The sequence below is a fragment of the Marmota monax genome, unplaced genomic scaffold (genome assembly GCF_021218885.2).
Source record: "Marmota monax isolate L192 unplaced genomic scaffold, Marmota_monax_Labrador192_F-V1.1 WCK01_AAM20220418_F8-fsc00230, whole genome shotgun sequence".
NCBI classification, from domain to species: Eukaryota; Metazoa; Chordata; class Mammalia; order Rodentia; family Sciuridae; genus Marmota; species Marmota monax.
The window spans coordinates 1,836,005-1,905,311 of NW_026693365.1; the positions used below are offsets into that span (position 1 = coordinate 1,836,005).

The 69,307-nt window shown below is 57.2% G+C and overlaps 1 protein-coding gene across 5 annotated transcripts; it reads right to left on the reverse strand.

Moving 5' to 3' along the window:
- Positions 1–815: 815 nt before the first annotated feature.
- Positions 816–49,875, reverse strand: Mlph (melanophilin). 5 transcript variants are annotated; one of them, XM_046456970.2, is made up of 15 exons: positions 49,727–49,875; positions 43,156–43,289; positions 29,139–29,357; positions 28,885–28,997; positions 25,171–25,274; positions 24,420–24,539; positions 22,931–23,135; positions 20,946–21,085; positions 12,778–12,894; positions 12,304–12,441; positions 10,820–10,912; positions 9,888–9,965; positions 8,880–8,931; positions 7,145–7,245; positions 816–5,194 (listed from the first exon to the last, which is right to left on the reverse strand). In XM_046456970.2, the coding sequence occupies exons 2-15, from the start codon at positions 43,263–43,265 to the stop codon at positions 5,168–5,170; spliced, it is 1,617 nt and encodes a 538-aa protein (XP_046312926.1). In that variant the 5' UTR covers positions 43,266–43,289; positions 49,727–49,875; the 3' UTR covers positions 816–5,167. The 5 variants fall into 5 exon arrangements, with proteins under 5 accessions (XP_046312926.1, XP_046312923.1, XP_046312924.1 ...); XM_046456967.2 differs by having other exon boundaries at positions 12,709–12,894; XM_046456968.2 differs by lacking the exon at positions 49,727–49,875 and adding an exon at positions 47,122–49,704 and having other exon boundaries at positions 12,709–12,894.
- Between the last annotated feature and the right edge of the window lie 19,432 nt (positions 49,876–69,307).

A 69,307-nucleotide genomic window follows, 5' to 3' on the forward strand; every position in this document is an offset into this window, starting at 1 on the left:
CCTGAGGGCAGCTGCCACTGCCCGTCCTGCTCAGCCCCAGCCTGGCTGCCAGGAGAACCGGCCAGTCTCAGGTAAACCCGGTCTACGCCTAACAAAGGACAGATCTCACAGAGCGGCTGAGCCGCGCCAGCCTCTCCAGCACCTGATGCTACTCACCGATCGATCTCCCTCCGTGTGGCGGAGCTGCCCTGGCTGCGCAGTGAGGCCCGGTGGCAGCCTGCTCACCTTTATAATCCATGAGGGAGCAGCTGACGCCCCCAGATGCCCTCCCCAAGCTGGCGCCTTTGCCTGCCGTCCCTAAATGTGCCATCTCCCTGAAGGGCGACACCAGGAGAGGACCTCGTCTTTTTTTTTTTCTTCTTCTTTTTTTTAAAAAACTCTCATCAGGGAGGTGATTTGTTCCTTCCTGAATGATATAATTTCATTTGGGCCAAGTGGTTTTAAAGCACATTAACCTCCCTCTTCGCGCTCGCCTCTGGCCAGGCTCCAAAGTCAAGTACCACGAGACATCAGCTCCAGAGCCTCAGCCCTCACCAGGAGACACCCCCGCCCGGGGCTCCTCTGTACACCTCTCTCTGAGTCAGAATCTTGGCTGAAGGCAGGACGAAGGTTGCCATCGCCCCATGCAGCCACTCTGCATCCTGCCTGGCCTCTCAGCCCTGCTGACCAGCAGCCCTTCCTCGGCGGGTGCACTGGCTCCGAGCAGACCACTTCTGTCCAACTCCATCATGAAAAGTCCGTCTTCTAGGCTCCCACAGTCTTCACAGCTAAGGTTCAATATAAGTTGATCCTACGCTAAAGCACGCAGCTTGATCTTTATTGCAAAACTCAAGTTTATTTTATTACAAATGCAACTCATACACACTGGGAAAAATTTAGTGCACACACACACACACACACAAAAGAAAAAGCACAGACAACCTCACAGAAGCCGCCCCCTTTTGGGTCTGGTGCTCTTTCTCCAGGTGAGCCTCCCATGCACTTTCTTGTCAGTTCGACAGATGTGGGGCTCATTCTTCCCACCTCATGCTGTAACCATGGCATCCTCAGTTGTGAAAATATCTACATATTTATGTCACTTACAATAACCATAGGACATTCTGCCATTTAATGTGGGCCTTAGAACTAAATCATCGTGTTCTGAGTAATTGTAGATTACGTTAAAGGTCTTTTGAGTGCAACTGAATCCCGTCTTCTTGAGGGAGCTGAGCTGGAGGAGACGCATCAGGTTGCCCCTCTTGGGTCTGTGCGGCGGGTGATTGATGGGCCACTGTCTGGGCCTCCTTCACACTTCTAGGGACAGCTCTGGGGCAACATGGCGCCCTCTGGGAACCCGCCTTCTCCTTCTTCCAGACCTGGCTGTCTATTCCAGGTCACGGGGGTTTCTGGCTGGTGGGCTCCCTGAGAGATCCGGTAAGGACTGGGTGGGGTAAGGGACTCTGGAAGGATCAGGTGGGTCACAGTGTTCCCCTGCAGATTGGAGTCACAGGGAAGCGTTAAAAACTTTCCTAATGCCTGGGCTCCACTTCTGAGAAATTCCACCTGAATTCCTGGGTGGGAATCGTGTGGTAGAGTGTGGACCTGTCTTGAAGGTAGGTGGTCCCCATGGGTGTGTGCCAGCCTGAGGGCCACCTGGGGCAATGGAGACCGAGACTTCAGGAGCTGGAGTGAGACTCGAACATCACCCTGGGAGTGTGAGTGTGTGCAGGTGTGAGAGTGAGTGTGTGCAGGTGTGAGAGTGTATGCAGGTGTGAGAGTGTGTACAGGTGTGTGTGTGAGTGTGTGCAGGTGTGAGAGTGTGTACAGGTGTGTGTGCAGGTGTGAGAGTGTGTACAGGTGTGAGTGTGTGCAGGTGTGAGAGTGAGTGTGCAGGTGTGAGAGTGTATGTGAGTGTGTGCAGGTGTGAGAGTGTGTGTGAGTGTGTGCAGGTGTGAGTATGAATCCTCCGTTCAGCACAGCAGATTAGTTGCACTGAGTTGTGGCACCTTGCTGCTTTGGGAGGCAGCCAGTGGCACAGAACAAAGGCCAGGTGTGAGCTGTGACTGCTCTTTGTAGCTGCCCAGAGCCCCAGGGCCACAAGCCTGGCCAAGCCATCTCAGGCTGCACCCAGCTTCTTGGAGAAGTGATCCCACAAGGGCTTTGAACGCAGTCTGGAGGGGCAAGCTCTTCCCCCACCTCTGTACCTGGGCCATGGATCTGGGGCAGGGAGGGCCGAGTACTCTTGGTCAGCATGGCCTGGTCAGGATTTCATCTAGGCCTCTTGAGTTGTGCATATGAACTTGAACCTGTGCATGTGAGTTCCCTCCTGGAGGAGGTATGACCCCACCGCCCTCCCAGAGCTGTGGGCACCTGGGAACAAAACACGCTTCGTCTTAATTTGCGGTTTGTAATCGCATCTTTTCCCTATTGACTGAAGTGGACTTCGTGGTTTTCTCATTTAGTTTGTTACTACAATAATAGATTTTTTCCTGACATTAAAAACTCCTGACTCTCCTGGAATGACTACTTGTTAAGGTTTTAAATACACCATTGGGTTTCACTCACTGATATTTTATTTAGAATATGTTTGCTGCCTTTAACTTTCCTTCCTCACAATTTCTGTTTTGGGATCCAGGTTTCCCCAGCCTTACACAGGAGCAGAGCTGCCCTCTGAGGGACTCCGAGGGGAGGCAGGAAGTCCCCACAGGGAGACACACAGGCAGGGCTTGGGGCAGAAGGGAGGGGATGGGAGGGTGGTGAGGTCCTGGGTCAGGGGTTTCTGGACCCAGAGCCAGGGGGCTGAGGGAGCTTGGGGGACACGGTCATGATGCCCCAGTTGAGGTCAGGTGTTTGGGGCCTGAGGGACAGCTGTGGGCCACCCTGTGGGTCTAAAGCTCTTTACTGAGGTCTCGGCCATGGACTTGGACAGCCTGGACGCAGGTGAGGAGAGGACGGGGACAGAGGGAGAGGATCTGTGAAGGACCCAGAGGAGGAATGCGGGAGGCAAGGGAGGAGCCCTGGGGGCAGGACTGTGGGGCCAGAGGGCAAGGCGGCCTTGCAGAGGACAGACCCTCCAGAGCCCCTGCAGCGCCTTCCTTGGCTGGTTTGGGTGACTCTCCCACCACCTTTAAGGTTTCATTGCACCTCAGTTAGGGGTGGGCGAGCTTCCTGTGCAATGGACCAGGGAGACGTTGTACCAGTACTGTGGCCTCTGGTCTCAGGGGCAGTGTACAAGGGAGTGGCGTGGCAGGACTGAGAGCTGGATATGGCCCCTGGGCGCATCTCTTGCTGGCAAGTTCTTCGTAACAGGTGTGTGTACTACCTGGCAGGACCTCATGCCCCACGGAGGGCCCATACTCCTGCTTCTGAAACCCCTTTTGTGAAATGGGAGAAGAGCAGAACTAAATGTGGGGTCATCAGAACACCCAAGTAGGCCAACACAGCCTGCTGCCCCTGCTGGGCCCAGCAGAGTCCCTTCATCTGGCATCAGCCACCTCTAGGTTGGCCACACCAAGGACGAAGCTGGCCCTGTGCATTCTCTAGGGTGTCTGGAACAGGGGGCTGTGGCTGCAGGGCTGGGGCACTCGCAGAGAGCTGGGACCGAAGAGCCGGGGGCACCTGCTGCAAGTCTGAGGAGTGGCTGCCAGTCAAGAGGGAAGAGAGGCCACAGCGAGGGTGGAGGGCATGTGAGGGCATGGCCAGGCCCCTGAGCTTCCAGAGGCTGGAGGAAGCTCTGTGCCTCCACCCACTATTTCACTTGGGTTCCTTGCAATGCAAAGCCCCAGGTTGGAGGGGCTCCGGGAGGGGCCCCGGCCCCGTTCTTCAGGTTCTCCTCCCAGCGCGGTGCTCAGCCTTGAGATCTTTGAGCTTTCGCCCTCCTTGTGGTACATGTGTGGCAATAATGGTGCCCTGCAGAGGTCACCCCCTCCAGTTGGTGTTCACGTGGGACCTCAGGATATGACCTTATGTGGAAATAGGGTCTTTGCAAATGCAACTCGTTAAGGAAGGCATACTGGATTAAGGTGGGCCCTACACCCCAGGACTGGTGGCCTTATAAGAAGGGGGTGGACAGACAGATACAGGAAAAGGGGGCGTGAGGGTGGAGGTGAGGCTGAGGGCTGCGGCCCAGCTGGGACCCCCAGAAGTCGGAAGAAGCCAGAACCGATTATGCTGAGAACTTGGGGGGGGGAGCCAACCCCGCTCACACTGTGGCGGGACTTCCGGCCTCCTGACCTAGAGAACAACTGATTATACTCTGCCCAGCATGAGGTGCTCTGTCATGGTGGCCACAGCAAGTGGACGTGGGCTCCATGAGCATGTTTCTGAGTGGACCGAGCACCCTTGTTTCTGGAGGAAACCGGTGTTCATGGCTTTGGCTCATGTGTGTCCTAAACATGGGGTTCTTCTGGGCCCCTAGAAGGGTGCTGTACCACCTGATGGGGACAAAGAAACTGGGCACCTGACCCTGGCCAGCTGTAGTGGTGGAATGGCCAGGTGCAAGGGACACTGTTAGCACAGGCCATTTCTGATGTAGATGTTGCTGAAATCTGAGTTCTTGAGAAAACTGACAAGGCTCACGTTGTGAGTAGGAAGCTGGGTTTGAAGGGTGAGTTGTCTAGAAAGGGAAGTCCCCCAAAGCCCCGGGGTGATGCCTGAGGGCAGCAACTTCAGGACAGCATCCTGTGGCGAGCAGTCTAATGGCTTCTGTCTGTGGACCACAGAGAACTGCAGACGGGCCTGTGGGTGGGGGACACCGCGACATTCAGTGGGTGGCATTCGGTCCCTTATCCTGACGCCTGTTTCCAGGCACCCGTGCAGACACGTGCCCTCTGCCCTTGCTCCCATGCACTCAGGAACACACGTCTGGCCGTGGCCCTCACGGGATGGCCTGTCCCCTGCTCCGTTCATGAAAGCAGTACCATAAGCCAAGAGGGAAACGGACAGGGTTGCGTGGAAAAGGGCTTCCGGGTGTTCTTCCAGGTTGACGGCCTTGTCCTGGAGGACAGTCACATCCTCTCTGCTGTGAATCACAGGTCAGAAGCCGCCTTGACCCATGTTTCTTCTCATTTCTCTCTGCGGGTGGGACTGTGTACAGCGGGAAGCCCAGAGCCCGTGGAGGACACAGCGGCTGTGTGGAGGCCCAATGGGCTTGCCTTGCTGCTCTGTCCTGGGCCCAGGGCCCTTCCTGTCAGGGCTGGTGGGCCATCACAGGTTTCTGAAGAGCACAAACACACATGCACACGTGAGTGTGTACGCAGACTCCCAGGCACTAGTATGCACACAGCAGCACGCAGGCACACGCACAGGTAAGTGACAGGTCCTCAGGCATGTGCAGAGAAACATGAATACAGTGCACAGACTCGGACGTTCAGGGATGTGCACGGGCACATTCCTGGGCGTGCCTGCAGGTGCCCACACTGGGTATGCACACACACACTCAGGCTACACCTGAGCATGCTCACACAGTGAGGGTCATAACCGTCCTGCCTCATCAGGCTGCCCTTGGCCAGCTTGGCACGTCTCTGCTGTTTGTGGTTTCTGCCTGTGTCCCCCTTCTGCCATCACTTTGGGAAAGGGATTTGAAATATGCCCTGAAAGTTACCTCACTTGGTGGCATTTTATGCAGAAGTCTGCAGGACTCCAGCTAAAGGCCTGAGCAGAGTTCTCTGGAGGAGCAGAGAGAAGCCCGGGCTGCGGCATGCCACGCCTGAGCCCCTCGGGGACACACTGGTCAGGAATGGAGCAGGCGTAGGAGCTACAATGGTGGCATTCAGCTAAATGCCCACTGGGCAGGCTCTGAGTCCAGGCCACGTGCCAGCCTCAGGGCAGCTCTGACTGGCACACTGAGACCAGCCATGGAGCACAGCACCTGCCATGGGCCGCTGTGGGAAGGGACGGGGCTGCAGGCAGAGGACTTCTCAGGCAGGACACCTCCCCCAACAGACACGGGCAGGTTCAGCCTCATTTTCAAGAACTGCTCTGAGAATTCCCAGGCAACTTTTTGAAAGAAGAGCAACGGGGAGCTCCGTCTTCCCTGGATGGCTCCCTCCTCCTCCCCCTTCCTTCTCCCCTTCCTTCCTAGGGGGCTGGGGACCCAACCCAGGGCCGCGAGCATCACTAGGCAAGGGCCCTGCCTTTGAGCTGCTTCCCCAGTCCCCTTGGGCACTTCTGGAAAGACCGGGGTCAGGTGACCCTCTCTCAAGCCCTTGTACCTGGTGTCAAGTTGAAGTGGCTGTTGGGGGGTGAGTGGTGGCCAGCAGGCTGAGCTGGTGAGACGTGGGCGGGGAGCTGAGGGCAGCCGGGGTGCCGTGGCCTGGACCTGATGTGTCCCCAGGTTTACACACTGCAGCATGGTCCCATGGGGCAGTGGTGAGGTGGTGCACCTTTAGGAGGTGGGGCCTGGTGGGAGCTCCTTAGGTCATTAAGGGGGTTCCTGGGGCCCTGCTCAGTTCTCATGAGAGCAACTGGTTCTAAAGGCCTGAGCCTGACTCCCGAGAGTTCCTTGGTGTCACCTGGTGAGCCCTCTTCCTGACACGTGCACATCTGGGGTTCAGGAGGAGCCCAGGAAGCGAACACCCCATAATTCTGGGAATAGCCTTCGACCCCAACACCTCACACCTGATTGAGGAGACCTGTGGCACTGGGTGGGCCCAAGGGTCCCCCAGGAGGGTCCCCACCACCTCAAAGCGGGCCTTCGTGGAGCAGAGCCCGCCCCTTTCTCTCCCTCTTTCTTTCTCCCTCTCCCTCTCCCTCTCCCAGGGACACAGTGGTCACTCCGTGACACTGCCTGTTTGAGCGTTTCTTCCTCGTCAGGACACTGTATCTTTAAGAAATGTCTCCAATTTCCTTTTGCAGATTTTACCTTTTGTTCTGGTTCTCTTCTTTTAATACTGAGGATTGAACCCAGGAGTGCTCTGCCGCAGAGCTGCACCCCCAGTCCTTTTTATTTTTTGAGACAGGGTCTTGCTAAGTTGCTGAAGCTGACCTTGAACTTGTGATCCTCCTGCCTCAGCCTCCTGAGTGGCTGGGATTACAGGTGTGCACCCTGCTCTCTGTTTTGAATTTTATCAGTTCATTCCAATTTCCCTCTCTCTGAAGACTTCATACCAACGTGTAAATCTGACAAGACTTTTAAATCTCCTCAGAAAGTGAGAGAAGAACTTACCGCGAAGAGGTGGTTGGCCGTGCCTTTCCTCCCGTTGGGGTTTCTCTGTGTCAGAGAGCCGCGGTACGTGGATTTCCGATCAAAAGACTCATCGTCCTTGCCTTTGGGGAAAACAGAAAAGGGGAAGCATTTTGTGAATCACAAACCCACCCTGAACAAGGGCTCTGCCACCTGAGAAAATTTAAAAGTACCCAAAGTGGACACAGCTCCTTCTGGGAAGTTCCACAGCGTGAAATATTTTTAATGAAACGTTTTGGCAGTTGTGCAAATCAACAGTCGAGATGTTCCTTCTCTGCTCTGGAGCCAGCACTGACCCCAACCTGGCTGTGGCCCCAGGAGTGCTTGTATGGACAAAACCCAGCGCTGGGTCCTGGGTCCTCCTTTCCCTTTTTATCTGTGACATGCAGCAGGCCTGTGAGGTCCTGGGACTCTGACCTCAGGGGAGGGTCTCTGCTCAGGGCCACAGCGTAGAGCTGAGCCCTGGCCTCAATCCCAGCCAGCATTTGCTTTGTGGTGGGGGGCAGAGCCAGCCTCGTGAACTCCTGCATGTCAGGGGGGCATCTGCTGACCCGAGCAGGTGTCCACGAGGAGCAGAGCAGGCCAGGACACAGGGCTCCCTACAGCCAACTGCGGGCATCTCTTCTGCACGCCGTGTTCAGGGACATGCCCACATCAGGCCCTCTCTGTCTCCTGCCTAGAGCTGGTGTCCCAGCACGGCTGGTGCTCTGGAACCCACGAGGCCCTACGAGAGGCCTTAACAGACCACGGTTCTCCCTTCACAAAGCCAGTCACAGAGAGACTCCAGGGGAGTCCCTGTTCTCTTGCGGCAAGCATGAGCCTCCATTTGGATGTCCGTCCATGGGACAGGCTGGACACTCACCTCGAAGGTCAGCCTGCAGCACTCCAGGGGCCCCAGTGGTAGCTCCTTGGAGTCACCTCCCTGCCAAAGTCCCCCTGGCTGGTGGCCCTGAGACCGGGGGCCTCAGGCCCTCTCTGGATGAGCTAGCTGTGCTAGGAGCTCAGACAGAGGGAGCTGTGCAGAGGCCATGTGACCACGGCGTGGGTGGGATGCGGGAGATGAGCCAGTGCTGTGGGGCAGGGGCGGGGCGTGGAGGCCATGCTCTCAGGGGCCCTGTGGACTCCAGGAGCGCTGTCCCCTGTGAAGGAGAGTGTATCACGGCCCCACAGGAGGCTGGCTGGGCTCCCAAGTGTGGGCAGACCCCACAGGGCTGCCCTGGGCAGTCCTACTTTGGGCAGCAGCAGGGGAGCCAAGGGCTGTCCGGGAGCTGAGGAGGGGCATGGGGAACCCTGTGTGGGAGGAGCATGGCTGTGGCCGAGTGTGGCCTCCAACCCCTGGGGATCCGCCTGCTTCTGTGAGCTGTGGCTAGGCTTTGAGGTGAGTGGAGCACACTCCTGGCAGGCGCAGAGGACCCCCAGGCCCCACCCCATCCGTCCAGGACAAAGCTAATGTCCTTGGCTCCACGAGAGTTCAAGGAGGGCCAAATGCTGCCCGCACGGAAGCACCAGAGGCTCTGTCACCACCCACGGCACCTCCGCCAGCGCCCGGCAGTGACTCCAACCACCTGGAACACCAGGGCAGTGGGCCCGAGTGGCAGAGCAGCATCGGGCGCAAGACCGTGCCACAGGTTCCAGAGAAGCACACCCAGCCTGACTGGCCACTTCCCTCCCCTGAGCCGGTCCCAGGCCACGGTAGGCCACGGTGAGGCACTCTTACCTGGAGATCTGAGGGAATAGCCCCTCCTGGGAAGGCAGGGCGCCCCTGTCACCTGGAAGAAAGAGAGCGGCTGTGGGCGTCACCAGGTGTGATGGGCAGGGACTCTGCCAGTTTGGGATTTAATGCTCTCTGGATTGTGACTTCACCAAGTCAGCTGTCTTCTGAACTTCTGTCATATCAGAGAGCATGTCCCTGTATGTCAAGCACCGAATGCCCGACTCCAGGAGACACTCAGTTCTCAGCAGTGTGTGGAAAGAGCACAGGGTCCAGCCCCAAGGACCTGGGCTCAAATCTCAGTGTGACCTTACACCATGTGACCTGGACTCAACCTCTGTGAACCTCAGTCTCCTCCTCTGTAAAGTGGGGCCGTGGATATTTAACTGTGCCTGACACATCTCCCAGCTCCCCATGGCTGCTGGTCCCACACCCTCTCTCCCTCTTTCCAGAGGGCTGCCTCTGTTCAGTGTGCTAAGAAATTCAGTCTCCAGCCTTCCTAGGAGTGAAGAGAGAGCCCAGTGGCCTCCTTCCCCAGGGTCCAGGCCCCCACATCCCGGGGACATTTCCTGGGTGTTCAGGAAGAAGGTCATGAGGCCGCTGGAACCCTCAGTGCCTGGGCAGGGAGGGGCACGGGTGCCTGGGTGTGTGCTGCCCTGGGCACCCCTGGCTCATGGCTGGTGGGTGCGGAGGGACCAAGGCTCCTGTTATCCCACTCAGGATACCTGCAGGGGTGGCCTCTGTGTCCACGAAGCTCCTTGAAGGACTGAGCCAAAGAGTCCACATGGGGTTTGCTCGATGTCAAAGGCTGGACTCTGTCCCTTCTGTGGCCTCTTCTCCACTGCCCAACTGGGTGTCCCCAACAAATACTCCTACACAAATCCTGCCTGTGGGTGCCTGGGAGGAGCCGCCCGAGGAGCTGTTCCCGGGGTGCGTAGGAGCCCCTCACCCCACACTCTGTAGCGGTTCCTGAGCTCTTGCTCTGTCCCGCCTGGGTGGGGGTCAGAGACGCACCTTGCCCTTGTTCCCAGGGTCTGCACTCGGGTCCTTTGGACTCCTGCCAAGTTTCCCAGCAACTCGAGGAAGAAATATCTGAAGGGAAAGGAAGAAACTTCAGGCTGTTACGGCCCCGCTGAGCAGCAGGCCACGGGCAACAGTTGGGGCGGCCAGTCGGACGCAGGCTGGATGCTCTCTGTGCTTGGTCAAGAATGTTGGGAGGGCACTTCTGACCCACACATACTGCTCCATGTTTCTGGGATGAGTGCTGCTGGACTTAGTAATTAAAATCAGCACGCCCAGCTAACTCGCAATTCAAGATCTCGGTAAGAAGCGTGTCCCAAGTTGCGTGGAATATGTTTGCACTTCAACATTAACTTGCAAAGTTCCCTGGGCATCCTGCATTGACCTGGAAACCCCCTTGGGAGTTCCTTTAAAAGCATCTTTCATCCTTGTGCCAAATTTCCTTCCTAGCAGAGTTTTGTAGGAAGCCTCCTAACTGGGCTGGGAGGAGGGTGCTGGGTTCAGATCCTGATAGAGGGCACGTCCCTTCACCCTCATCTCCCCACCCATCTTAAAATGGCCATTCATCAAACCCTCCAACTCAAGGTTTTATCATCTAAGCTTCTATTTTTTTTTCAGGGGAACTGGGGATTGAAGTCAGGGGCACTCGACCACTGAGCCCTATCCCCAGCCCTATTTTGTATTTTATTTAGAGACAGGGTCTCTCTGAGTTGCTTAGCATCTTGCTTTTGCTGAGACTGGATTTGAACCTGTGATCCTCCTGCCTCAGCCTCCCAAGCTGCTGGGGTCCCTGCATAAGGGAGAACAACAGAAAATAGCAAAACAGCCTCAGCTGGAGGCCAACACAGGGCCTGGCTGTTCAGCACAGACTGGCTGAAGGAGGAGGCGGCACTGTGGCTCCCGGGAGGCCTGGACCCTCCACTCACCGGCAGGTTCGACCTCCTCCGGGGCTTTCCCGAGGGTTTCACCGTGAGCCCCGCGGCCCTCAGGGCTGCGATCCTGGCCTCGATGTCTGACACCTGGACAAGAGCAGACAGACGACTAGGCGGCCAGACAGGCACCACTGCGATGCCCCCTCCCAGAGTCACGGTCAGAGACAGCAGCTGTCCCCAGCTCATAGGTAGAACCAACCATAGTGGCCTCCCCTGGAGACTGGCGCTCAATCAAACGCACAGCCTGAGGTCCCCTCGTGGGTATGGGAGGCGTGCTCTTGTGGGGCACCCAGGCCGGTGGAGAGGCTCTGTGGATTTTCTGGGGGTGTTTCAGGAGGCCTGGCTCCCGCAGGCATGGGCACCCTCGGGTACGGGCAGCTCTGGCCTATGCAGACCTGACACTAGAACCTCCCTGCCCTCCTGGGCCTTCCCTCTGACAGACAGCAAGCTGTCACCCTGCGCCATTCAGAGCCCCCAGTGTCCCCCCCACCCAGGTTTAACTTTCTTGCCTCTTTTCCTTTTTAGGGGTGGGGTCAAACCCAGGGCCTTGTGAGAGCGACCTTGTGCTCTGGCACCGAGCTTCGCCTAGCCCCTCCCTGCAGTCTGCTCTGTGGCCTCCGGGCCTCTGCCGTCCACCTTCCTCCAGACCTGCCTCCCTGCCCCTCGTCGCTGCTGTGGTCTGGGTTTTTGGGCTGGGCCCTGGCACACGCCGTCCCCGCTGCCTGGACTCCCGCCTCCTGTGGGCGTCCCTCCCTGGCCTCCACTCAGAGCCCCGCTCCAGGCACTCTGTGGGCTCAGCCTTGCTTGATGTCCTCGTAGCTCTGTGTCCTCCCACTAAGACACGGGTTCCACGAAGGCCCGGCTGGCTGTGTCCCCGGGCCTGTCCCACACCTGCCACATTCTGGGAGGGACTTAATGAACGCACAGTCCTGACCCCACCCTGTTCCTGCCCTCTGATTGGGCTGGGGGACCTGCCTGTCTTCCTCAGGTGCTTGCTGAAGGGCCAGGGCCACAGGCTGTCCCTGAGGTCTGGGTGGAGGGCTCCGGAGGAGGGGACGGCAGTGCCCACCTGCCCAGGGCTGTCCCTGGGGGCTCTTGTGATGGCTCTGGCCTTTGGCCTGTACACCAGGTATGCCCCTCACCTCAAGCTCTGCAGCCACCGTTCAGCCCCACGTGGCCCTGGGCTGAGTCCCATCCTGCGCCCGGCTGTCTTAACTTCTCAGCTTGTGTCCAGCCCATGTATAGGAAGGGAGCTGTGGGCATCCACATGGTTCCCCGGGGCTGAAAGCCCGGCCTGCCCATCACCCAGGCCTAGGCCAGGGACAGTGGTGGGTGGGAGATCTCATTCTGCCTTCCCCAGTGGGCAGGGTCTCCGGTAGCCTCTGGGTGGACTGCCGGGGTCTCCGAGCCCACAGGTTGGCCCCAGCCCCTGGGTCCCTGTCTGTCTGGGGAGCTGCACTCCCCGCAGGTGGGACTACCTCACTCTCAGTATGCTGAACTTGGGCAGCTGTCGTGGCCACTCTGTCCTCCAGCTCCGACAGCTCCTCATCCGTCGTCCAGCTGGGCTGCACGGGGCCCCTGGGGCCCTTTTCCTGGGCATCGGTGGCTGTGCACACCTAGGAAGAGAAGGGTTGGGGCTGGCTTCCATCAGCAGGGACCACAGGACACTGTTTTCTGTGAACTCCCCGGGTGCGGTGGGTCTCCAGGTCCCCAGAATGGGTCACTCCATTCTGCTCTTATCAAGGGCCTTTGGTGACCCTCCATGATTGGCTGCCTGACCTGGGGAGAGCCCATGGCTTAGTCACACACCACTGGCCAGCAGGGACTGTCCACCATGCTCCTGCCTCTGCTGTATCCTACAGAGACTGCTGGGGAGGCCTCACCTCTGGGCCCGGCCTGGGGAGGGCCCTGCTGGGGGTGGCCACATCCAGCTGGGTCTCTTCTTCCCTGACCTGCTCCTCCTCGGACGAGGTGCCTTGGTCACTGATGTTTCTGGTCAGGTCCTCCAGCTTCCTCCTCAGAGCCTCCTCCTCTCTGTCGGCGTCAGCGCCTGCTCCGGCAGCCGGACCCTGACAGAACAGGCAAGTGGCGCTCAGCAGCCTAGGAGCTGGGCTGGCCCAACACGCCCAGGCCCCTGCTGGAGCTGAGGTCCCTTCTCTAGGGAACCTGTCCCCAGGCCTGAGGTGACACCATGACCCATGGCCATTCAAGACTTGCCATTTTCTCTTCCCTCCCTTCCCTTAAATGCATTTTTTTATTGAGTCAAAACATTTATGAAATTTACCATCTTAACCATTTTAAGTCTATGGCTCTGTGTCACCAATACCTTCCTACCACTGTGCAGCCATCTCGGTCACCTGCCCACAGGTCCCTAATCTTCCCTGAGACTGTCCCCATCAACACGAGCTCCGCAGCCCTCCCCCAGCCCCAGCAGCCACCACCCTGTGCCTGAGGACCTGGCCCCCGCCGCGCCTCCTGGAGGTCCTCATGAGCGGCTTGACCTCGGAGTCTGGCGGACCCCACTTGCACGGCGTCCTGCAGGCGCTCCCTGGTGGAGGTGTGCCAGGACTGCCTTCCTGTTTGGGGCTGACCTGCTCGGGCAAGATGAGAGCTTTCCCCTCTGCCTCCCCAAAGGGCCCAGGCCTGCCATTTCCCCCAGCCCTGGAGCTGAGCCACTAACCATCACCACAGCCCTGGGCTGTTCACACCTTGCAGCGGGGCTGAGGCTGGGGAGGGACCCAGGCCCGGGGTTCTCCCTGTCTCCAGTGTTGACTGAGACACGCAGGCCGTGAATCTCCGGGCCCTCATCCTGGGGCGCTGGGCTCTGTCCTGGACTTGCTTGCCCACAGGAACATTCAGGTCTCCCATTATGGTGAGTCTGCGAGGTCCAGGCACAGGCGGAGGCGCTGTGGCACACTCCCATGTCACCTCCCAGTAGAAAACAGGCCCAGACTCCCCAGGGGCGGCCGCGGACAGTGGGGCTGTGAGCTTCAGGAGACTGGGGGCGGGGTGTGGTTTGAGACCCGGCAGTGGGGTGTCCTTTCAGGGCAGGCCCCATCCTTCACAAGGGACCCTGCTTGAATTCAGAGGCAGGGAGGCTGGCCAGCCTAGGGAACCTGTTTCCTCAACTTAGGCGACATTTCTAGAATCCAGAATGTCTCTGAATGCTGGGTTGGTCAGTGAGAAGCTCGGAGCTAACCCAAGCACCCGTGGGCCAGTCTGAATCTAGACTTCAGTTACTTCTCTGCAGCCTGAAATGGTGTTCAACGTTGGCAATTTCAGCCTTGACTTTTATAAGTGGCATTAGGACTGTAACTGGAGTTGGCCCATAAAGAGGTTGGAAGGGAGAACTAACACTGACTGTGCTCCTGCCCAGGGCTGCCTGGAGCTCACTTGGTGGATCCGAGCTTTTTCCGTGGGTGGGAGGCAGGGGCTTGGAGTCCTGAGTATCTTTGCCCGCGGACTCTCAGAGAAGAGGTCCAGTCCAGGGCCCGCGCCCTCTCCACGCCGGCTGCGGACCCCTTCACGGCTATTTGTGGAACGTCTCCTCTGTGCCCCGTTGCTCCTGGTCACACAAAGGCAGTGCTGATGCGTGAGCGTGAAGGTGTGTGTGCTCCCCTGGTGCCTCATCTGGGGCAGTGGGGGCCTACGGCAGGTTCTGCTGCTGCTGAGTGTGAGCTTTCCAGGGAGGGGTCCGTCCATGTGTCCGTTCCAAGAAGGTATCAGAGTTATGTGATAAAGGTACAAAAATGGCAAAATTGTCTCAATGATCTTTGACAGTGAACATGACCCCACACTCGGTGAGGTGACTGGAACGTGCCTCCGTCTTCATAGAGGGCCACTGCGTCCTTTAAGGTTTGCTCAGGCGGAAGCTCCGGGAATCGCCCTGGACCCCCCTGGTTCTCATCCAACACCCATTCCTGTTGGCTCTGCCTGCCCGAGGCATCCGCTGCCCGGCACGAGGGATCCGCTGCCCTGCTGGGTTCCACTGCACCTTCTCTTGCCTGTTAATCCCAGCCTCCTACCTGGCCTGCCTGTTTCCACCTGGCACCCCAGTCTGTTCACAGACCTGGCGAGATCCCTCAGCTGGCTCTCCTGCGCCCAAACCTCCCCTCTCTCCAGAGTCACAGGCAGAGGCTGGAAGATGGCCTTGGAGTCCAAGCCGTCCTTTACCTCAGCTCTCGTGGTCTGCTCGGCGATGGCTTCCGTGTGTCCCCAAAGCTTACATCCTAGGAATTCAGTCCCAGGTGGTGTTGGAGGTGGGGCCTCTGGGAGGGAATCAGGATCAGAAGAGGTCATGGGGGCTCCCAAGGCGGCACTGGTGGCTTTGTGAGAAAGAGCCTGAGCTAGCATGTTTCTCTGCCCCGCTGTGTGAGCCACCTGCCATGATAGGAGGTGGTGAGCAGGCCGTGCCCAGGTGCCAGCGCCTTGCTCTGGGGTGCTCCAGCTCAGGACCTTGGGGAACACATCTCTTTATATCTCCAGTTTTGAGTATGCTGTGAGAGCAACAGAAAATGGACCAAGAGGCCTCTCTGCCTAGCCTCACCCCCAGTCCCCTTGCCTCGGGCTGCTCTCTGGCCAGAGCACTCTGTGCCGATGGCCGCCCAGTGGCCTCGAGCCTCCTCTGACCAGGGGCAGCCCCACCTCTTGGCGGGGTGCCTCCACACTCCACTCAGGATGGCACCCTGCTCCAGTCCCTCTGGCCTCACTCTGCTTTTTCTCTGGCCTCCTCGGCATCTGGCCCTCGGTTCCCTGTTGGGTTGCTTATCTCCTCCTCCCTGACGGGAGCCTCACTCCAGAAGGGTGCACACTGGGCAGGAGCCAGGGCCCGGCCTCCAGCAGCTCCCCAAAGTCGCGGCTCTCTCTAGGTCTCAGGTTCACACACCCCGTCAGTAGCAGGGCCGTCCGGACAGAGTGCCTTCCTCCCCTCGCTCACTCCCCACCCCACCCGCCCACCCACATTTCCACCGCTTCGCCCCCACCGCCGACTTTTGGGGACTGCCCCCAGGAGAATCTCAGCTCTTCCTCCTCGCTGCCTCCCTCCTTCAGAAGTGAGTCACTGAGCGCCCCAAGGAGGGACAGGCCTCTCCACCAGGAAGCTGTCACGGCGCCCGGGCCCCAGGCAGCATCGATCCCTCCTGGCCCACTCTCCTGGGCAGCGGAGGATGTTGCTCACGACCATTTGATTTTCTGTTTGAACGAAGCCTATGAAGATAGATGGACAAGCCTCACTGCCAGGGCCTCACAGAGACACCAGGAGGCTGATTAGACTGCACTGTGGCCGGTCTTGTCTGGGTCTCTTCCATGATTCTATGTTCTGAGGAGGCTCAGGAGCCCAGTCTCCTCAGAGAACGTGTAGGAGAGGACCTGGGTGACAGGTGGCCTGCAAGCTCTGCTGGGTCCTCTCAGAACAAGACTTTATTCAGGCTATAGGGAATGAGCAGCTTCAGGCCCATGAGCAAGGGCAGGCCGCTGGTGGGGGGGGCATCCATGGGTACCCTAGAGAGGCAGGTCTCGCCTCCACCTTGTCTCCACAGATGCAGAGGTACACATGGGCCTCCGACCTACGCACACACCCATGCGCCCAGTGCACGGCCTAACGCACCTGACAGGATATGGTCAGGGTGACCGTCACATCCTCGTCAGCTAGGGATTTCCAGGTGTGAGCACCAGAAGTCCCTTGTCCCCCTTAGGTCCCCTGCCAGCCAGGACGTCAGTCACCTGCATCCAGCACCCTCATGATGCTCGGGGGCCTGCTCCCCCACTGTCAGAAACCTCACTGGCTGTCAGGGGTCCTGGGCCCAAAGGGCCCAGCAGGGAGGTCCTGTGAGCCCTGGGGAGCAGGCCCCTCTGCAGCCCTGGGCTCATCCACGACATCAGGTCCACTTGACCCTGCCCAGGGATTTGTGTGAGGAGGAGGACAGAGTGAGGAGGCACCTACCAGAGTGGAGCAGGAGAGGCCTCCTGCAGGCCACGGGAATGGGTGGACCGAGGAACCATAGTCCTGGGTCAGCAGGAGGAGGAAGGAGTAGAGCAGGAGGAGGGCAGAGGAGGTGAGGGACAGATGGACAGTGTCCTTCCAGGAGGCAGAGCTGGAGCCTGAGGGTACCTGGGCCAGCATCCAACAGGAGCCCGTGGGCAGACTGGGGGCTGGGGTGGGCCCTGTGGCTCTGGGGGCCACGGAGCCTTCGTGGGAGCTTCCTGAGGGAGGAATAGCTCTGCCCCAACCGGTGTCGGTCCTGGGCTCCCTGCAAGTGGCGGGTGAGTCCTTCCTCAGAGCTCGGCTTGGCTCCTCCTCTCTAAGCTAGGGAGGGAAACGTCTATCCTGACGGGACGCCTCGAGAGCCCAGCCCACGACAGGTGTGCAGCTGCAAACTTGGGGTGCTGCAGGGAGGGCACCGAGGCCCTAGGCAGGCGAGTGGCTGCGGCTTGACTGAAGGGCGGCCTGAGCCCACCCGCTCTGCACCTGCGCCGCCGCCTCAGACACGGGATCCCAGGCACTCCTGCTCGCCTGCGTTAGGCCAGGCTGCGCTTGGTTACTGCTGTACGGTAGGTTGCCTAGGGGTCAAAGGTGTCCCCGAAAGCCCATGTGCACTGCAGGGTACATAGAGAGGGGCCTAAGTCAGAGGCACCTCAGAGGTGCCCCTGTCAGACTTCCCAGCCCCAGAACCGTGAGCTGACAAGTGTCTGCCCAGTTTACATCACAGTCTGCTGTATTCTGTTAGAGGGGCACAGACAGGCTGCCGCGCGCGCGCTGCGACGTGCTCCTGCTTGTGGCCTGGCCCCAGGGGCTGCGGGAACGAGTGAGTGCCAGGCAGTTCTCCCCTGGCTCTGCCTCCCAGCCGCCCTCTGAGAAGGCTGTGGGTCTTCTGAGCTCTCGCACAGCTGAGTGCAGGGCACGGGAGTGGGCCTGGACGGGGCGGGTGACCTCACACGGGGGTCTGTGCAGGGAGACACCTGCCCTTTGAGCTGCACACGTGGGTTCACGGCTATGAGTCGTAGACCTCAGGCAGAGCCAGTGTGGACAGCTCGGGCCCCTCAACCTGGGGGCTGCGGGCTGTCCTGCTGGCCCAGCCCCACACTGTGCCCTGGGCTGGGGGAGGCACAACCGTGTTCTCCAGGTGCCCAGCAGGTGCTCCACGGCCAACACTCACTCAGCTGGAGGATCGGGGCCGAGGCCAGCCCACTCCCAGCAGCAGGACCCTGTGCCCACCACCTCCGAGCCCTGAACTCCCAGGAGAGGGAGGGAACGCCAAGGCTGCCCACCCCAAGGCCTGGGAAGGTCACCAGAGACGCAGGGAAGTGACCAAGCCCGGCAAACGAGGAAGCCACACTGAGGGCTCTGACATGTCATTACTGCCCACAGCTCTCGTCACCACTGACACCGATCGGCACAGGAAGGTGTGAATCAAGCAGGACACAGTGACCAAACCAAAGCCATTAGCTAGCAAGAGCCCTGGGTCACTCGCTGGCCAGCAGTGACTCCAGGTGACATGGCAAAATGACCAAAAGCCCCACTTCCTCATCCTTGAGTCACCAGACCCTGAGTCACCCGAAGTCTATTAGCTCCCAGATGGAGAAGGAAAATCAATATTCTTTGGCTGCCGCAGGCAGAGGCGCCGCCCCTGCATGCATTATCTCCCTCACAGCCCCGCAGCCCCGGCTTTCAAAGGGAAGTGGCACAGGACACGCGCATTGCCGGGAGGTGATTAGTCTCATCTCCACGGCACCGAGGGCTTTGAGTGGGAGAGGCGCAGACGCTGGAAACGTCCAGGCCGGGGTGTGCGCTGGCCGTGGCCCTCGCCTGCCTGAGTGCCGCTGCACGCAGAGACCAGCGCGGCCGCTGTCAGCGTCTGCAGGGCGGCGATCAATACCCGCAGGAGCGGCTGGGCAGATGGCCTTGTCTCCACACACGTGGCACACGTGGGACTCGAGAGGAAGCAGCCCCACCCAGAGCACGCCTGCTGAGCACCCCTGGAGGAGGCCGGTGGCTGGACTGGGGAGGTGACCAGCTGGGGAGGCCAGGGCTGGAAGGTCAGCGGGGTGAGGGGCTTGGTGCTGCCTTCCGACAGGACCCTGGCTGCGGCCAGACTCTCCCAGCTGGGAGGGGGCTTCCCTCTGGTATCCAAAGCCTCTGGCTGCCTTCTAGATAATCCCAGGGCACGGTGGCTTCTTGGGCTCTCACAAGGAACTTCAACACATCTCCTTTTGCCTTTTGCCAAAATGGCAGAAGGAAGAATAAGCAGCTTAATCCTCCATGTTGATAATAAGGGAAGAGCTGGGGGTGGTGGGCACACTCGTAATCCTAGGGACTTAGGAGGCTGAGGCAGGAGGATCTCAAGTTGGAGGCTAGCCTCGGCAACTTAGTGAGGCCCTGTCTCAAAATAAAATAAAATGGACTGCGGGTGTAGAGCGCCCTGTGGTAAGGGAAATCTGCCCCCTTCCTTCCTCTGCATTTTCTTTCAGGATTTCTTTCTCTTTCCTTTTCAAGTGTTTGTAAGTCTTCATCAAGGGCTAAAAGCTCAGGACCCAGGAGCCGCCTTTTTGAAATGCAAACAACAGGACAGTCTCCTGGTTCCTTTGTGTGGCAGAGGGGAGGGGGCCCTGTGTCAGTTTGCAGAACTACCTCCTGCCTAAAGACAGAATTGGGTTTCTTTTCCAGGTAAACCAGCACAGGTGGTCTTCTCCTTCAGTCTATGACAAAGTCAGGGCAGCCTGTGTGACAAGAGGCTCTGTCAGGTCCTGTCCCTGAGGACTGCTTACTGCTTATCCTGAGGGCATGGAGGACAGGGGAAGTTGGGTTGGGTCCGGGCGGGACCCCTCCCAGCCTCCTTCCCAGCCTCCCTCCCATTGCCTGGGTGTGCATTGGATTCTGGTTTTATATTTATTCAATAAAAAACCTTTTCTTTTTCTTGTGGAGAGGTATTCTGGGAAAATATTTTTGGGTTTTAAAAAATTGTGTGGTGACAGCATTGCATGGGGTGGGGCTCCAGGCCCTGCCTGGGCTCCAGGTGTGGGTCTGCCTGGTGCCTAGATGTGTATGCACGGGAGTCCTGGCAGGAACCCCTGGGGCTTCAACTTGCATGCGACAAAACCAACAGATGCAGTTTAGACATGCACCACAGACAGACCTGGGGTTAAGGGGAGCCCTGTTGGCCCCGCTGATGCTTTCGTGGAGAAACTGAGTCAGTGTCTGCAACAGGGCCGCCAGGGCATGGATGGTGCTCCATGTCCTCTCCCCTCCCCATGCAGCCCTCTGGGGGCTCCTCCACGGGGCCTCTTGTGCTCTCCTGATTGTGTCCCCCAGAAAGTGGCAACCATGAATGCAGAAGCACAGGCGGCCGCGGCCAAGTGGACCACTTAAACACCCTTGGTGGCTCTGGGCCCGTGCGTGTCTGAGTCCTGGTTCAGGAACCCTGGTCTGAGGGTGGGTGGGCTCAGAGGGCTTTCTCTGGGGTCCTGCAGAGACCTCCCCAAGACAGGCTGGGGCTCCTCACTGAGGGGCACGCTGCTGGCCAGCAGGGGTTTAGGCCAACTCCCTTCATGTGCAGACTGAGGGACATCAGGGAGGGCAAGTGCTGTAGCAACAGTAAGTAGGAGGAATAGATACCGAGAAGGGGTTCCAGAGATACCGCCGCAAACAAGGAGCAGCGGAGCACTGCCCAGGAGGGACCCTTCGACCGCAGACCTGCCAGACCCCCTTCCTCACAGGCTGAATGGCATGCCACCCTGTGGACCCGCTTGTGGTCCAGCTGAGGGTGGGCACGTGGGCTGCTCCCCAGTTCAGCCACGCATCACGGTCCACGCTCGGGGGCACAAATGCCTCTGAGTCCCTGTTTTCCATTCTTTTGGGGGCAAACCCAGAACTGGAGTGCTGGACCTCAGGACAGCTATCTTTTTATTTTACTTTACTGATTTATTTTAGGAACTGCCATAATAACACGGTTAGCTTTATCTTATGTGAATTCACTTCAATAAAAAAGGCATTTGATGCTGTCTCTGCACGAAACAGGTGATTTCACTTTGCAAGTAAGTACTGAAGGGTTAGTTCCTCTAAAATGGCGCGTGTGAAGTACACGCCTCTACACTCGAAAGCCTGGATTCTGTCAAGCCCCGGTACCTGGCTCTGGGCTGCCGTCTGCCCTCTCCATCTGCTGCGCTGGGCGGCCGCCGCGGTGGCCCAGATGCTGTTTTCGTCAGAACTGTCCACGCTGGGCAGGTACAGCGAGGGCAGCTGCTTGTTCCGACTGGGCTTCATCCCTTGGAGAGAGAGAGGGTTTGGATTACTTGGAGGGAAAGCTCAGAGTCGACACACGTGCTCTGTCCAGATGAAGAAGAACCAGAGACCAAAGTGAAGCCATGGCTAGGTTCCTCTGCTGCTCTGGGTGGGGACTCTGAAGTCACAGGGAGAAGGGGCGAATCCGTAGCCCCCCCCCGCCCCAGGTCATCAGGGAACAGAGCTTGGGGGCAGAGCTTTCGTGTTTGAAAGCAAATTTAACATGATCCCCAATTCTAAACCACACCCAATCCCACATGTGTGGAGGGCAGCGGGCTGGGAGGTGTCCACAGTGGGGGTGACTTTAGGACATCTGCCCAGCAACATGGCCTCTGTGGCTGTTTTCTGTCAGACCCAGGATTCACAGGCCTTCCTGGTCCTGCCCCACAGTGTGGCTGGAGATGCTTATTTCTGGGCTCCAGGGGGAGGTAACGTTGCTATCACCACGTCCTGACCAGAATGTGCCCTCCACGCCCCCAGCTGGCACCACACACAGCAACACGGGCAAGTCACACGGAGAGTACTGTGCACCAGCTCACTCCCCAGAGCCCAGGACACCTGCCCGGCTCTGCCCCTGACGCGCAGGGACCATGCTGCACTGTGGGTTCTGCCCACCCCCGAGCAGGCATGGAGACCCTGTGCAGAGGCACACAGCTAACCCGGCCTGCCCGCCTGGCCCTGGTGTTGAGATCACCGAGTGTTGTTCAAGCTGCTACATTTGTGGCAACCTGTTATGCAGCAGGGGTCGACAGAGACGGCCATCTCATTCGCTCTGTGGGGCTAGACTCAACCAGTGTCTTTTCTCTAACGAGGACGCCGAGGCCGGAGGGTGGACGTTCATGGCAGAGCACACCAGGCCCATCTCTCCGCAGCCCTCCAGCCCGCGCCGCTCCATTAAGAGACAGCAGGCCGAGCTCTGGGGCGCCCCCTCTGCCAGCTCCCTGGAAGACACCCCTCCTCATCTGAGAGACGCTGGAAAGCACAAAGCATGGGCGCCTGGTGAAGGGCTGGGGGGGGGGGGCTCCACGCCCAGAGGGCCCCCTGCAGGGCGCCTTCTTCCGTGTCCCACCTCAGCCCCTCGCCTGCCTGCCTCCTCCATGTGCCAGGTGACCTGAGGTCACAGGAGGGAATGAAAAGCCACCAGGGCTTGATCCCTGGGCTGCCTGTGGGGTTCATTCGTTCATTGTTTGGGGACAGGGAGTGCAGTCCCACCTTCCAAAGCCCCCAGTGCTGTGGTCTCAGAACAATGGAACGGGACAGGCTTCCCACTCCCAGCTGCTCGCAGTCTGCGGTGCTGCCTCTGATCTCATTTGCTCTGACTCACGGGGTGTCTGAACTCCTGAACCCGCATGCTCCCTGGGGCCCAGGAAGGCAGAGATTTCATTTAGAAGCAACACTGTCTTGACAAAATTAAATGGAACAAATTCAGGTTGTCTTATTCCAGGGTCCCTGATTGTAACCAGGGGCACCCAGACAGGACCCACTCCATCCATAGCCAAGTGCAGCCTCAGGCCTGGTGGAGCTGGCCTGGCAACCGGGTGACCGTGGCCACTCTGTGAAACCTGCATGTCCCTACCCCAGCCAGCAGCGTGAGTCGGGCATGGTCAGCCCCTCTGCCGGTGTTTTAGGTGCCACAGGGAAGCACCCAGCCCAGGGAGAGCCGGGGTCCTCGGTGCTTGCCAGGCAGCACACGCGGGTCAATCGCGTGGGAGAAGGGGCTCTTCTGAATCACCCAGTGTGTGTGCACTAATCCAGTGGACAGGGGAGGTGCTCAGCCACCCCTGGCCCACCCAGAGCCCATCTGGAAGACCCTGGACAACAGCACCCACCGGGCACAGTAGCAGGCCCCAGGGCCATCTTGCAGGAGTCCCCAGGCAGGCACGGTTCAGCAAGGGCATCCTGTCCAGTAGGTGGGGGGCTGTCTGGATGCTCCTCTGGATGGGGATGGCACCTGGAGGTCCTAGCATGAGCCTCTTCCAGGATGGCATCCTCCTGGGAAGTGGCACCCTCGGAGCAGGGCTCTCCTGAGAGGAACTGAGGACAGGGGCCGTCAGCCTCCCCAGTCCTAGGAACTGGGTCCTTCCAGCCCAAGTCCTGAGGGGCCCAGGCCTCACGTGATTGACGGACCCTAGACACCCACCTGCTCTGCTGACTGTCAAGGACCATGCCCATTTGCTGCCTGTTCTGTGTGCCTGCAGAGCTGGGGTTCCCAGTGATACCCGGGAAGCCCATGGGTCTGGTGCTGCCCAGGGGTCGGGCTCATCCCGAGGCCACCATGCGGGAATTTCGGCTTACTTTGGGGGTGTGTGTTGCTACTGCCTCTACTTTGATAACCCTTCAAGGGTCATCCTTGGATGGGGACAGAACTTCCTGAGCTTTCCAACAGAGGAGTCTCTGTACTGTGCCACTGTCCCCAGGGAGACAAGGTGTCGAGGGCCTCTGGAAGCGACATACCACAGCTCCTTTGCGGCCTGAGTGTTGGTGGGTGGGTAGGAAGGAAGCAGTGGCCTAGGCCCTGGAGGCCCCTGGAAGTACCGACACCAGGCCCAACCTGCAGCAGGAGCAGGACCCTGGGCCCAAAGTCCAAATGGGCGCTCGTATCTGGAGCCCTACCCTGGTGTCCCCTCCTCCCAACAGTGGGCAGATGGTCCTGCCCAGCCCTGGCTGGCACTGCTGAGTCTGGAGGACACTGGCAGCTGGAGTTTGGGCCTCTGGGAAGCTGGACTCGTCTCTGGGCCTGGGCCTGGCTCTTGTGCCCACAGATACCCTCACTGCTAATGGGGCATCTCACGAGTGCCATCCACAGTCTCCAGCCCTGGAAATGCCCTGTAAGGCAGAAATGGTCACCCCTCTTCCAGAGGAGGGGACAAGGCCTCAGAGTGGTGCCCAGGGTCAAGGCCTCACAGCTGATGAGCAGAGTGACCCCAAATCCTGGTTCACCTGGTGGCCCCTGTGTGCACCCTTTTCATTCCCAAGATTGGCCCTCCTTGGGCAATGAAGTATATGGTCCCCTACTGTGAGATGGAGACTCCGGCACAATGTCAGGCCCTGTCTGGCTCCAGGCAGATGCCACTTTGTCCTGCCCTCCTGAGATCCTGGGCACTGACCCCCATGACCTGACCCCCTGCCTGGCCCACCTCTCCAGGCTCTCCAGGAAGCCCAGTCCTAGGAGGGCCTGAAGTATCTTTATTTCCTGTCCCAACTGTTCCCTGGAGAACCTGGTATGACACATGGCTATTCAACACTTCCCAGAGCACCCCTCCACCTGGAGCCCAAGCAAATGCTGCCCCAGTTCCCGGGAGGGGCAGAGCCTGCTACCTGCAGAGTTGCTGTGGCCACAGGGACCGAGGGCGGGCTCGGGGGCTGACAGCAGGCCTGGGAGGCAGGGTCCAAGTCTTCCTCAAAGTCCGCATCACGGAAGGAGAGGAGGCGCTTTTTCTTTGCAGGTGTGAAATGAGCAAGACTCAACTGCGGTCAGCCTGACAGACAGGACCAGACCCAGCCCTCTCTGCCTTAGGGCAGTGGAGCTCCTCAGTGGGCACATCTATCTCTGTGCTACAGAGCCCCATGTGGCTGGGGGCCCATACTGAGCCCCACAGCACCACCCTTAGACCCCTTGGGCTGTAAGTCCAAACCCCAGCCTGCCTGCCCAGCCCCCACCTCCAACCCGAGCCCAGGGCCTAATCGCTGTGTCTACCACCAAAAATAAGTTAAGAAGTAGGTAAAACCAGAAGCAAACACCAACAAAGACAAGGCTCAGGTTGGTGATAAAAGCCAAAATGTCCCGGAGGAGAACCTGCCCGGTCTTCTCTGAGACAGGAAGGCCGCCTGCTCACAACCCCACTGTGCCCACCACTGCCCCTCTGGCCCCACTCTGCGCCTGCCATCAGGCTCTGCCCAGCCCACAGCTATCTGGGGTCCTGGATGCCCTTGGCAGGGATGGGATTCTTCGTGCTCAGCTGTAGGAGCTGGGGAACCAGAGGGTACCACGACTTTCAGGAATCGCAGCCTGGGGTCAGGGAGGCGGGAGGCAGGGTGCCTGGGGAGGGTGGGTGCTGGGAGGACTCACTCTGTGGCCAAGGGGCTGCGCCTGGGCCTCAGGGCCGGGTTCTCCATCCTCATCTGTCTGCTCGCTGTCTCCACTCCTCTCTCCCACGCCGGGCTCAGGTCCACCTGCAACAGAGCCCTGCGTGACTCCACTGGAGGGGCCAGCTAGAGGGGCACACATGGTCCAGCCACCAGCCACCTACCACCCCATCCCCTCCCCTCCCTCCCTCCTCTCCCTCCTCTTTTCCTCCCTCCTTCCCTCCCCCTCCCCTTCTCCTCCCCCACCGATCCATTCACTCACTGGGAAATGCCCAGGCAGGGCCTTCTGCTTGCCTTCCCAGACCCATTCAGACCTCAGCTAGGAGCTGGCCTGCCTCACAGCAGACGACCCCCACTCTGCATCCGCTTCACCTGTGGCTTCTGGCCACATCTTCAGGCGTTCACCCTTCACTACTGACCCCTTCTTTGGGGTTGTGATGGGTGAACAAGGCTGATGACACCTCTCCATCTAGTCTCATCACTTGCATATCAGCGCAGCTGGGAGAGGTAAGGCTCCGCCTCAGCATGCCCCTCTTCACCCTGAGCACCCAGGCCTGGCCTCCCCGGCTCAGCCTCCCCGGCTCAGCCTCCGTCTTCTCCTGTTTCCAGTTCACACCAGCCTGGTCGGTGCTCCATTGCCTTAGACCATGGCAGAGAGCTATGCAGTGAGTGAATCCCAGAGCACTGGAGCTGGAAAGCCTGGTGGGTCACCACCTTCCAGTTTCTGGGGCCACAGAGGGCACAGCTGGCCTCATGTAGCTTGTGGCCTCTGGGCCCCAGCCAGGTCTTGCTGTCCCTGGACACCCTACCTGATTACCCTCCCCTTGGTCTCTGTGTCTGAGGGGTCTCAGGTGTGAGAAAGCAGGGGTCTCAGGTTTGTGTAAGGAGGAAATTTTGGTGCACTGGAGGGTCCCTGTCAGCTGAAAAGGGGAGGAACCCCTCCGTTCTGCTCTGCGACGCAGGACTGGCACCCGCAAACCTCAGTGGTCTCTGCGGCAGATGAAGAGGGAGCAGGCACGTGCCGCTTCCTGTGGCTTCCCACCCCAGGGCCCTTCACCCTGACGGCGGGTCCAGCTTCATGGCCCCTGAGACAGGAGCACTAGCCTGCAGTGTCCCCTCCTCAGGGGACTGGCTGCCACCTCTGTGGCCTCCTCTGAGCTCTTGTTTCTATTAATCAGGGTCTGCCCTTTGCTCCCCAGCCTAGGGAGGGCTGATGGTGTTCCCCATGGGCGCCTCATCGTGCATCCACCTGTCCACCCAGCTACGAGTGCTGCTCATGCTCCTTGATAAGGGACACAGCAGTTGAAAGCTCTGACCTGAGCCTTGGCCTGCTCTGGCTTCTCAGCTGTGTCCCGACCCAACAGTGACCCTGTCTATGGGTGTGTGAAGTCGGTCCAGGTGCCTGGTCCTGTCGAGGCCAGTAGTGCCCTGCTGCCTATGGAGGGACATCAGGGAAGACACTAGCAGGGGACAGGGAACCCCCCCGGACCTGTCCGCCTCAGTGGACTGTGAGACACAGGCCTAGTGGGAGGAGGGGTGGGGCGGCAGCCTGGCTCACTCTTTGCTGAAATCTTTTAATCTACAGACTAAAACTGCCGGGTTTCAAAGGGGCCTGCTGCCCGTGCCTGGGCTCTGACAGCCTGCGCTCACGAATGCAGCAGAGGCCCCGAGAGCAAAGGCAGAAGGCAGGCCTGGTCATTGTTTCTGTTCTAGGTCAGTGACTTGACGGAGACTCACCTAAACCTGCAGCAGCAGACACAGAGGCAGGGGGTCCCACAGTGGGGGCGTGGGCAAGGCCCACACGGGCTTGGAGGGGGAGCCGGCTGCTGCCCACCTCGAGTGACGCACCGGGCCTTCAGGACCTGTTTAGTTATGGCTCCGATGTCTCCGCGCTAGGGGTGAGGGTTTGAGCCGCGTTAACCATCTGAGCAACCCGAGTGTTTCCCCGTTCCTGACAGAGCAGGCAGCCGAGGTCCTTTTCATTCCCACATTCAGACTTTTCCCACGCAGACAGAGCCCACCGCTCCCGTGTGGAAGACCAGGAAACAGGCCTTACCCTGAAGGTGGACAAGACACCACAGCCCACCCACCTGCTGGACAAGGTCTGAGCCATGCTCTGCTGGGTCAGACTCCAAAATTCTAACTTTTTTTTTTAAGTTGAATACTTTTTTTTTTTTAAAGGCACAACTCCTCCAGCCACCCCTCTTCCTTGTGTGGTCTTAATGTGATGCATTTACAGGGGCCCAGCAGGTAAACGCAGCCCAGGCGGGCACCACTCTGGGAGGAGGGCTGAGGGCATCTGCAGGGCGGAGGGCAACCCCGGGAATCCCGCTGCAGGGGCCAGCTGTTTCTTGCTGCCCCACAGCGCCACCTCCTGGCCCCCAGAAATCAGCATTCCAGGTCTCCAGGGGTTCTCTGGTGGCTGTGGGCCCTTTGGCACAGAGACTCCCGGGGGCTTTGTAGCAAGGCTTCTCTGCTGCTAGGTGCGTCATCTTTGTCCTCGAGCCTGTGCAGGGGCTGCCCTGCTGGAGAGGACACCTCACTGGGCACAGGATGTGGGATTTGCTGGGCGCTAGCCGGAGACTGAGGTGGCAGCAGCCACCAAGGACAGGTGACAGCCTCTCCCGGTGGCATGGGAGCTGTCCTGGCCCCAACTGTTGTTTCAGCATGGTTATCCACAGGGCTGGGTGACTCACCACACCCCTGTGTCCCCACCATCACCCCGCCTGCACTCTAGGGCTGACCACTCCCGGGGTGGCCTCTCTGTCCCAGATGAAGGACAGGCTGAGATGCCTCAGAGATACTCGTGCCAGGCCCAGCCTGAGCTCAGATCCTCTGAGGGCTGGATGTCTGGCTTCTGTTTCTCCCTGTCAACGGGGGCTTTAGGGGACAGGCGCAGACAAGGCACCTCTACAGAGGGAGGCCTACAGGAGATGCCTGGGCGGGGGCCAAGTAAGGACACCCCAACCGAGAAGCCCAGCATCTACTCTCGATGTGCAGAGCTGCTGGAACCCTCACCTGCCGCATGTCCCAGGGGTCTCCCCTTGGTCCTGCAGGGTGCTGAGAGCCCACACCAGGCTTAATGATATACCTAGGACTCAGGTGACAGGGACAAAGCAAGATCCTCCCTCAAACCCTGCTCAATTTCCGCCTTCAGTTCAAGCTTGGGCATCCTTCCCTCCCGCCCCTGTTCTGTTCTCTCTTTCCAATCGCCTCGTGGGGCATGACGGGGCCATCGCGTTCTTAGCTCAAGTTCATCATGGAATAATCACTTGTATTCAAAACACTAAAATAAATGATGAATTACAATAAATTTCTCTGTCTTGGTTTGCATCAGAAGCCTTGGGATGCCCGGGTCTCCAAGACCAGATGTCCAGGGTGGCCAGGCCTGGCAGAGGTGTCACACTGACACATGCCTAGACCAGGACAGAGACCTGGCCGTGTGTTCTCAGTGTGGTGTGAAGCTCTGGAAAGAAACACCATTTCAAATGGTGGGGCTGTCAACAGCATGTGGGCTTCCCGTGACCAGGGAGGCAGAGGGCTGCAGCTCCGGCTGAAAGCAGCCAGGGTCACCAGGACGCCAGAGGCAGGGGTCAACGGAAAGGTCAGTGCACACACACTCTCTCTCCCTCTCTCCGTCTAAAGGCCCTAAAACATGAAATCACTCCTGGCGATGGAGAGAGCGCCCTCTCCTTACCTCCTCCCTGCAGCCGCCCGTAGAGGGACCGGATCACTTTGGCACTCCCGAACCGCTTGAAGCGGGCTCTCACGTGTGCGTGGTACCACTCCAGTGAGCCCATCTTCAGGACTCTGCAGGGAGAGGGGCACAGGCCTGTGTTATACAGGCACATGCAAATGCCACTCGCCAGTGGGGCCACCCCCTTCAGCCCACCCAGGGAAAACCCCGGCCCAGAAACCATCAGGGCCGCTTGGACGGAGGCCCCAGCTCACCTGGCCAGGTGGCAAGGGTCGCAGAGCCAGCCCTGCTCCTCCGGGTGGCTGTGGCTGCAGCTTTTGCAGGTGAAAAGGCCACAGTCCAGGCACTGCCTTCTGCTGGCCAGGAGCCGGTAGGGCTGCAGGCAGCGGGCGCAGTGGGTGTCCTTCAGATGGGCCGTGTCCGCCAGCAGCTCCCTCTTGGAGCTTTCCTTCTTGATCCTGCCCTTCAACTCCCTCGAGAAAAGACGGAGACAAAAAACACATCAGGTGTCTTCTTTTTACAATAGGTTTAAACGCGTGCGCAGCTGTGTGCGCACACAAACTATCCCATGTGCAGGAGAAGGAGACCCAAAGTCAGGCAACAGTGGCCTCGGGTATCCTTAGCCACCACAGTGCCAGCCCTGCCCTTACCCCGTCCCTGGGGAGAAGACATATGATCTTCAGAGAAATGACACTGCATTTAAGCATTTCTGTGGCTTTTACAATTGTACCAGTGCTCGGATGGCAGGGCCACAGAGTCCTGAGGGCAAAGCTAGGTGACATTATCTCAGTGAGAAGTTTTGGGGCTCCTGCGGCAGGGGAGCAGGAATTGAGCCGAGGCCACAGGCATGTTCCTGTGAGCAAAGCTGAAATGGCTTGGCTTGGCGGGTTTCCAGGTGGGACCATCCAGCACCTGGAAGTCCCAGGAAAACTGCGTCTTCTAGCCCACCTTCTTGGCTGACTTAGTTTAGATGATCTAGCTTCCTGGTGAACCTGCCAGATTGCACTCGCTGGAAAACACACTCCCCGTCATAATGAATGCATTCTCTTTGTTCTGGGTTTCAGAGAGTGTCTGCCAAACATAATATTTTTAGTTTTAGATGAGGTAAAATGAATCCGTTCTGAGTGGCAATAATTAGTGAGAGACTGGGTGCCATTGTCCCCTGAGGACTCTGAAGTTCTCAGAATTTTGATGGGGACAGCCCAGCATGTGGCAAAGGTGAAGAGGTGTTCAGAGGCTACTTCTGGTTTGAAGTGGCTTTGGCTGAGGTTTGCAGTAGTCCCCCTCATCCCCAGCTTCAGCTACCCATGGTCCACGAAAAAGAGGGGTAAGTATGGTGTCATAAGAGAGCGGTGAGCACACGTTCCCATGACTTTGATTCCAGTGGGTTGTTATACTCATTCCATTTTATTCTAGTTATTACTGTTGATCTCTTACTGTGCTGGCCTGTAGATCAAGTTTCCCCAAAGGCAATGTATGCACACAAGTAAACAGAGTGTGTGCAGGCTCAGTAGTACCCGTGGTTTCAGGTATGCATGGTGTGACCTGGAAATGGTCCTTTGAGAGTAAGAAGGGACACTGTGCTGCTCATGGGGATGGAAATGAGACTCTTCTTCTGGGTTTGTGAACCAAGGGGAAAATGCACCAGAAGTTGCAAGACTCTGGGGGGATACGGTCACCTACTGACTGCAGTGCAGATGGAGTGGGGTCGACAGCACAGTCTTCACCTCAGATAGAGGTTCGCGAGGCGTCAGGAGCCAGTGGGAAGGCCCAGTCTCCTGTGATTCCACTCCTGCCAAATCCCCACGAAGCCCCCCCCGCCGCCCCTTCCCCAGGCAGGGCTTGCCCGGCTCCCTCTTAGGGAGTGCTCCCTGCTCCCCATCCCAGCAGAACCAGACCCAGGCTCCGCACAGCAGGGACAAGGACAAGGATCTGCAGGAGGTGAAGTCCTTTTAAATATCAGCCCAGGCTCCTGGGGGTGTAGCTGGGAACTGGTGTAGTTCAGGTGCTGGGTTTGGGGAAGGCATAACTCTACTCTGCTTCGGGTTCTTTAAAACATAACTTCCTTCACAGCAGAGCAGAAAGGGAGGGTGGAGGGGGTCCCATGTGGGGACACCAGGAGACAGCTGTCAACCGTGGGGCACGACTCCCAAGCTGGAGCTTCAGGTGGGGACAGGCTTGTGGGGCCAGAGCGACCTACAGCTGTGCTCACTGCAGTCACCAGCAGGGACACCAGCAGGCAGAAGCCCAGCGCGCAGCCACAAGTTCAGGTCACCTTTGGGGGTAAAGGACTCCACAGCATGTGACTTACATCAGAATCAGGAGAAGACCTGAAGCCCTTCTGCTTGCTGAGCTAAAGAGGGTGACAGAGGGCAGAGCAGGGAGGGCGGGAGTTGCAGGGGGAAGCCAGGCTGGGAAGGGGGCCACCGGCCGTGCAGGCGACGAGGGCGGGGAGCCGGCCATAATAGACAGCAAGGGGTCCCGGGACTCTCTCCTGCAGAAAATGAAATCCAGAGATTCAGAGGAGTGGTCCTCAAAGTGTGGCCCAGGGACCCCGGGGGGTCCGAAGGTCCTGCAGGAGAGTTCACGCGGTCAGAGCAGTTTTCATAACAGCACCAGGACGCATTTGCTCTTCTCCCCTCGGTTGCCAGGCGGGACCAGGTGCCGAAGCAGCGGGGACAGAACCGCCAGGGCTTCAGCCCTGAGAGAGGCTGGGCGCCCAGGTGGCCGAGCAGAGGCTAACGCACAGCAAGGAGAAACGAGGTTTCCCGTAAGCACCATCTCGGCGAGGCAGTGAGTTAGGAATCCCTCTGAACGCTGACCCCGGCACCCCGTTTTGGTTCTGTGGGACAGCGGGCGGCACACTTCCTGACATGGATGCTCGCACAGTGGTGTTCAGAGGTGAGAACAGGGTGACACCTGAAAACTCTCGCCACAGAACACCGTTTTCACCCGACTGAACCACTGAGTGAGCTGCTCTGAAGAGGGTGTCTGACAGGTACCTCCTCCCAAGGGACACAGTGAGCCTGCCTCTTCAAGGAGGAGGTCCGCAGCATTGGCTGCAGGGACAGAACTGAAAGTGTCAAATGACAAAGCAGGATTTGGGGAAATTCCATCATGAACTTGACAGCCTCCAACACCCAGAGGTTTCTGACGAGATCAGTGGCCACGTAACACACGTGGTCTCCTTTGGGCAGCAGGAAGGGCATCTGCAAGACACCGGGAGTGGCATTTTCTGATGACAGGTCACAACATACGGGTGGAAGACTCTTGTGCAGACCCACGGGTTAATGTAACAGGAAAGGAAAGGGCTGCAGGTCTGTTTCAGAGTCCACATGGAAGCCAAACTATGAATCTACTAAGCCCCAGCCTCTCAGTAGGTAACGCAACCCACAGTGGCAACCCTGTGATGAGGCCCGTGAATTTCTCTTTCCAGCCCCGGATGTGTGAGGCTAGACTCCAAGGCTGCTGCTCAGAGGACACGTCACAGCACACTGAACCCGAGGCCACAGGAGAGCTGAGCTGTCTTCCACCAGGACAGGCTTTGAAGGGATTTTGGAAAACAGATCAATGCTGCTCTTCTTACTCATCATGCTTTTGCTTTGGAAAAAGAGTTATTTTTCATAGAAATGCTATTTGCGTTAGCATGTAAGTGCTGCTATTTTTAAATGAATGGATGCCTTTAAAGTGCCCAGCTTTAGGTTCTAATATGGTCAGTACTGGTAAGGCGTGACCTATGGATAGTGACTGTGAAGGGATCCTGAAGTCAAAAAGTTTGGGACCCACTGATTTTGCAGTCAAGTTAGCTCTGGCCATAGAAAATGATGGGGTCAGGAGCAGGAGAGGGGAGGAGGGTGGGACAGGGGAGAGCGACGCCCCGGGGCCACAGAGCCTGGGCAGCAGGGCCCAGGGAGCAGGAGGGAAGCACGTTGAGAGCTGTGGGTGAAGTCCAGGGAGATCTCTGCTCTGGGGGACGCGTGGAGTCCCTAGGAAATTCAGACAGAAATGATGGGAGGAGACTTTCTAAGACAGGCCAGAGCCTTCAGCCAGGAGGGGAGGAGGGAAGGAGGGCCAGACCTCAGGAGGACTGCAGCAATCAGACCTGTGTGTCCTGCTCTGCGGCTCTTGGGATGCAGTCCAGGTGACAGCCAGGTGGCAATGTGCAAGAGTAAGGGGGAGAGGAGCGGGGGGTGGGGATCCCCCTCCAGGCACAGCCTGGGATGTGCCCTGCTGTGACCACAGCTACCAGGGCCCTGCAGTGGAGGTGAGGGAGGAAGTGGGGTATTGGGTTAGGGTCTCTCGGTCCTTAGATGGAGCTAGCAGGATGGGAGAGGTGCTCAGCAGCCAGGGGACTGGCAGAGGTGTTGGGTTGGTCTGAAGAGGCCACAGCATGTGGGTGCCTGGCTGGAGTCAGGGTCTCAGTGGTGGGTGTCATCTACTGAGACCCCATGCCCATCCAGGACCATCAGCACAAGAGCTAGCAGACAGCACGTGGTGTTAGGACCCCATCAACCATGTCGTTTTGAGGGCCACAAGACCCTCCCCTGAGGCTAACAGGTGGTCTAGCTAAGCCAAAGGAGGGGGACTGGGTGCAGACAGAAGCAGAGGCCAGGTAAGTGCTGGAGTCTGGTGATCAGAAGCCATGAGTTTCTGCCTCCTTCCCCAAGGGGGAGACTCACCACGAGTAAGTAAGGAAATAGAACTGCGTCTCCTCTGCACTCTGTGGAGCGTGGGCGAGTTCTCGGCCAAGCTGCAGCAGCAGCGACCACCCGAAGGACACATGAACATGCTCCTGACCAGAAAAGGAGCAGGGTGCTCACACAGGAGGACAGCTAGATGGGCCTGGACCGACACTCACACAGGAGGACAGCTGGATGGGCCTGGACCGACACTCACACAGGAGGACAGCTGGATGGGCCTGGACCGACACTCACACAGGAGGACAGCTGGATGGGCCTGGACCGACACTCACACAGGAGGACAGCTGGATGGGCCTGGACCGACACTCACACAGGAGGACAGCTAGATGCGCCTGGACCGACACTCACACAGGAGGACAGCTAGATGCACCTGGACCGACACAGCCCCTCTGTGCGAGGGCAGAGACCTCCTGCTGGCAGGAGCAGGCAGAGCAGCCCACCTCCCAGGGCAAAGGGCAGGAGGTGGCTGCTTCTCTGCAGGCTGGGAGGCAGCAGCCTTGGTGGGGGCTTCATTTCCCGCTGCTGTTGCATAAAATTTATACAAATGTCCTGTCTTGAAACAACACACATTTATTCTTGTAGTTCTGGAGGGCCTAAGCCCCACACGGAGACTTCTCTGAGCTGAAAGGAAGGTATCATGGGGACCCTAGGTGACAATCAGACCCTGGCCTGCCAGCTTCCACAGGGCACTCCCTGGCTCACAGCCCTTCCTCTATCCCCAAAGCCAGAGGTGGGCTGAGTCTTCACACAGCAAATCTTACTGATCCTCCTCTCCTCTCTCTTTCACTTTGATGACACTGGGCCCACCCAGGAAATCCAGGACAGTCTCCACGTCCCGCTCAGCTGATCAGCGCCCTTAACTGCACCTGTGAGCTCCGCTCCCTCTGCAGAGAGCCCGACACCTCCCAGATTCCAGGCATTCGGACATGGGCATCTTCTGGAGGTGGTGTTGCCAGCCCCGGGAGCACCCCAGAGCCCTGGGAGGACTGTGGAGCTGAGGTCTCCCCCCTAGGTGAGCAGAGCAGAGTCTCACACAAATGCACACTCCATGCCACTCCTGAGGAAATGACTGGAGAGTGAGTCCCGGGGAGGCCCTTTGTTGCTGACCGCAGCACCACGGAGGAGGGCTGACCAGGCCAGAGGGAGCACCCACGGAAGAGCGAGCACGTGGACAAGCGTCAGAGCTGACATGAGCCAGCCCTGGAGGCCCTGCAGAGGGGAGGTCAAGATGGCAATAAGGACATACAAAGGAAGTCGCGGTGGCCTGTGAGTGCTGGGCTGCAGAGCCCCTCCCAGTTCTTGTCCATCCCCGCCCGTGCTGGCAGCTGATTTCCTGTCTGGCCCTGTGCTTTGCAGCCCTGGGAGTGGCTTGTCTGCGGTGACAAGTGGCCCAGCTAAGGGCGACTTCAAATTTCTTCTCCTTCTTCTTCTTTTTAAATGAGCCACAGTGTGCCCCATGTCTCACACTGAGAGGGCTTTCACAGATTATCTTCAGAATTTCCATCTGTTTGTGGAGACTGAAAATCCACGTCGCCACCTGTTTGTCTTTCTGGGATGGTGAGCAGGCCTGATGTTTGATTTGTGGGCTGTGCCCTTTCAAACAGGGTGTTCCGTTTAGGTACAGTCCTACCCCAGGGCATGAGTCACTTTGTCACTCTGCCTGGTTTTAGGAACATCCAGTAATTTCTACCAAAACTACAGCTGGGTGGCTACCCCAACAACGAGGAGGCAGCAGGAGAGGGGACTTTAAATTGGCACCACATGGGCAGGCCTGACCCGGTGTGCGACTCTCCAGCAGTGTCCAGGCTGGGCTTCCTTGCCTTCTGCCCAGTGCCGGCTCCTTCGGGTCCAGGACAGGGGATCGAGGCATCCTGGGCACTTCCCCAGAGCCATGGATCAGCAAGCTGGGTGCTCCCTCCCAGAGTTTACTCTGGCGTACTTTGTGACAATACTCCAAAGTCATAACACATGATGATGACCTCTGGTGCACTGAAAACCTCTGCAACACCCAAGCCACAGGAACCGACGCAGCCCGCCAGGAAGATGGGAGGTTCCCAAAGCCATCCTGTGCAACTCCCTCTGAACCCAGAGGGAGAGGGGGACGGAGGAACCTCAATACCACACCACGGACAGCCAGCAAGCTCCAGACTGCAGAGTTCAACAGCCACTTCCTCCACAGCGGGAAGATTTATAGACGGAAAGAGGCTTGAAAGATTCTGCGGTGGACAGGAGAGGAGTTCTGAGGTGGACAGGGGAGGAGTTCCAAGGCAGAGTGGGCATTCTGCACAGAGGAGCCACGAGTTTAGGTGTAATAAAAATTTTTGTAGGAAAAAAAGATGAGAATAAGAATACGAAACAGCACACAGCCAGACGTGCCCGCCCCGAGGTCCCCATCCCTGGGTATCTTCACAGCCGGGAGCCAGCCTCCTCTGCTCCCTCGTCTGTCGCTGGGGATGATGGCAGTAGCCATGTTAGGGGCCATTGGGGAATTAAATGAGATAGCACAGATGAAGCCCAAAGTGGTCATTGTTGTGTGGATTCAAAGGCAGCCACTGAGCCTGTCTGTGGCCAGGAACTGTGGCAGGTGCAGGTGACAAAGCAGCAAGCGAGAGAAACCCCGGGTGCAGACACCTGTGGGAGACACGCAAAGTGAGCAGCTCCCCTGGTGCCAGGTGAGTGCTGAGGGGGGTCAGTGGGACAGGCGGTCTCAGGCGGCAGGGCGAGGTCTCGGGAGCCGCAGTGAGGAGGCCAGCTCCATCATCAACTCGGGACCCTCTCCAGGGATATGAGCTGGGAGCAAGGACAAGAGGGCAGTGAGGGGGAAGAGGGACGAGTGGACGGGCTCCTTTGGTGTCCACGAGGGACAGGGTGTGACAGGACCGGGGCTGGCCGAATGCTGAGCAGCGGGTGGGGTGGGGACAGTTTGCTGGGCCTGCTGACCTGTGGAGCGTGGAGCAGGAGAAGAGGGGGAGAGCTGCGCTCCTGGGAGCTTGACCACAGCCCCAGGCAGAGCTGGAGAAGGAGGGCCTTGGTGGAGAAGGGGGAGCCCGAGACGCGGCTCAGATGCACTGGCCCAGGGCTGAGCAGGCATCTGTCTGCTGAGTCTGTTCAGAGGCGAGGTCTCAGCTGGTGGGATTAGGGGGGGCCATTGGCCATATCTGCACAGTCTGGCCACCATGGTAGGCAATGGCTACTTAAGTTTAAATTAAAAGAAAATTAAAAGTTTGCTCCGTTGCCTTAGCCACACTTAAGGTGCTCTGTCACCCTGGGTGTTGCCCGGCTGTCTCACCAGGAAGGGCGGACACAGCTTCCCATCTGCAGGTCTGGGCCATCTAGACCCGAGGCTGAAGCTGGGGGAGCACTTCCTGAGCACGGCAGCACGCCCGAGGCCCTGGGCGCCATCCCAGCACTGCTAACGACAGCAAAAACAGAAACCGAAAACCGACCCAGGGCTGGATGAGGTGACTGGGCGGGGGCACCCAGAGCAGAGAAGGGGGTGAGGCCAGGGCCTGGACCCTTGGAGAGAGAATATCTAAGGAGCTGAGGTCCCACAAGGGAGACACTGGGGGGCTGGAATCCAACACGCAGCTGTGGAGACTCGCCGCAGAGAGGGCTCGGGAGGCTGAGCCTGATATCTCAAGATTTAAAAATGTGGCTTTTAAAAATACAATGAGAGGTAGCCCCATTGTCATAACCCCCTTCCTCCTCACACGCCTGGGAACTGTCCGTGCCACTGTCTTCTACAACGCCAGCATTTCCACGGCTGCCCCGAGATCCACTCTTGCTCCCCCACCATGTTGAGCTTGGTACTCATCGGGGCTGCAGGTCTCCCTCCACCTGCCTGAGTCTCTCCTGGCGGACTCTCTGCGGAGGACTTGCGGCACACTTTTAGGAGCTGAATTCTTACTTTACTTTCAATTAGTTCAAATAGTCACACGGGGCTTGTCACGGAAGGTGTGGCCTTCAGGATATTAATATGATGGCTTAACTGGGCTGTTTCTGTTTGTATCTTTACCAAGAGGAGGTGTCAGGGCAAGGCTAGGGGACACTCTGGGAGGAGACTGAAGAGGAGGAAGAGCCACTGTGGTGAGCAGGAGTGGGGCTGGCCAGGGCACGGATCAGGAGGCAGTGCAGCACGGGGGCAGGTGAGACCGGAGACCTGCAGGCTGCAAGGCTGGGAGGCGCCCCTCCAACTGAGGGCCTTGTGCAGGGCAGTGCTCAGTCAGAGAAGTCCTGGCTGGAAGGGCGGCTGCCTGAGCAACAGCCAGAGTATCTGGAGTGGCCATGAGCCCAGGGAGAGAGCCTCAAGGACCAGGGGCCATGGGAAGGCTGCCAATGGACGGGGACACAGTGCAGCCACGGGGTCTGCAAGTCCTGGTGAGGACAGAGTTGACTAAGCAGGTGTGGGGGCGGAGGAGGACAGTCAGAGACACCCTGGGATGCGGTGGGACGATATGAATCAGCAGAGGGGCAGATCTGAGGAGCCTGGGAATGGGTGGCCTCAATGAGCAGGGTCAGGATGGAGGTCTCAGAGAGTGCATGCATGTGCTCTCCCAGGGTACCCTGGGGTGGGCTGGCCCTTGACCCACCGCTCTCTGCACTGGTCCCAGGGTGGGCTGGGCTGCTAGGAGGCAATGTGGGAAGAGACCAGGGTCTCTTCCCACATTGAAGCTTTTGGGGAGGGACTGGGATGGTGGGGACAAAGGGTGTGGGTGCATTCTCCCTTCTCAGTGGAGCCCTGCGTCTTGGGGAATCTGTGATGAGTCTGATGACACTAGGATATAAGTACCTGTGTGGTTCAGCACGGTCCCTGTGGAGGGTCCCTTCATCCTGAAAGAGGACCTGTTACACCAAAGCTCTGCCCAGAGGCAAGGGCCGCGTGGCACTGTGGCAACCAGTGTGGGCAGGAATGGGGCCTTTCCTGACTCCACAGGAAGTCTCTGACAACACTGTTATAACAAAGTGTCCCCTCTGCAGAGCTGGCTGGACTCTTAGGGGACACAGTCCTGCAGAGGGCAGGCCCCGTCCTTGGCCCTGTGCTCTGTTCCTCCATGGGGAGGCTGCGCCTAAAACCCTCTCACCTTCATGCTGTCCCCAGGGGATGCCTGTGACATGAGACCTGAACTAAATGCAAAAAAGGAAAGACTAAAGAGTCGTTTTCCAACAGCGCAGAGTCCCCTTTCCAAGGAGCGTTTCTGGCGCCTGCTCCAGAAGTGGGTGTGGCCTGCTCCAGAGGTGGGTGTGGCCTACCACCAGCCTTCCTGGTGTCCTCCCTGCCATCGTCATCACCATGGTCAAGCCCGCTCCCCAGGGCTGGGTCTTTGGATCCAGCTGGTCCCTCCTCTGGGTGAACCGGGGACATTTCCTGGTTTGCAGGAGAGCACAGGCTGAGACTGTCAGAGAGAGGAGCTGCCCCTTTGAACTCGGTCTCTTCCCCCCACCCCACTGGAGACTTCTCCCCACCCCGAGCCACAGGTGCCAGTCAGCACATTCGGCAGGGAGGCCCTTGCATGTCTCCTCAAAGTTCCCCCAAGGAAGACACATGTTTTCATCACGGCGCCTGCCCGGGACTGGAGGGCCAGGAGAGGGGACAAAGTTGATTCTGCCCTAAATCATTCTCCTGATGCCAGTGGCCTTAACATCCCAGCTTTGTACCTCTGAGATCATTCTGAGTCTTTGGCCCACAGTCCCGTGTGCTGTTGGGGAGCAGGAATACTGGGGCACCCAGTGCAGCAAGCAGGGCTCCCTGGTCCCCAGTCACTTAGGACGGCGCCTGCCTGGGTCTGCTCTGAAGCAAGACGGCCGCCCTGCCGGCTGCAAGCAGAGCTCTTCCCAGGGCTCAGCCGGCAGCACCCACCACCCAGGAGCTGCAGCCCAGAGAATCCCTGCCCGTCCTTCAGAAGAAGGCTGCCCAGGTTGCCTGTGTAGCCGCAAGACTGGCTGTGCATGGGTTGCCAGGAGAGCACTGCTAGACTGGCCTTCCACTACTGGACGTGACCTCAGGTGGCCACAGGTCCTCCCTGAGGGCTTTACTGGGGAATGGGTCAGAACAGTCTGGAGAGAGCACAGGCCTCACCAAGGGGATAGGATGCTGGGTGCCAGGTCTCACAGCCACAAGGCCTTTGCTCCTCTGGCACATTAGGGATCTGGACCAGCTCATTTGTCACTGGCTTTGACAGAGGAGACCATCAAAGGTGCGCTGCCCTGACACCACGGGGACAGGTGTGGGTATCACTGCCAGAGTCCACCAGACACCCATCCCTACAGCTGGACACTCACATGAGGGGAGGGAGGGACACTGAGCAGTCACCTAACTCATCTCTGCTAATTTTGTAAATATGAAAATTAACATTTTTTTTCTGGTTGATTGCTTTTGAATTGGTCTATCTGGCAAAGGGACTTCTTGGCACACTGACTCCCTGGCAGACTGTCCCTGGGCCCTCACAGTGAGTCCCTATGCATGTCACAGCCCTTAGGCTCTTTCCCAGAGGCAGATGGTTTGTTGTGCGACCAAATCGACGTCACAACTTTCCCACCATCTTTGTTCTGCCAACAGCCATGGCAGGTTCTTTGGGCAGGTCCAGGAGTTCATTGTCCCTTCTAGAGAACGTCAAATACATCAAAAGCTCAGCTGGACATTTCCTGAATCGCTAAGTTTCTTCCTACTCCGGGTCCTCTGAGGACCGGGGTCCTCACTCAGTCCACTGTGATTCAGAGATTAAAGAATCAGGAACCCGGGAGCACGGCAGAGGCCCCAGGGGAACCCAGGGAAGAGCCACAGAGCATGGGGCACCTGGCAGCGAGACATGATGACAGTGTTGACCCCGGTGAGGTGGCAGGTTAACACTGGTGACAGATTGCGGGGGGTGGGGGGCTTGTTATTTTAAAATGATCTTCAGGGCTGAGGATGTGGCTCAAGCGGTAGTGCGCTCGCCTGGCATGCGTGCAGCCCGGGTTCGATCCTCAGCACCACATACAAAAAAAACCCAAAGATGTTGTGTCCGCCGAAAACTAAAAAATAAATATTAAAAATTCTCTCTCTCTTCAATAAAATAAAATAAAATAAAATGATCTTCAGTGTCATTAGAGACTTGTGCAGCTCTAGCCAGCTGGGTCTGCAGACCCAGTTTGGGTGGTGAGAAGCCAGTCTTGCTCCTGCCTGTTTCAAGGGTGCCCTGTCCAAGTGTCAGCATGACCCAGACTGTGCAGAACTGAAGCCACATGGTCTGAATCGGTGGTGCCCATCTGCCCGCCTCGTGAACATGGTTCCGGGCCTGCCACTCCTGGGGTCAGCTGGAAAGTGTAAGGGGGCTTCTCAGGGGCAGAGGCTGCTCTACTTTTGTGGCATATTTAAGACAAAACCAAGAGGAAGAAACGCGGGTGGTCCGGCACCACACCCTCCACTGCTGGTGTGATTCTCACCCACCAAGGGTATCACCCGCTGGGTCTGGATCTGAATGGTAAGGGCCACGGGGGCTTCAGTGTTCTTGACCGATGTTCTGTGGTGTGATAGCATTTGGGGTGGCTGACAAGCCCATTCCCTAATCACATGGCTCCAGAAGACAGCAGAGTCAGCCAACTAACTGCACTGCCCTGACCTGCTCATTCTGAGCCAATGGCAAAGAGACCCGTCTGCGGCTGGCTCAGCAGGAGACGGGTCCTCAGGCTCCTTCCCTAGGAGCACCGACAGGTTACCTGGGTGTCTCTTCTTTGCAGTGTGAAATGACCAATGGAGCATGGAATCAGGAAAGACTGATGTCAGACAGAGTGGCCTGCATGCGAGAGTGTGGGATTTCTGCAAAACCACTTTGCATAACCCACCACTGAAGGAGAGGAGGGCCTCACCAGAGTCCCTGGGGACACAGTGCCTGCCTGGGACTCCTCTGGTTCCCTCCTGCTGCTCCCTGGAGAGCAAGGATCCCCTTCTCCTGCATTCTGCCCAGACAGGGGATGCGCTGGTAAAAGCTGCCACTTAAAATAAAGGCCAACAAGAGCCAGGCCTGCTCTCAGATGGGGTAAGAGCCATCCTCTGGGAAGGCGGCTCTTCCCGTGAGGAAAGGCCAGGGTGTCCGTGGGCGGAGATGACATTCAGTCCTCCCTTTGGCACAGCCTGGAGACCGAGGCAGAGAGCCAGTGCTACGGTTAAAAAATCCAGAGGACATTTGAGCTTTCTATAGACCAAATAGAAAAGACAGGAAGGGCTTCAGACTGTGGACAGTGGGCCAGCAGAGGCTGGAGGGAGGAGGCAAAAGGGCAGGCCCCCAAGACCCAGTTCTGCCCTTGGAGAGAGGGCAGGGCCTGCAGCTCTGGGTCTCTTGGCTGCTGGAGAAGTGGGGTCAGGCCTGCAGCGCACCAGGCTTGGGCTGGCCCGTGGCTGCACAGCAGGATGGGCCCTCCCCAGAGGCCAGCCCTGGGAGCTGGACAACTATGCAAACCCAGAGAGGACAAGCAGCCCAGGGCGGAAGGGGAGCAGGATCGCTCTGAGGGGCGGCACTGACCAGGTCCCTTCCCCATGAAGGCCTGCGTGGGTGGGGCTAAGCTCTGATGTCTTCCTTTGGTGATTTGGGACCAGATTCCCCTCCTGGCAGCTCCTTCCCAGTCTGTCTGTTAGCTGTGTGCTCAAGTCAAGTGCCCTGGCCTCACTCCCTCTGAATCCCTCCTGGTGGCTTCCTGCAGCACTCCTCCCCCACCCCAGCTTTCAGTACTGAAGTAGGTTGAGCAGTGGCCCCCACCAAAGCATCCACATCTGAGTCCCCAGAAGCTGCAGGTGCCATTCTGCAAGGTGACAGGGACTCTGCAGGTGTGATTAAATTAAGGATCTTGAGATATGAAGATTTTCTTGGATATCTGCATGGGAATCCCTAAGTGGGAATCACATATGTCCTTAGAGGAAAGAGGGAGGAGAGAGGGAGGGCAGGTGGGGAGGGAGAGAGAGAGAGAAAGGAAAGAAAGAGGGGGGGAGAGAACAGTGGAGGTGGGCGAGGGCATGCCATGCTGGAGGACTTGGAGAGGAGGAAGGGCAGTCAGTCAAGGAATCCAGGCCCTTCCGGACCCTGGAACAGGCCGGGAAGTGGCTTTTCAGACAGAACCACTTCTGTGGACATCCTGCTTTTAGGCTTCTGACCTCCAGAAAATACTGAGTCCTTCTCTGGCAGCCCCAGGGAGCGATGGCGCCATCTGCATGGTAGAGCTCTCCAGCTCCCCAGGGTGTGCGCCCAGTCGCCCGCCCACTCCTCCACTTGGTACCCGGTAGGCACCTGACTCCAGCTCCCCGAAAGCACTTCCTGGTTTTCCAGAACCTGCTTCATCCGAGCCCTCCCAGCTGAGTCGGCCTCAGCTCTGTGCCCTCAGGGAAGCCCGCACCACCTGGGAGCTGCCCTTGACTCCTCCCTGAGGAGACCGAAAAGCCAGATGCCTGAGGCCCCAAAGTAAAGCCATTTCCCACATCACAGCTTCCTGTGCAATGCACCTCACCCTGCACCTCTGCCTTGCACCCACCCAGGAGTGGCCAAGTGACAGCACTCAGGGACGACAGAGGACCAGGGCTCGTGGCCCAGACACCGACACTCACTCTAGTCTCTCGTCTTCTCTCCTCCGGAGGTCGAAGTCCCGCTGCACCACCTCCCAGATGTGCTCCGCCTCTTCATCCGTGAGCTTGGAAAGGTCCAGCTTTCTCCCCATCTCTGCCTCTTGTCTGAGTCACACCTGGAATGTCACAGGGTCACAACTGGTCAGCCCCAGGAAGCCTACAGATACCAACCGAGTCCTAGAGTAAGAGGAGGGACAGCAATGATTCCTCTGAGTGTCTCGCAGTTTCCTGCCTGGAAATCGGTGTCATCTAATAAATCCTGCACAGTTTACCAAATCTAAAGGAGCCCCTGTTTACAGTTTCCACACGGGACACATGCAGAGCCACTGATATTCTCTTCCCACAGGGAGACAAACATCATGCTTCTCCATCCTGGGGCGCGGCTCCCTTGCTGGGTGAGGGCTTTGCCATGCCGCCCCCAGGCTTCCCAGGGAGAGAGTCCCTTCTCCACATCCTCCCGGGCTCTGGGGGTGGGGGCTGATGGCCAGGCAGGAAGCATAAGGAGATACACATCATCTGTGAGGGTCGCTGTCCTCTGACGTGGGGGGTTCTATGGCTGGATTAGAGGTTGCTTAGACTGTGAGCCCTGGACCCCATCAGTCCATCCTAGTCTGAATGGACTGACTGGGTGGTTAGCTGTGGGTGTGGCTGGAGGAGGTGGGTCTGTGGGGGCTGCCCTGCAAGTGGGCACCTTCCCTGCAGCCCGTCCCCTCTCCGTTTCCTGTCTGAGCTGAGCAGCTTCCCCCCAGGGGGCCCTTCTGCCAGGACCTGCTGCCCCGCCTCAGGCCCAGAGCAGTGGGGTGGCTGTCTGTGGTCCCAACTGTCCCAATGCACTCTCCCTCCTCTAAGCTATTCTAGTCAGTGTTTGGATCCCAGTGACAGAGCTGAGGAAAGCTTGTTCCCCAAGGTTTGTCACGTGGTAGGGAGGTTCCTGGGGTCACACAGCATGATGCCCGCATGAGTGCATTGTGCTGGAGTTGGGGACATTCGACAGGCACTCCGTGGTGAGGCAGAAGTGACTCCGGTAAGGGAGAGGCAGACACCTGGGCAGGTGGCCAGGGCAGCCAGCGTTGCCTGCTGACAGAGGTCAGCTGAGGGAGGCTGGCCCACAGGAACTCTGGGCCCTGGTGTTCGTGAGGATTACCTACACGTACCCATGGCCAGCTGCTGCCCTCAGGGGCCTGATAACCCAGTCCCCCTCACTGTGCTGGGGCTCTGTGTCTAGATGACCCACAAACTGGAAAGTCAAACTTGAGACTTTGAAATTTGCCACACCTGATCCCCATCAATGTCAAAAAGACACAGAAAAGAAAATACAAATGTCAGAAACCAAGATAAGCAGAACATTAGAGACTCGTTTGCAATTCAAAGTGTGGTCAGCAGCCTGCAGCATCCCCTGGGAGCGTGTTAGGAATGCAGGTTTCGGGGCCCACCCAGCCAGACTGGCTCAGATTCTGTATTTTGACAAGGTCCCTGGGCAGTTTGCACAATAGAGCTGGCCAGTGCTGCTGGTTCTCAGGCCCCTCCGGGTGGCAAAGCTCCAGGGGAGACCCATGCACTCAAGCCACAGAGGACCTTGGTCTGTGGACTAAGGGGTGGGCCATGGGCACGGGGCAGGCCAGGGGTGGCAGTAGTGGTGGCTGAGCAGAGGACAGTGCTCTGCTGGCTTTTCAGACAACACTGCTACTGGGTATAACACTGGAGGCGTCACTGTGGAGGGAGGAGGGAGGACCCTCCTGGGGACACTGCAAAGCTCCTCCTACTCCCCTTCAGAGGCTTCCCAGCCATCTCCACTCCTTCACTGTCCCCTGCCCCATGCACCCTGTCTCTCCTAACAGTGGTGCCAGACAAGTTACTGTTAAGCTCGGTGGGGACAGTGTCTGTCTGTGCTGGGCACTCAGTGGGTGCTTTCCATGCCCCCAGCACAGAACTCCGCTGCAGACTTGCAGGGGAGCCCTGCGACCTGAGGTTCTGCTGTGACCATCAGACCAACTGGGCTCCAGGCTTTGGGAGTCCCAGGGAAGGTCACGTTAGGATGACCCCAAAGGCCTGTTGTGGATGACCAGAGGCCAGAAACCCAGCATGTGACTCAGCAAGCCTTTCTTGAGGACTTAAACCCATTTCCTTGGGACATCTGAGAAGGCGCATAGTCAGTGCCCTTCCAGCGGGAGCTGGGGACCCACAGAGACCAGCTCTTGCTTTGAATCTCGCCCAGCATCCGGCTCCAGCGCCACCGCGCGTGCCAAAAGTTCTGAGAAAACCTTAAAAGCATTTGCCTCGCGCCAGAAATGTACTTGGATTTGGTCACACAAGAGGTCAATCATGAAAAGCGACATTGTCTAGCATATATTATTTAAAATGAAAATTTTCAGAGGTCCATGGCTGCCAACCAAAATATTTTAGAAAAAAATGTGTCTTAAAACTGGTGGAAAATAATTTCTTAAAATTGTTGCCACCACACCACAAGGTTTCTAAGCTCCATGCCGACTGTGAGAAACTCACCGTGGGCGGGGGCAAACTTCACATTGCCAGTTGAACTCAGATTCTAGACAGAAAAGTGCACAGTGGAAAGCCAGCATTCCTGATGCTCCCAGAACACATGGTGTCTGGCTTCTAGAAGTGAACAAATAGTTCTTATCTGATGCATGACTGGGGCTTATTCATTTTTGGGAAAAAAAAAAGTATCATAAGGAGAGCATTCATTGAAATTCTATTTTCAGAACGGATGAGCAGCGTGACCCTCAGATGAGGAGTCCTTATTCTCTCTCCTCCTAAAGCAGAAGTCAAAATTCCAGGCCTTGATATAAGAAGCTTATGTCCTTAGGTGTGAGGAAGGAAAGAAAAGAAAAAACAGAAAGTGCATGTTTCTTGTCCTGCAAACTTGCCTTTTTCAGAGGGAGGCCAAGGTCACAGCTCCTCAGAACTGACCCCCAGGGCTGCCCACTGCACACTGAGGAGGTCCGTCCTCTCTGTCCCCGTGGAGCCTGTTTCTTTTCATCTGATGCCTGTTCCTCATAGGATGACCCCAAAGGCCTGTTGTGGATGACCAGAGGCCAGAAACCCAGCGTACGACCTCAGCAAGTCTTTCTTGAGGACTTAAACCCATTTCTCAGCCAAATAACAAAGACCAATGAAGTCGAAGTCAGGAACTGCGTAAGAGGGCTCAGGGAGCCTTCGGGCTAGGGAGGGACTGGACACCTGTGTTGAGTGGTCCCTGCCAGAATGGGGCAGGGGAAGGGTCCAGGCTGGTGCTAGGACATCAGAATTGGCCTAGAGCAAGGCTGGGGGCAGCAGCATGTTGGAACGTGGGTGTGAACCAGCGTGGGGGGGGGGGCAACAGCCTCTATGACTGGAGGCTCCAGCAGTGGCCCTGAGTTCAAGGACACATACACACTGTGCTGTTTATATCACACCTGTGCGATTTCCATTCAGAATTTGAAAAGTACACACCCCACATAGCTAAGCCAAGAGCAGTGTGTTGGCGCCTCTCAGGCAGGGAGTCCCCTGGAAAGTTTTGCTCTAGTGCTAATTCTTAGCTCCGGCCTTGTGCCCTCGTGAGGGGGGGGGGTGCAGGCCGGGAGGCCAGGGAGCCTCTGCAAGCTTCTCTGATGGCTGTGCCTGCTACAGGGGCCCTGCTTGTTCAAGCACAGTTCCTGGACAGAGAGTGGTTGAGAGCCAGTGTTCCCAGCAGGGTGGAACTTTATCCACCAAGTCCTCCCCTTGATGAACTGGGGCCATGCAGCAGCTGGACACTTTAAAAAGTCAATCTCTGGAGAGCAATCTAAAATCAGATGGACAATAGGTTCGACCGTAGCATTTAAAATGCACAACCAAGTCGGTGGCATTTGGGGGACATATTGCAAGCCCCCTCTGCCTGTCCCAGGCCAGCTCAGGTTGAGGTCACTTGAGTGTGGTAGGGGCATCCCCCACCCCCACAGTCAGACTTACCCACAGCCTTCAGCAGGTTGTGCTCCCCTGTGGCCCCCAAGGCCTGGGTCTGTATCCACCACCCGATCACCCACAACTGTCAAGGGGCACGGGCGGCCGGGGAGGTGCTAGGCCTGTGTGGTGCAGAGCTGCTCTGAGCTGCCCTGCAGGGAGGGCTGATGGGCGTGTGCTGGCGCAGCGGGGACGCCGCCGGGCTGTTTCGTTCTGCTTCTGTGCAGATAACCCCTAGTCACGAGGTTCCTGAACCAAGACACTTTTAATGTGTTTGTGCTGCACTGCTCAGAGTTAATCCTATTTCAAATCTTGGAGACGTCCGTCTTCTCCAATGGTTTAGTGGTCAGAGTGCAGAAGAGGGAGGTGACCTGGAGACAGACCAGCAGGAAGGAGAGAGCGGAGCTGGAACGCACAGCCTGGACTCAGATCACTGAATGTCAAGGGCTTGTCATGTCCATCCACTAAAGGCTTCAATTCATATTTTGGTCGAATCGAAGGGAAATCTCTAATGGTGTTTCTCCTAGCAAAGACCTGGCTTAGTCAACTCTGGGGCTTGTCGCCTCCAGGAACTGGAGGACACTGACTTTGAGTGGGCACCCACCCAAGCAAACAGAAACTGGAAAGTCAAAGTCCCTCATTAAATGCCGGGCTAACAATAGCAGGGCACTTGACAGCCAGTGGCAAGGTGTGTTGTGTGGCTGTGTTCCTGCTGACATGGGTGTGGGCAGAGGTGCCATCTGTGGTGCCCTCTGCCTTCAGCCTTTGTAGCTCTCCCAAATTATGTCCTCACAGCTGGCCTCTGGGGTCACTTCTGTGGGCAGGGCCTGATGCCCACTGCTAGAATGGAAGCCCAGCCTTCCTCAGCAGCAAAACGAGCACGTTTCCACCCAGAGGGCTGCTCCCTGCCCTGCAGGGCACCAGGCACCAACACAAGGCTCTGGAATGGCTCATGCAGGTGGCTGTCCTGCAGCTCAGCTGCCCACCCACCCTGTCCATTCTCTCTGTTCCCCAGCTCTCTGAGAGTTTCTCACTTGTCCACAGACACAGGTTCTGCACCTCTAAAGCCTTCGCTCCCATCTCTGCAGCGAGTCCAGACCCAGGAACAGCCGCAGAGGGCTGGCAGCTGGGCTCTGGTCCCGCTCAGGCACAGCCTTCCCTGCCACTGGGGACAGATTCCTTCTCCTTCCAGGGTTTCAGTTTTCTCAACTGTTCTGTGGACAATGGTCAGGCTCCATGACCTCTCTGGCCCTCTAGCCCAGTGTGCTGCTAGGATGTCAAAATTAAGAGAAACCATGATGGGGTGGGGGCAGTGGGAGGGTAGGTGGGCTCTTCTTCAGAAGTCAGCCATCCCTGAAGGCTCCCCAGGGCACATCTGGGCCACCCCTGCGTCATCCTTGAAGGGCACCAAGGTCACTTTCCCATTAGCCTACAGCTCCTGGACCTCTTCACCACCCCCATCCCACTAGGCACACACTTGGCTGCTTTTAAGTTTTCAGTCACTAATGCCTTAATACAGCCATGGACTCCCTGTGGGTGTGCCTGGCACTGGCCCCAGGTCCTGAGGGGCACCTGCCATTGTCTCATTGTTTGGATGGACACCGAGGCTGGGCAAGGTTGGCCACATATGCCTCCTGGATAGGTCCCGAGGAGCCTGGAGACATGGCCAGGGTCAGGGCTCTTGTCCAGGAAAGGCTTGGCTTTGCTGAGGTCCCATGACCCCATGGAGGGATGGGCACCCCGGCAGTGATGGGCCCTCAGAACTGAGAGGCCAGCATGACTGCCCAGCTGCCTGTGGTCCGCAGCTCTGGGCGGTGCCAGCCTCTGCACCTACTGTGCCAGTGGGGGTCTTGACCCCCATTACCATTCCCACCCCTCCAAAGGAAATCTGTGAGAGATAACAATCACTTCCCAAGAAAAGCAGCATGGGCAAAGGCGCCCAGGTGTCAGGAGAAAGAGAAGGGGGTTCAGTTCTCACTTAAGGTCTGCAGAAATGGTGCCAGTGAAATCTCTGGGGTTTGCAAGTGACATTCTGATCCCGAGGGTCTTGGGGCCAGTGGGGATAATGCCCGCAGTGCTCACTGCCCACAGATCCTCTTCATCTCTCCACAACGAGGGGTAAGAGAGGCCAGGGAGCCTGTCAGCCGGCAAAAGATGATTCCGTAATCCTGCGGCTCTCAGAGTCCAGAAGAGGGCCAGAAGGCCTCCTCCCATGCCAGGGTCCTTGGCCTTCCTTCCCCAAACTGAGCTGGGCAGCCCAAAAGGAAGTCTGTCCCCAGGTGGCCCTGGACCTTGGGTGATCAGCTTGAGTCTCTTGGGGGACAGCAGCCTTAGCCAGCCTGCACTGCACTGCAAGGGTTAAAACCAACTGTTTTTTCTCCCCAAAATGGGCTTCCCCAGAGGTTCAGGTCAGTCTGATCAAGGAATCCCGGAGAAGCCTGGGGTCTGGGTTCGCTGGCTGGGCTGGCGCTCTTCAGGGGTTTGGGCCAGGGCCTGGAGGGAAGCGGTGGGGTGTATTCACGCTGTGGTGCCGCAGGCTCCTGACTCTCCCTAAGCCTGGGCTCCCTGTCCTGGAGCCCACCAGGTCCAACTTTCCCTCTCTCGGTGCACTCACCAGCCTCTTTCCCCGGGACGCTCGGCCAGGTCCTTGGAGCTGCTCCTCCGAATCCTGAGAGTGAGGATGAGGATCCCTCAGCCAGGATGTCGGCCAGGCGCACCCAGCAGGGTGCAGGGGGCCAGGCTGCCGCTGCGCTCCTGACCTGCCCCGGTGCCGCCCGCCTAGGTCACGTGCTGCGCGCCCCGCCCCGCCCCGCCCCGCTCCCGGATCTCTGGGCACCTGGGGCGCCGGCTAAGACCCAGCGGAGCTCCTGACAAGCTAGTTTTGGGGGGAAAAACGATGACAGGGAGACGAAGAGGTAGCCACACCTGCGAGTGGCGCACAATTGTGACAACATTGCCTGGGTGCTGGCACCAGCTTGCTGAGTACCCGGGGAGTGCGTGGTACCTCCTTGAATTAACTCCCTTTCTAACGCTGCAGGGAGAAAGGCTCAGAAAAGCGCCTTACCCAGACCCACCAATTAGTAAGTGGCATCTTGCACTTGAAGGTTTCCTGCCACAGACCCGGCCCCAACTGCGGGGGCCAGTAGGCCTGTCCCAGCCCAGTCAAGATCCGGAGAGGACTGAGGGAGTCGGGATGTCCTGGAGCTGGCCCCGAAAACACTGCTCTGGACTCTAGGGTCAGCGATTGGATGCTCAGGGGCACTTCAAACCCAGTCGGTCCCTAGCCAAATTGGCATCTCCAGCCCAGTTGGCCAGCTTATCCTCCTGAACTGCCGTGGACTTTAGGGGAGTTTCACCCTCTTCCTCCAGGTCTGGGCGTCAGAGAATCCTAACCTCCCTCCCTCACTTGTCCTTTAAAAATGATCTTTCCCTAGGAACTGCTTTGGCAACTCAGTTTCCACATCTGCAAAATAGGATGGAATATAAATAAATGGACAGGTTCTGGGTGAGGGAATTACTGTCTCCACTTAGCAGAGCGGGAACCAGCCTCAGGGAGCCTCTGATAGCACTGGACAAACCCAAAGCTTTCAGAAGCCACCAAGCCCTTCCAGTTAGAGCATCAGTTGCCTGCTGAGCCCGCCACCCTGGAGGTGAACTGGTCACTTCAGGCCCTGGGAGGTGAGGACAGGACACTCCCTGCCACCACCCACCCAGCTGTGTGAACCCGTAAACAGGTGGAACATGCTTAAATCGCCATGCCACAGCCCAAGGGGATCCGGTTTTCACTTCCTTACCCTATACTACTATTGGTTGTAAAATTAACCCTTAAAAGTTGGTATTGAAAATGTAAGTTTCTTAAGGGCAATTTTTTTTTAATACTGTAGTGCCCATTCATTTGAACTATTTACACCTATCTCGATCTAGATCCAATTCACCTTTCTAACAATTGCAGAGAAGCCATTGCATGGGTTGCCATGATTACTTACCAGTCTTCTATTGGTTTTCATTTTTTTTGTTCTTTTAAAATAATTCTGCCACAAATATCACTACAGGCAATTCTGAGTATCATGAACACATAGATATTGATGGTGTAGACATAGTGTACAGATACAGACGTCATTGTTCATGCACGCATCTATCATTATAAAATCCTAAAATTGGAATTGCTGAGTTGAAGGTCGTATGTGATTTTTAAGGGCAATTCTAAAATTGAATTGTTGAAGCAATATCCCTGCTGTCGGACCACCTGTTTGTCTCGGTCTTGCAGAGCCTCGCCCTCAGTTCCATGTCTGTGTGGTTCTCTGGTTAACACCTGCAGTTCTCTGCTCTGGGGTCAGGGTGGCAGGGGCTGTGATATTGTCCTGGCTGTCCCTCTGCGCAGTGCTTGAGGCATAGTGCAAGTACCAGTAAATATTTGCTTAAAACACGTTGTTCGGTAATCGTGATCACATGGTAGTGTATTTTGATATTGCTGCTCATTCTGACTTTGCCTGATGGTCATTTTCCAAACAGAACTCTGCCCTTCCCCACCCAGGTGGACTGAGCTCACAGCACTTTCCTGGTTCCGTGGGGAAGGGACTGGGGGGGAAGGTGGGACTCAGGGAGGAAGGGCTGAGACCTGAGCCGTCTGCACAGCCATCATTTTTTCTTTGCTCTTATGGTTTGTTGGCACTGTGTTTTAAGACAGCGACCCCAACTCAGCTCAGCCTCTTGCTCTTCCTTGGGTTGATCCAAGACCATCTCTCTCGCCGTCCAGGAGGGGTGTGCTGGCGCCAGGACACTCCCCCTTCTGCTTGAAGCTTTGCTGAATTTTATTTCAAATGTCTGTGCCCTGATGTTCCCGTGGCAGAACACCTACTTGTCTCTTTGGTTGAATACACAGGGAGATGCCTTCTACAATGGGTTGGGAGGACCCCCGGTCACCCAGGGTCACCAGAGAAGGTGAAGCCCTTCTGAAACCATCAGGACACGCAGGCTTGTGGCCTGTGTGAGACATGGCCAGTGAGCAGGGCGCCCTCTGAAATGGTTTAATTAACTTAATTAGAAATCAAGGGCTCAGGAATGGGGCGGACATTACAGATTCGTGCTGCGGTCCAGGAGGCCTGCCTCCAGAAATCTCAGTTGCGTGTCCATACAGGAGAAGAGCAGGGGATGGGTCCTCAGGGAAGACCTACTGTGTGCTGAGCAAGTGCTGTGTGAGTGTGAGGGCCTGATTTCATGGTATCAGCAGGCTGGGGGCCCGAGCTACACGGTCACAATCAGCTGGTGCTTACCCTCTGTGGATGGGCTGGGTTGGGGCTTTCAGGAAGCTGAAGCGCACAGCTGAGCTCCAACTCACACGCAGGGCTGAGCCTCTGGGCCTGGACCTCCACTATGCCCCAGGCCTCGCACTGGTGACCAGCTCTGGGTGCCAGGTCAGTCAGGGGCACAGAAGCTGTTGCAGGCAGACCTGGAAACACACAGGCAGAGCCCGCCAGTGGTTCTCTGCCAGTCAGCCTCAGTGTGTGCTGCCCTGTGGCAAGTGGCCGGCAGCTTCCTACCCCAAGTCCCAATGGATAGTGTAGGCATTACGGGAACAATTCTTTCCACCCCTCCACTTCCATAATTCACAGAAATGACCTAATTTCAATTTCAACGGTGTAAATTGCACTTCATATTTCACATTAATGTCTTGTTTGAACTTTCCAGAATGTTTGCAGTTTGATAATGACTCTCCCCACAGTGAAATATGTCACAAGACTCTCTCAGCTCAGTCTGATGCCAGCACAGGGCGTGGTGGTCAGCATCAACTGGAGCCCAACCCAGAAGCAGGAGCGAGATTCCAGCAGCACCTCACCCTGCCCACCCCTCACCAGGGCCAGATCCCAAGGCACCTTACCAACCCAGAGACACAGCTGTGGCCCCCTGCCCGGACCCCGACCCCTCGCTCAAGCTGGCCCTTCAGGGTCAGTTCCCTCCCCGTCACCACCACTGAAGCCCAAACCCAATCAACTTCCTGGGCCACCATCTGCAGTTGCCTGACCCCACAAACCCAATCCAGTCTGATTGCTTCCTGGAACACAGTATGTGCCTCCATACTGAGTGGAAAGTTACTTTTCTCCTCCAGCCTTCCAAAGTTAACCTTTAAAATTGGCTAAAACCCTATCTGCAATTCATTATCAAACTGCAAATTGTATTTCAGGGCTTTGGAAACACTTGATTACAATTTTAAAAATTTAAAATCACTCACTCACATAACAAGAACTTCACACAGGCGTGGGAAGAGGGATGAGGGGCTCAGGCAGGTCTATCTCCTCAGTGTGGGCCACAAGCCAGGAGGCCTCCAGAATAGTGATTAAGACATCCTCATCTCTTGCCAGGAGTGGCGGCATACGCCTGTAATCCTGTGGCTCAGGAGGCTGAGGCAGGAGGATTGTAAGTTAAAAGTCAGCCTCAGCAACTTAGTAGGGCCCTGTCTCAAAATAAAATATAAGAAGGTCTGAGAATGTGGTGTGGTGGGCAAGTACCCCTGGGTTCAATCCCCAGTACGGGGGAAAAAGAAATCCTCATCTCCTGACCCCTGGGGAACAGACTGTGTGGAGCACCAGACCCCAAATATCACTCCAAAAAGTGGCATCTCCAGATGACACACAGCCTACCCAGTCAAATTTGAATTTCAGATAAATAATGAACATCACAATAAATATTGCATGGGCATACTTGTGCTAAAATATTATTTGTCTGTCTGAAATTCAAGTTTAACTGTTCCACTGTTACAAGGGACACCCTGAGCAGGGTTCTCTGCTAAACTCGGCCTCCACAGGGGGTATGTCTTCTGACCTGGGTTGGGGATATTTGGGCAGATGGTTTAAGCCTGAATGTCTCCGGCCTCTGGGGCGTGGAGAAGCAGCCCTTCCCTTTGTCAGAGATGCTCCGGTGGATTCTTACCGCACGTTGCCTGCTTTACTTAAGGTCCACCCCATCTCCTCTCCTTTCTGTGAGGCCGATTTCTAGGGCCAGGTCCCAGCCTAGACCAAGAGGGAAAATAAAGTTCCTGCTCTGGAAATACATGGCCTCTCATGGACCTACCCTTAGTTGGAGCTCACATTTGTCACCAAGCATCAGGGGGAAATGTGGGGGACGGGGCTTGAACTAACTGAACTGAATTTGCGGATCTGGGACAATGCTCTCACCTCTCAGGATCTGACTTCCTGACAAGGACACTGGGGAGCCACGTGCACTGTGGAGACGGCTCTGCACAGCCGGTGGGGTGAGCCAGGGGGAGATGCTGCCCCTGCCTCTGCAGAGGATCATGAGAGCCAGGAAGACCCCGTGAGGCGGAGTGTGAGAGGCGGTTGTACGTGGGATGGGAGCCTCTACCACTTGACTGTGCTGCCGGCCAGGCCCAGAGGATGCTCTTCACCAAGGCAACAAGGGACGCGCCAACAGGGGGTGTGGGGTGCTGGCTGTCCTCTGTAGTGACGTTGAGGTAGGAGACTGTGCCATGGTCCTGCACTCCCCAGGGCCCGAGGAGATGTCAGGACTCCGACCAGCAGAGCTCAGGTAGTGACGCTTGGCTGTCAGGGGCAGGATGCACAAAACCTTCATACTGGACAATACCCAGAAAGGCAACCAGGATCCCTTTGCCACCGTGTCTGTGGAGATGGCTAATAGAACCTGGGCTTCCTCGGGACTCAGAAGATCAGCAGTGAACTAGGGGACTTCGTAATGGGTGTGTGCAAATAATTGAAGACTCTGACCTCAGATGCCACAATGGAAACTCACAAGGCCTCACCCAGTTTTCAGGCCCACCGGAACCCACCTCCCTCTGAGGAAGGACCCTGTCATCTCCCACAATTTACACTATAAATACTCTACATTCCTTTCCCCAAAGGTACCTATGACCACTGCTATGGTTGGACGTGAGGTGACCCCCAGAATCTCACATGCGAGAGAGTGCAAGAAGGCTGGGAGGAGAAACGATTGGGTCACAGCCTTCACCCAATCAGCGACTTACTCCCTGATGGGATTAACTGAGTGGTAGCTGGAGTCCGTGGGGCGGCTGGAGGAGGTGGGCATTGGGGGTGTGGCTATGGGTATATATTTTGTATCTGGAGAGTGGAGTCTCTCTGCTCTCTGATCACCGTGTGAGAGGCTTCCCTCCACCACACTCTTCCACACCACCTGAGCCCCCAGGGTGGAGCCAACATTCTATGGACTAAGACCTCTGAAACCAGGTGCCCTAAATAGTCCTTCAGTCCTCTACGGTTGTTCTGGTTGGATCTTTTCGTCACAGCATCAGAAAAGCCAACCAAAACAGCTACTTATTATCCTTGGGGGAAAGGGAATGAACTTTGGAGAGTTCCTGGGTGGAGATTCTGGGCTGACACCCACCCGGGGAGGCACCACACCGTCACCAGGAGAGAGGGTCTGAAAAGGGTTTTCCACGGAAGGGACAGTGGTACATCTTCTCCCTGTGATCCCGGTGGTGCCCTCTCTGACGCTCACCAGATTCCTCGGACACTCTGAGCATACTGGTCCAAAGTCGCGACGATATTTTCCCATTTGGACCCTGTGGACGGGAAATTTGAAAGCATGCTGGATGCCTGGTAAGACACATTTGCATCAGAATTTGTGTGGCAAATCCTACAGAGATTCAAAGGGATGGACTTTGGTGATGTTTTCAGAGAACTAAAGCCGTAGGCATGCTGGGAAATGTCCCTGAAAGTGAAGGACAGGTCACACTCTGCCTTCTCTGCCACGAGGCCAGAGCCACCGCACTGCTGAGACTCTCTGGACTTTGGAGGCAGCATATGCCTCACTTGGGAATGTTGTGCCAATTTATTTGGCAGGTGACGTGGAAGGCTGACAGGTTGGAGTGGAACTTGGAGCATGAGACGATTCTCCAGCAGGCCCAGGCATTCATGTCAAGTGCTCTGGCCCCGCAGGATGAGGGAAGATTAAGAGAGGAAGATTGGGGAAGATGGGCATGCGTATGGGTCACAGGACTAGGTGCCAGGTGTGAACCTTGGATGATGTCATTGCTCAACAGAGGCCATCCGCTACAAGAGGACACTGAATGAATAGCGATGCTGGGGGAGTCCCACTGTGGAGGTCAGCTTCTGTCTTTGGTCACCATGGTGTTGCACCTGGTGTCCAGAGGGAGGCCCCGTGAGCCCCGAGGCAGAGGCTCCACCTCACCAAGGCGAGCGTCTGACTGGCGCTGAGCCCTTGTGCAGGATCCTCCCGTGTGTGGACCAGCCGGCCCTTGGCCCTGGTGCAGAATTTTGGCATTTGGTGGGTGCTGGTGGGAGACGGGTTGGGAGGTGCCATCAGGAAGGACTTTGGGTTTCCGAGCTGGAACAGCAGGCACAGACTCACTGCCTGCCCCTCCCTTCAAACCAACTACGTATTCAACAGGCAACGATCAAAGGAGCCTGGGTAGATGAGGTTGGACCGGAGAGACCCCAGCATGACGGCCTGGTCACTCGGCGAGGTTCCTGCTTTCTCTTCATCAAAAGCCCTGCACTGGATGCTGAGAGACCTGCAGCTAGAACCTCCAACAGGCCCTGGTCAAAACGAATCCACGACAAGCCTCTCTCTCCGGCCCAGGGCTGGGAAAGGGGACCCGGCAGAGACCCAGAAGAGGCTCAGCCCCACCCCACAACCCCGTGGGCCTCAGAGGGCAGCGCGTCCTGCCGACAGCAGGGTCCACAGTAAGTGCCTGGGCCATCCCAGCCCTGCTCCGTGATGGGACACCAGGGGGCAGTTGAGCCTGCTCACAGCGGCAGCAGGGAAGCTGGGGGTCCCCTGCCCTCTGCCTGGTGACACAGGGACAGCCAGGCCTAGTGCTTCGGACCCCACCCCAAGTTACCTAATGTTTTTGTGGCCCAGTGAGGCACCTGGTGCCCCTACAGACAGCGAGGCAGAATGGAGCTGGGGGCGATGGAGCCGACCCTAATAACACGGCGAGGTACAGAAAAGGAGCTGTCCCCGGAAGGGAAGCCCACAGAAGCCCGTCGGAACCTTAGACTCCAACCCCAACTTTAACCCCAAAGGGTGACGGTCTGCTAAAATACAAGACTTAGCTAGGATAGCCCAAATGACCAGGACACAGTGCTAAGTCACTGGTCACGTCCAGACTGGAAAAACCACACGGAAGACAACCCGTGGGGACACCCCTTAGGTGGATCAATGCAGGGACTGTCTGTGAGGATCCTGAAACAGTTATCATACACATGCCTCAAGTCAAGGTCATAAAGCACATCACTGATCAACCTCAAGTTATTGATTAATGCAACATTAAGACTTAGGAGACCAGAATGCCACCCACTAGCTGTGCCATCTTCAGAAGAATTTCGACCTTATGGTGCCTCGATGTCTCTGTCTACAAGGTGGAAATCATGTGTTCGGCCGCAAGGTCAGGCGGGGCACACGCAGGTGCTTGTCCACCAACAACTGTGTCCCTTCTGAGGGAAAGAGTCTTGGAGCGTGCAGGTGTCCCGGCTCCCTTGTAGGGAGGGTGTACACTTCTGCACAATGGCGGTGACGGGAGAGGTTTCTGGGGAGCGGGTCCCTTCCAGAACAAACAGAAAATACTCACTAGAAGAAAGCCCTTTGCCACCCATGCTTTCCCCTTCTTCCTGCCCAGAACTCAGATGTAAGGTGTAGAGCTGCAGCAACTATTTGGTAACCAAGAGGAGACGAGACAGAGGTTTGGCGTACTTGTTCCCAGAGGAGAGAGTGCCCAGGTGGAAGTCAACACGGAAAGGACCCTGAGGTGCACAGACGAGCCTGATGCTCCGACAGCACCACTAGGCTGTGTTCCCAGACTGACAGTGACCCTCTGAACCGCTTGTTATGGCAGTTCATCTCTGGTGTGTTCTCAAGTGGTTTTCTGAGCTTTAGCTAAATGCAAATGGTTTAGTGAAGAAGATGCTGGGTGGGGGTGGGGCGGGAGGGGCTAGCTACAGGGTGTTTGATGCCAGGTTCTGTTCTGAGGGATTCACACCTCCCACCTCATTTAATCTTCACAACTACCAAAGGAGATGGGCACCAGGACTGTCCCCATTTCAGAGGCCCACAGGGAGCACCGGCTTAAGGTGCACATAAATGGTGGCATAGGGTGGTAGGCACCCCTCCCTAGTGCCTGGCTTAGCCAACGTTATCAATATTTTCTGTTGCTATGGTTACATTAGAGCATTTGTGTGTATTTATGTGCAAACCTCTAAGACAGCTCTTATCACATTGAAACTCCTCCCTCTCTTACCCTCTTCCTGCCCTTTCTGCACCCTTCCCAAGAGTCTCCCTTTGCCAGGTGCTAGGGAGGCAGGAAGGGAAGCAGGTCAGGGGCATCTCCAGCCAGCACAGCTGCAGGTCCTGCAGACCTGTGCCGGTCTCTCCAACACCTTCCCTGCTAAGGTGCTCCTGGGAATGGGGGGAGTGCGCAAGGCCTCAGGGGCAGTTTCCTTCAGTGAGTCCTGCGGAAGGAGGGGGCCTCTGGGCACGTGACAAGCTGTCACCTGTGGCAGTTAGGGGGCTCGATGAGGATTCCTGCCCTGGTTTCCAGGTGTCTGGCCCTGGACCCCCTCTCCCAGGCCTGGGCCCTGCCGTACCCTCTGAGCTCAGCTAGGAGCGCCTGGCAGCAGGACCCCTGCTATGGACCCACAAGCCACCATCTGCTGGGGGAGGGTGTGTAGCCTCGGGTCCTTTGCCAGGATACATTCTTTTGGAAACACTGCAGGTCCCCACTCTGGGGTGCCCTGTCCCTTCCTTCCTTCCCTGTGACTTAATCAGACCATACTACAGCAGCCACAAGGGAGAAGTCCTGGGATCCAGCACTGGACCCCTCCTGACCATTTTTTCCACACTAGTCATTGTTGGGTAGCAGCTGGTAATGGGCAGTGACATGTGGCCCAGTACCACGGCAGGTCATGGGCTTCTCTGGATTCCTTTGATGAACAATCCAGTACCTGGAACACGGCAGCAGGTGGGCCAGCCCCGGGGTGAACAGGCGGGAGCAAGGGAGCCAACTAGGAAACCCACCAAGAGGATCGGCCAAGGCAGCTGGCTCCTGGCGGGGTCTGCCGAGAGCACCCTGAGGTCAGGACCTAGGCCACAGGTTTCTGTGGGAACTTCAGAAGGGACAGTTCGCCCCCACAGGAGCACTAAGTTAATCTCCCCGTCGTTGATGGCAGCACCGTCATTAACCTGGGACTGGCTTGTGGAAGCAGCCCCCTGAGCAGGATGTCCCTGAGCAGGACGTCCTTGTGACAGTGAGGAGAGGACCTGCGAGGCTCAAGACCTCCCGGGGGCCTGGGGAGGAGAGAGCCGTGACTCGGGAGCCTGGACGGTGGGGCCAGTTCTCCCGGCAGACGCCAAACAGCGACAGGCTTGGCCGCAGCAGCGCTGCCCCCTGTGGCCTCCGCAGGAGAAGGGCCTGCCCCGGGCGCTCTGTGCCCGGGCCTCACTTCACCCCCACTGTGGCAAAGCTCTGCTGCCTGGCTTTGGGGTCCGACGGGGATTTTCTGTGGACATTTGGGGCTTTAGTTCCCGCTCTCCCATAACAGTTATTTGAGTGCTTTTACAGAATTGTTTTTAGTATTAAATTAAAAAAATAGGTTAATTAACTCTCCCCTGGTGCTGGTGCCTGATTTGTGGGTGGCCCGAGCTGTGGTATGGCCACCCATGAAACCCTTCTGGCAGCCATCACCACTCGGCTCTACGCGTCCTGCTTAGGCAGCCCCTGGGTGGGGTGCCTTCCCACCACCCCCAAATACAGGGTCAAGACCCATGGCCCACCCAGGCCCCAGGGCCTCTAGGCCTGCAGAGGCCTCCAGGGACCTACCCACAGTCCCCCAGGGCTCTCCCCTTACCCCAACCTCAACTAGCAGCTGGGACCCCAGTGCCTCCTTTTCTGGACCTGGGGGCCCAGCCCCGCCCCCACCCCACCAGTCAAGGGGCATCACTCTGCACAGCTGTGGGAGCTGGGGCAGCGACCTGGAGGGCTGGTCACCTGGGAAGGGGCCAGGCACAGTTTCTAGCTTGGAGGAGGGGCAGAGGGGTGGGGCCTGCACTTCCTGGGAAACAATGTTACACTGTGGGTGTCTGTCATGAGTTGTGTGGTTTCTGGAGTTGCCTGGGAGCCTGACCAACTCAGCCACCAGCTCTGGGGACTTGCCAGGAGAGCCTCCTAGAGACGGGGAGGTGCTCCCCTCCCCTCCAGCCACACCCAACACTCCACCTGGGCCTGTGGGTGCCAGGCCTGAGGACTAGGAAATTCAACCTGATGCCCTAGATTTGCCCCTTTCCTGGTGCCAGCCCCCACTCAAAGGGACAGGGCTATCTCCTTGAGGAGGTAACTCTCGTCCTGGCCCCGGGGGGCTCTGGGCCAGGGTCTGGATGGGAGACAGAGAGCAGTGTTGCTGCCCAGGGATCCCTGATGAGGTGGGCAGAGCTAAGCCAGCAAGGGGTGAGACGTCACCTCCCTGCCCGGCTGGTCACAGCAGAAGCCACCTTAGACTGGTAAAGCAAACGAGGGTGTGGCCTCCAGAACTGGAGAGTCAGCAGCTCCTCCCACAGCCCTCACAGAGGCGTGACCTGCAGTAGGCACCACGTCCCCAACCTTCCTGAGTAAGGGAGGCGGGGTTTCATGGAGTGGTTCTACAAAAGTCACTAGGCAGTGCTGGTGGAGCTGGGTCCTGCACAGGCCTGTCTGAGAGCAAGGGTGACTTCTGTGCTTCCCTGCTGCCCGGCTTCTAGGTCACCAGGCCACTGGGGTCCCTGCAGTAGCCCTGGGGATGACATGGTGAGGGCCAACTCTGGTGGCCCCTGACCTGGTGACGGCTGAGCGGGGCCTACTGGCGGAGTGCCCTGGGCCCCCTCAGTCACCACCACGACCTGTCTTTGAAAGGACCTCTACATTACCCTGCCCTTCAAGTCACCTTCACAGAGCTCGGGCTCCAGTACCACTGTCTGGGCTGTGCCCCTACCTGTCCCTTTGCTGCTCTCCCTGCAGCCAAATGCCCACCTCACTCTCCAGACGCTGCTCAGCCCCCTCTGCCACGCTGAGCCCAGTGCCAGGTTCTTTGCTGTAACCCCCAGGGCCTGCCTGTGTGGCCCTGGAGTGTGATCCACCAAGCTCCGAGCGTGCCTCAGGGCAGCGGCCACAGCTGGAGGAGCAAGCCTGCCTTGTGTGTCCATAGCAGGAGGAGAAAGGCCAGTGCTGCAAGAGCTGGCGACCTGCTGGTCCCTGCCTGTCTCCTGGGAGCAGTGGAGCCTGGGTGCAGCCTAGGTGACAGGCCACTCCAAGCCAGCTGGAGTGGGGACTTGGCGTGCTTGCCTGGCCCCTTGGCCCTCTGCTGCCCTCTACTGGCCAATATGGGTTACTGGGTGGGGACCCGGGATCACATACACTTGGGAAGAGCAGTCAGACTCACCAGCTGCCCACAGCTGACCTCCATCTGCTAACTGCACCCATCTGCCCAGCTCTGATCTGGAGCCCTGCCCATCCTCACTGTGGGGCGCTCAAGTGGACACCAGGCTGTCTTGCCTGACGTCCATCAGTGTCTGAGGTCACTTTTCACAGAGTTCTTGCAGACAGACCCCTGTCTTGGGTGCTTTAATGTTCATAATCTTTTCTTAAATGGCTTGCCACCTCTTTGGGTATCTGGTTTCAGGTTGACAGTTGTTGGAAGCTGTGACATCTCTGCTTGATTCTCGGGCAGTGATTTCAGACGTCTGCATGGAGTCAGCCATGGTCCTGCCAGGACCTCCCTGGTGCAACGCAGGGGACGTTGCTGGCCTGGGAAGCCTCCCCTTCAGGCCTCCCTAGTCAGGTAGCAGTGGCCTTTAGGGACACCCTACCCAGTGCAGAGCCCCATCCTGCCCCTTGGCCAGCCTGGTGGGCAGCCCTGAGGGCCAGCTCTGCCTCCAGAGCAGCTTGACCGGGGCACCTGCCTCCCCTCTGCCACCCCCCTGGAGTGAAGATGAAGGTGAGTGTGTAAAACCCAGGGGTGGCTTTCCTGCCTCAGAGACTCACCCTAGAAGACCCATGGAAGGTGACAGAGCCCACAGCACCATTCATACGGGACAGCCTTCAGGGAGCCTGTCTAGTATGCTGAGCGCATCTTTAATTTGATTCTTTCCCCTTGCTCTCTGGGTATCGATCAGAGCTGGAGATTCCCTCCTCTTGCCTTCCCAGGGACTCCACCACTGTCTGGGTTTAAGGAGACTCGTCACTACTGAGGCCTTTCTTCCTCCTCCTTCCCACTCCTCATTTTTATGACAGGAATAAACGGCACCTGACCGTCGCTCCCCTCCCATCCGTTCAGACAGTGAAGTGCCAAAGCTTCAGCGGCTCTCTGCAGAGCACGATCCTCTACCTTCTGGATCGTCAGGGAGCAGCAGGTGCCCGGGCCCAGACTCGTGCAGCCAGGGCAACGTGGGTGCCCACGCCCAGTGCAGGAAAGGCCGAGCGGGAAGGGCCTCGGGCTCCCTGTGCCTCCAGATCGCTGGCCCAGTTTCTGTCTACCTCGCCAAGGTTTCCTTGGCACCATCAAGCCAGTTCCCACCATGGGCTGTGGAGCTCTGCCTGCTGTGGGTCAGGATGTGCTTCAGAGCTATCCAGCTGTGGGCTGAGGATGCTGGGACTTTTATCCCCCAGCTCCCTGCCTGTCATCCATTGTGGCTGAGGGAGCTCCTCCATCAGGAGAGATCCCCGAGGCCGCGGTCTGGGCATCACTACTAGGTAGCCCTGGGCAACAGATCATCAGCCGAAGCTCTGTTCAGATTGTCAGGTAGCTCATGCATCCTATGGCCCCAGAGCCTGTCCAGCTGGCCAGGGCCTCTGATGAAACTTCCAGTCGGGTGTGTCAGATGTCCAGCCACCTGTGACGAGAGCCCTCTCTGGGCCTCACTCACCTGTGGGAGGTGGGAACCCTGTGGGCCTTTCCATTCCCCTCCCCTGCCCAAGACTGTGCCCCCACTTCCTCTCCTCGGCATGCCTGGGTCTAGCACCGTCTGCGGCAGTGTTAACTGGTGTCACAGTTCTCACAGCATCTTCAAAGGTCGTGAGAGAAGCCAAGTAGGAATTATTTTGTTTTTTGAGTTACACATGAGTTACAATGTCAGGTGTTATGACAGAGGTACGGCAGTCAGCTGTGGTGCTGCTGGAGGGACAGGCCCGGAGGCCACTTAACACAGCAGGACCGAGAGACAGACGCACAGGAGCACGCCCCAGCAGCCTGACAGGTGCAAGGGCGAGTTGAGGGAAGAACCGTCTTTCCACAAATAGCCGTGCGGCAGTTAGATGTTCACGGGCAAAAGGAATGTGAACCTTATCTAGACCTCAGGCTTACACAGAAATCGACTCCAAATGGATCACAGGCCCAAATTGAAAACACGAAACCACTAAACTTCTAGGAAAAAGCAAAGAAGGGAGGTTCTGTTTTGGACCGATATTCAACGAAGAGCTATGGCTTGATTTGCTGTGATAGGGCTGTGACCCTGACAAAGGCACACTCCGAAAATGGATGCATCACACCACAGCAAAACTGGACTCGCACATGAGAAATACCGTTAAGAGGAAGGGAGAAAAGCTACATCCCAGGGAACGCATCCAAGAAGGGATCAGTATCTAGAACATGAAGAGACCCAACACTCATCACTAAAAGGAACTCAAACAATCCAAGGAGAAATGGGCTAAGGACACGAGCAGATGCCGCACCAAAGAAGTCAATTAAACTCCTAAAGGAGATGCTCAGCACCACGGGGCAAAGGAGACTCACCACGACACCATCACCACGCTCCTCTGAAGACGGTAAAATGAAAAAATAACAGTGTCAATACCAAATGCTGCAGCGGGTGCAGAGAACCTGGATAGCTTACCTCTTGCTGATGGAAATGGAAATGACATGGCTCCTCTGGACAAGAATACGGCAGTTTCTTGCAGAACCTACCAACGCCCTTACCTCATGACCCAGGGATTGCACCGTGGGGCATTTCTTTCAGAAATTAAAAAACCCATGTTCACATGAAAACCTGCTCATCCGAGCTTTACTCTCGATAGCAACAACCTGCATATGACTCATGTCCTGCAGTGGGTGAACAGTGGAGCAAACTGTTCACCCATGGCTTGAAATACTGCTCAGCAGTACAAAGGAACCAGCTATAGGCACCTGAGACTTTGATGAATTCCAAGGGAGTTGTGCCAAATTAAAAATGTCGATCTTGAAAGCTCATGCCCTGCATGGTTTCATCCTCAAAGAGAAAAACACAGTGGTGGAGAACACAGCAGTGGTGGCTATGGGCTGACGGGAAGGAGGGAGGGAGGGGCTGCAGCTCAGTGATGTTTGTGATTGTTTGTTCCAGATGTCAACTGTGGCGGGGGGCACTCCAGACTAGGTAAACCAACTGTGGTGTGCTCATGCCATGGAATGCTCTCTGCAACCAAGCAGAGCTGACTGGTGACCCACAAGCGGCTGGAGTGGACTCAGATGTTCCCCACATGAAGAAAGCCAGACACTGGCTGGTGCGTAGGGTGTGAGGGAACCCAAGTCTATTGTACAGAATGGAGATGGGGCTGTCTGTGATGGGAGTGGACAGCCAGCTGGGGCAGGGTGCCAGGGTCTTCATCTGTATCCTCCAGGAGGTGGTGGCCTCATGTTTGTGTGCATTTGTTGAAACTCTTCAAAGTGTGTACTTACTGTATCTAGGTGTGCATATTTGTCAAATTCACATTTAAGATGAGTGCATTTTTTTTTTGTATATAATTGTGTCCTATCAACAAGAACAGGTTATCCAAATTCCACGCGGGAGGCTTTGGCCCTCTGGAGTCGGTGGCTCAGTTTTAGAGCATATTCCATGGAAACTGCGTGGGAGTTATCTTTGCACTTGGTAGGTATTTTAACTCACCCCAGCTGGGCCCTGGTGAGCGGGTCCACTGTGACTCATGTGCTTCATCCACTACTTGAAGTATTGGGGGAAGGGAGATGGGATTATATACATCAGCTCCTGTGGTCACTTCTAACTCACACGGAGTTCCTCCAGGATGAAATCAAGATGTAGCTTAGACATTTTTTCCGAAGATTAGCTAGCTGTGGCAGATATGGTGTGACCACAGACTTCCCTTCCAGAAAGAACATGCTGGAGAGCTGGAGGAGCAAGTCAGCTAGCAGCTGTCCACTCCGTCCGTCAGCATGGCCCCAGCGTGCAAGCCGAGGCCCTCTCTGTGGGTAGCTGCAGTTTAGTGCTGGCCGCTCTCCCTCAGGGCTGCCCTACCTGCCCCCGGAGCATGGTCCCCGGAGCCTCTGAGTCCCCCTGAGCCTCTGAGTCCCTGGACGGCCCTCCCCTCCCTGCCCTCTGCAGTGGCGTCAGACTCCAACACAGTCTGAAGCTTCCCGCTCCATCCTGGCTCCCTCTCCTCCTTTCAGAGGCACGAGATGCACAGGAGTGTTTCCGCGGGTCGTGGAAAGAGGTAGGAAGCTAAAAGCAAAGTGGAGAGGCCTTGCAGACAAACGGGAGAGCCAGCAGCCACTCTCCTCTGAGGCCCAGGGTGACAAAGGGAGAAGGAGCTTCCGGGTCCCAGGATGTGTGCCCTGGTGGGAGCCGGGCATGGGGAAGACAGTGGGGCCTCAGATGCGACCTAAAGTGGCAGAGGGGCTTCTCTCCCACCTCTCTGCTCCCGCCTTCAGCCCTCCCCCAGGGCCTGTTCTTGTCAGCCCATCCAGGGAAGGGCCCGGGAAGTGTCCCTCAGAGCAGAGCAGAGCAGAGGAAAGAACGTGCAGAATGTGCATCTGAAGGCACTCAGGCCGGTGACCAGGACACCTTCCAAAGCCACATCCCTGCTCATTTCCTAAACCTCCTTAGGATCCAACACCGGTGGCTGGAGAGCAGGCTGCAGGGGCAGACGCTGTGACCAGCAGGAACGCGCAGGGCAAGGGCTGACCCTGGGGGGGGGAGCTGCAGCTGCTCCCCCAAGACCCTGGTGACCTGGCTGTGCAGGGTTTGGACATTTTCATAATAAAATATTGTTTAAAAACCCTCTGCAGTGGAACACTGGCCTTCCGGTGGGGAGAGGCTGACAGGTTTCCTGCAAGTCCATGTCTCACTGCAGTGTGGTTTGGTTTCCTCTTTCTCCTTGCTGAAAGATAGTGCAGGGTGGCGGGACCCCAGGGGGAAGCGTTCCCAGTTCTGACTGCCCTCTGGTGGTCTGTAGGCGCATGCCTGCAGCAGGCTGCTGTCCGAGTCATGCTCTGCGTAGCTCGTCCATCCATTTGCAAATTCTGAGTTAGCTACTCACATTTTAAAATCCAAAGCTGGGCCTCATGGCTCATGCCTGTATTCCCAGAAGGACTGACTGAGATTGATTGAGCCCAGGAGTTTGGGGCCAGCCTGGGCAACATAGCCAGACCTGCCTCAGAAGAAAAAAAAGTCCGAAAAATTCTCAAAAGTATAGAAGGATCTGTCAGTCCTGGGTCTATGTGGCTTCGTAGCAGCTGTTGGCCTGCTGCGGCCTCTGCGGCCTCCTGCTGTATCACACCTGTCAATCTACTCCTTTAGCGTTCCTCTCTGGACCTCAGGGCCCTGGATTCACCAGAACTTCTCCCTTTAAACCAATACAACAACTTTAAGGCCATGCTCCTTAAATTGCATTAATCTATGACCCATCTTCTGTGACTGGCCTTAGCCATGTGTCAAACCTATTTGCTTAAAACTTTAAGAGGGATTCTTTTGAAGGTCTATTTGGAATGTGTCCTAAATAGTAGTGCCTGTAAAGTCAAGAGTGTTGTGCTCAGCAGGTCATTGTGTGGTACCAAACAGCAACGCTGTGGCTGAAGCCTCCAGGTCATCTCCTACACCCTAATAACAGGTGCATCTCCTCGCAGGCAATACAACTGCATCAGGCTCAGGTGCGTTGCCTGAAACACCAATCCTGCCTCTACCTTGGTCCCCTCCCCACGGTGCCCGTGGGAGTCACACCAACAATGATCCCGGGCATTCATTCTCTGCGGAGCCAGACTGTCTTCCATCTGAGTCGCAAGGCCCAGAGCACACGCCTCCAAGTGCCCGTCTCTCCAAGAGCCGCTGGCTCTGGCCCTTCTTGAGTCCTGGTCTTCTGTGTTCCTTGGATTCAGCACATCCCCAGCTGCTGGGGTTTGCCCATGTTCACCGCTGTTGCTTGCACTCCCAAGGCTCGGACCGGGCCAAACCAAAGGCGTGCATCTCGGAGAGAGGTATGCAATGTCAGGTAGGAATGCAGCTGGGGAGAGGGAAGTTGGCTGAGGCTCAAAGGGCCTGTGGTGGCACACCGGGGTTTGACTGTCAGTGTGGCTGGCTGTCGATTTCTCCTCTCAGTTGACCTAATAACTTGTACGAACCGTGTTCTTCCAACACAGATGGGACAGGAGTAACTACCATGGCAACACCCACGTTGACCTGGCACACAGGAGCCTGGCACACACGTAACCCACCTGAACGGCCACGAGGAAGCTGCCACAAAGCTGTTTTAGACACGAGAAGAGTGACATTCAGAGAGATTAGGTAATGTGACTGTGGCCACATGGCTGGCAAGTGACAGAGCCAATGCCCAAGCCCAGGTCCGTTGGATCCTGTGTCCACACTCTTGATGGCTCGCTTTTTGCAGGCACTTGATACTGAGTCATTTCCTGTTCTTTGGTGCGTTAATCCCTGTCCCTTCCGGCTTCACTTGTAGGTCAAGTGTTTTGTTGTTCTTGGATTTCCCCTGGCGTCTCCGCCTTTGCTCTAACATAGCACCCTGAACTGGGCACAGTGTTGGGCCTGCCCAGTGTGGCTACTTCTGCCTCCCACAATGTGCTGTGTGTTCTCCTTAACTAGGTGGGAACCAGCCTTCACACGAGCAGCCTCCACCCCTGGGAGGAATGAATTCCTTCCGTTTCAGCCAATACCACAGAATACTTTGGAAAGAAGATGGAGGTTGGTGTTCTGGTGTTACTAAGCCCTCATTTTCTAGGGCTTAGTAATGCCCACTGAATCTTAGAGCCGGAAGGGCCCTGGGCATGACACAGTCTCCACACCCAGCCTCCAGCAAGTGATGTGAGGAGGCCACGTTGTCCTCCAGGAGAGGTTGTGCCAGTACCCACTCCCACCAGCCGTGAGTGGAGTGTCCACCCACCCACGCTGGGTGTCCTCCTCAGGAAATAGGAGATGGGGCAGAGGCAGGTAGGGCGGATGCAGTCACCATCCACCTGTCTCACTCCAAGTCCTCCTGCAGTCAAGCTGGCGGTCAAGCGGTCAATCCTGGCCAATGGTGTGCGACGGGGAGTGAAGGTCCATTTCCTGAGATGCAGTCACAGGCCACTGTCTTTCCCCTAGCTCTCTCTCCTATTTCCTGTGACTCTCATGATGACTTTGGAGATCACAAGCTGCAAATGACGTTGGCTGTAGGTGGAAGAGGCCATCGGCGGCACACCACAGTGGGTAGCCGTCTGAGCAGAGGGCCGGGTAAGTCACGTCTCTGGGCACTCACACCCGGTGGAATGGCCTCCCATCCTGACCTGGGCCCACCCTTGGACTCCCCTGAGATGCAGAGGTGATATGGATCCAAGCTCTAAGAGGCCTGCTGACCGATGCGTTTCCAGCTACTCTGCTGGACTGAGCAACGGGAGAAGGAGAAGACCCGAGGTTACACAGAGGGAGAAGGACACTCAGCTGTCTTGGTGTCCAGCTGAGCCCAGCGCTCTGGCCGTCTCTGCAAAGGTGCCCAGTGTGTGGGAGAGCCAGCTTGGGCGTTCTGGCCCACCTGAAGCCCTGTCCCCTGACAACCCCGTGGAACCCGGTCAACCTCAGAATCATGAGAGGCGACAGGATGGTGGTTGCTCTGAGCCACTGGATCTTGAAATGGTTTGCACATAACGATAGGTGGCTAACTCAGTGATGGAGTAGCTGGTGACATGTAGGCCACTGTGATGGGGAGTTTGTCTGTTGGCACGGTCAGTGTTTGTTCTCCTGACATAACAAATGACCAGTGCAACAGGCCCGTCCGGCAAAGGCAGCAAGTCTGGGGTGTGTAGACACGCTGTGCCACCCTCATTTCCTGCTGATGAGATGGGGGAATGGGAGGAGAGGAGAGAGTGACCGTGACTCTGAGACTCCAAGCCTGTGACATGAGGAATTGAAGATCCTCGGGAGGGGAGCAGATCTACTTGAGGAAGAAAACAAGAGAGAGAGGGCATCT

Excerpts from the sequence above, each read along its gene's own strand:
- Mlph (XM_046456967.2), bottom strand. The coding sequence starts at position 43,265 with ATGGGGAGAAAGCTGGACCTTTCCAAGCTCACGGATGAAGAGGCGGAG. Across the intron at positions 28,998-29,138 it reads GACCCTTGCCACCTGGCCAG|AGTCCTGAAGATGGGCTCAC; the intron begins GTGAGCTGGGGC and ends CTCTCCCTGCAG. Across the intron at positions 8,932-9,887 it reads ACCCTGGGAACAAGGGCAAG|GTGACAGGGGCGCCCTGCCT; the intron begins GTGCGTCTCTGA and ends TCTTTCTTCCAG.